Below are 72,089 nucleotides of genomic sequence, written 5' to 3' on the forward strand. Positions count from 1 at the left end.
TGTGTAATGAATACTTCACATTTTCATTTTTTCTTGTCCAGTGGTTCCTGAGATTAAGATTTTTAAAAGATGCCACCAAATTTTCACGAATTCTTGATTATCTCCGCTTGAAAGAGGGCGTGGCAATTCCTGTGAACAAACTTAAATCCCATTTACCCAAGGATGCTTTGTGGCAAGTTTGGTTGAAATTGGCCTAGTGGTTCTTGAGAAGTCGGCTCAGGTGAGCCAAAAAAAAAATAAAGACATTAATTATATGACTCTGTATTTTTAATTAAATGTTATATATATTTCTTTGTTATATAAACATAGTCTGCGATGTTACAACATTTTAGAATTATCTTAAGAATCCCCTAAGTATACCCAAGTAAGCCCATTCCTAAGGGAGCTTCTGGGTCAATCTTATAAGATCTGTCTTAGGACCATCTGAAGTTTTGTCCTCAGATATCTCTTAAGTTATTAAGTGGTTCATAAGAAGATCCTTTCCTATAAATTTCCATATTAATCTTTGATCGTACAGTAAGGCCTCATCCTACCCCCAACCCCCTCCCTTGGAGTCGTTTTTAAACAATTTTATTTGAATGTACACTACCCAAGGATGCGTCCATATAAGTTTCGTATATTCTAGCTGGCCTAGTGGTTCTTGAGAAGAATTTTAAGGACCCTCTTTACACTGATGAAAAATGTTTTTTGGACTTTGAAAAAATTATACAGCGTAAAGACGGATATTTGAAATCAACTAATTAATTTTTAATATAGGGAGTGTGCCTTTTTTTCATGTAGGAAAAACCTTCAAAATCAATGAAGTAATGAAAACGAAAATAGCTTTTATTTACTCAAATACAGAATACATGTACATACACATTGAAAAGTCTTCAGCTACTCTATCTAAGTCTAATATAATGTTTCGAATACTTATTTTAAATTATGACATATAGTGCAGATTACAAATTATTCTATTTTATGTCAAATGGTGGGTCAGTCTAACTAAACAAAAGTACCCTGAAATTAGGGTGCAGTGTAAAGAGGGTCCTTAAATGATGACATAAAATTTTCATTCATTAGCTCACCTGAGCTGAAAGCTCAAGTGAGCTTTTCTGATCACATTTTGTCTGAAGTCCGTCTGTCTGTCCGTCCGTCTGTAAACTTTTCACATTTCCAACTTCTTCTCCAGAACCACTGGACCAATTTTGACCAAACTTGCCACAAAGCATCCTTGGGTGAAGGGGATTCAATTTTGTTCAAATGAAGGGCCACGCCCTCATTCAAGGGGAGATAATTCAGAAATAGTGAAAATTTGGTGGCATATCTTAAAAATCTTCTTCTCCAGAACCAATGGCCCAAAAAAGTTTAAACTTATAAGAAACCTTTGTTATATAGTGTAGATTCAAGTTTGTTCAAATCATGACCCCTGGGGGTAGGGTGGGGCCACAATGGGGATCAATGTTTTCTATAGCAATATATAGGAAAAAACTTTAAAAATATTCTTCTTAAGAACAGCAAAGCCATATTGATATGGAAGCATCCTCAGGTATTGTAGATTCAAGTTTGTTCAAATCATGACCCCCGGGGGTTGGATGGGGTCACAATGGGGGATCAAATTTTTACATAGAAATATATAGGAAAATATTTTTAAAAATCTTCTTTTCAAGAACATCAAAACATTGTTCAGTCATATTGATATGTAAGCATCCTCAGATAGTGTAGATTTAAATTTGTTCAAATCATGACCCCTGGGGGTAGGGTGGGGCCACAATGGGGGATCAATGTTTTCTATAGCAATATATAGGAAAAAACTTTAAAAATCTTCTTCTCAAGAACAGCAAAGCCATGATTTGTCATATTGATATGGAAGCATCCTCAGGTATTGTAGATTCAAGTTTCTTCGAATCATGACCCCTGGGGTTAGGGTGGGGCCACAATGGGGGAACAGAGTTTTACATTGGAATATTTAGGGGAAAACTTTAAAAATCTTCTTCTCAAGAACAGCAAAACCTTGTTTAGTAATATTGATATGGAAGCATCCTCAGATAGTGTAGATTTAAGTTTGTTTAAATCATGACCCCCGGTGGTAGGGTAGGGTCACAATGGGGGATCAAAGTTTTGCATTGAAATATATAGGAAAAATCTTTAAAAATCTTCTTGTCAAAAACAGCAAAACATTGTTCAGTCATATTGATATGTAAGCATCCTCAGATAGTGTAGATTCTAGTTTGTTCAAATCAAGATCCCCGGGGGTAGGGTGGGGCTTCAATGTGGGATCAAAGTTTTACATAGAAATATATAGGAAAATATCTTTAAAAATCTTCTTCTTAAGAACAGCAAAGCCATGATTGGTCATATTTATATGGAAGCATCCTCAGGTAGTAAAGATTCAAGTTTGTTCAAATCATGACCCCTAATAATACAACAAATACATTCCAATATTTGGAACGTAACAGTGCACATAATTCCTCTGTTTTTAAAGGATTTATCAAAGGTGAAACAATACGCCATATGAGAAATACAAGCAATAAAATCACCTTGCTTAAAATTCTGCGTGAGTTTGAGATTAATCTCTTAAAAACAGGATATGATAAAATTGAAATCAAATCTAACATGCAAAATGTACTCGCTAATTACAGCAGAGAAAAAACCCTGCAAAGTAAAAGTGGCATCAGGAAAAAAGGAATTCCTCTCGTTTTTGTCACAAAGTACAACCCCTGTATACGACATTTAAAACGAAAACTGATAAAATATTGGCATATCCTTGCAAAGGATGAAGACTGTCAAAAAGTCTTCTCTGAATTACCTATTGTGTCCTACAAACGCAATAAAAACCTGGGTGATGTTCTCACCTCCTCAACAATTAAATAATCTTATTGTTTATGTGTAGATGCATAAATGCATAACGCAAATAGACTCCTGATGAGGCAGATTTGCAGCAGTAGAAAGAAAATTATTTCTTCATTATGAATTTAATTTATATAAATATACCTCGTTTCACACCGCCGAAACACTAAATTAGTGTAGAGTCAAGTGATCGGAGGTACGTGGCTGATGGGAGCCACCTTTTTGAAAAAAAAAAAAAAAAAGTAGGGTGGGGCCACAATGGGGGTACAAAGTTTTACATAGGAATATATAGGAAAAAACTTTAAATTTTTTTTTCTCAAGAACAACAAAGCCACGTTTATTCATATTGAAATGGAAGCATTCTATGGTATTGTAGATTCAAGTTTGTTCAAATCATGTCCCCCGGGGATAGGGTGGGGTCATAATGGGGGATCTAAGTTTTACATAGGAATATAAAGGAAAAAAATCTTTGTCTCAAGAACAGTTGGGCCACAATGGGGTATTAAATTTTTACAAAGGAATATATAGGAAAAAATCTTTAAAAATCCTCTACTGAAGAACAGCAAAACCATTTGTTATATTAATATGGAAGCATCCTCGGGTAGTTTAAAATTCAAGCCACCACCCCCCTGTAAACTTTTCAATACTGAATTGATTTGTGCTTTGTCCTAGCCATTGCGTTCAGGTGGGCGATGTGGCCCATGGGCCTCTTGTTTTTATTTATCTCGCCCTTAAAGAGGGTGTGGCCCTTCATTTTACCAAACTTGATTATCCTTTATCCAATGATACTTTTTGGGAAGTTTGGGTACAATGGTTCTTAAGAAGTTACAAATGTGAAAAGTTTACAGACAAACAGACAGGCAGGTACCAAACAAAATGTAATCAGAAAAGCATTCATACACCACTGAAGTTTCTAGAATGTAATGCTGTAGTATTTTTTTAAAATTAATAATTTTAAAATGATGAATTAATCTCAATTAAAATAAGTTTTTCTCCCCAAACATTAGAAAATTTCAAAATTTGGTTATATTACAGTTACTAAGCAACACTAACTTCAAAGTGTATCAATGGTAACCATAAAAACATACAGTTTTTTAAATTATGAATGTTAAAGTTTTCCGAGTGTTTTACTTATTTCAATGCAAGCAAAAGGTATGAATACTGAAAGCCAAAATTTCAAATAAAATATTTTGGTAACAGATAGTTTGTTTCCTGGCCATTGTGCAACATGTTGCCATGGCAACCAAAGTATTATTTGATTATGGAATCTTGTCATCCCTACAAACTTTTTGATACATAATAATATTGTATCTTAAGGTATTTATTTTTCATTTAGAATGTTTTTTGTTGAAAATCTCATTTCAGCCCTTAAAATTTAGCCTCAAAAATGACTGAATGTAAAAGGATATTGTGGTTACAAAAGTGGTTGATAAATGTTCAGATTTGTTGCCATGGGTTAATAAAGTACAAAAATACTTTATCAGACCCATATTAAATTGACAGTTTTGCCAAATTGTATTTTAAAGAAAAATTATCTATTTGTATCTATTATAACTCTATACAAAAATGCCAAAAAATAACCCTTTTTGCATTGTTGCTATGGAAAATTTTCTGTTGCCATGGAGATGAATAAATAAAAATTATTGATTCATTTTTTAAATAAATGAGAGTTATTTTCTATTACTTGAAAAAATATATACAACTAAAAGATAACAATTTATAAGATTTTTTACTCAACTCTTTACCATTTCTCGCTTTTTCTTTATCAAAACATCCAACTTTGTTGCTAGGCAACGGATAGGATTTTTCAAAAAACCCGCGTTTTCGAAGTTAAAGTCTAAAAGAGGGAGTCCTCCCCTTTTTTGTGAAATAAACATAACGGCTGTATTAGCTTGGTATTAATTTTAAATTGACTTTCAATATTGTCAAAATCGAGGAAAATGCTGAGTCAGCAAAAATGCAAAAACATTTATATATTCTAATGTCTACCATAGTACTATCTTTGAATAAAATATCAATGTCTTGTGTTGTTTAAACACCTAAAGTGTGTGTTTTTATTATACCAGTAAATAAGAATAATTGTTAAAGTTTTTATATATAATTTCAGGCTTTAAAAATAAGTGATTTTTTTGTCCCTTCATATGAAAAAATTGACTGGTTGCTAAGGAAATTACTTTGACCAGGTTTCCATAGTAACCATGATCCAAAACATTTTTCATTTTATATTCATGGATCATAGTGCAAGAGATATCTATGCGTGGAAAATCATTGAATTCTGAGAACCTCAGTGAATCACTTAAATATTACTTTTGTCTGATTTTTACGCAGACTGGTACTTAAATGAAATTAAATCTTTCTTTATATCAGTGTGCTTAATATTAAACACAATCTTAATTAAGGCGAAGGGTACTGAATTAATACAAATTATTTTTATTATGGTAAATAGTCATGAAATGATCGCAAACATGTGAGAACAGGATATTGTTGAAAAAAAATATTAAGAAATAAGAAGTGTTGCATGTGCATAAAAGGACTTGTCGCATGCATGCTCTCTCAAAAAAAAATGTAATTTTATGAAAAAATTACCTACAACCTGGTTTATCAAAATTCTGAATACATACATTAAGAAACATTTAAATGAAAAGAAGCATATCCCACAGGAATACCTTTAAGTATAAATTAATATAAGTGTGTAAGTCATTGAAAAATCCCATCACGTTTCACTCAAAGTCCTGGGTACTTTTAGGAAAAGAAAGAATCGAGGAAAATACAGAGAAATATATAGTTATTAATTCATTAATCCTGAATTTATCATAATATTGATTTCAGGGATCATTTGAAAGCGCTTTGTTTAAAAACATAATATCATACAGGTGTCGCAAGCAAATTAGAAAAGGACACGGGGCGGGGAGGGGGGGGTACTGATCAGTCTTCGGTATTGAAATCACATGCGTGCCTGGTGGAATATAGAATATAGAAATAATAATCTTATTATTTTCAGTGACAGATGCAGATGTTGTGAGTAAGAGATTTTGTCGACGTTTATAAATGTTAATTTTTAATAAGTTGAACTTGTCGGAAGCAAATTGGAGTGGTTGGGAGTGGTTAACTCCGTTAAATGTGAAAAAGTGGGAGAATGTGTAAGTTGTATGCTTCACTTATAATTGGGAGGATTAGTCCTACACTCACCCCACAGGCACTTGTTTCTGTAATAGAATTTTGACCCATAGAATAATAAATAACTCAAGGTATCCAACTCCGTATTACGCGAAGTACCCCTCTCCCTCAGATTCACACTCATTTACAATTTCAGAGGACATGCACTGGCAAACTTTTATACCTATGTCTTCTACGATAATTTATCTAGTACACAACTATATATGGCATGCGTGTCTTTATTTTCAAGTGCCTGTGACTCACACTTAGTCTTTAAGACATGCTAGTTGGTAAAGAATTTATATACACTATATGAACATATTGAAAAAAAATCCATCTTAAAAATTTGAAGGAAAGTCTGAGTCAAAGTTCCAGTCGTACGGCATTGGTTTGTCTAGATCTGCTTCTATGTATACGTGTATATATTTTTTTCAAAACGGCTTTTCAAATCACATGTTATATTGCAGATCTGCATAACATTTCTCTCTCTCTCTTCTGTAAAAGATATAACAAACTCACTAGTATCAATTTTTACCTTTTCATACGTTGCTAAAATTTAATTCAAAGAACTACCCAGCGTGATATTTATCAACAATAGACATTGCTTGTGCTGGTACTGATCCAAGAATAAATAACAAACAAGAAAAAAAAATAAAAATCAGACCAAAATAAACAAACTATGTATCGGTTAACTTTATATTTACGAGTCTTAAAGTTGTATTAGTATTACACGCCAATATTTTATAAACAAAAGTAATGAAAATATGGGAAGAGTTGCTGCATTGAGTATGACCGAATTATGACGTTGTCAGCACCTTCATGGCATCAAGTCACGTGATCAAAACATGGCGGCGCCCATAAATGAGGTCAGAGCATTGTGTATACGCTAACACTGACAACTGTACTTTGAGTATTACCTCTTTGAGCTGGTAGCCACATCAATAAGAAAAAAATTTAACTGACACAGGTCGCAGTGTGGAGTTCTAAGGACCACAGTAGAGGTGGGACCCAGTATTGTATCAAGTTGTCTGCTGTCAGTGGGGACCAGTCTAGTCCTCTTACTGTTAAATAGATATATACCAGAAAGTCTTCTGGGCTCTCTGTTATATTGAGCATGAGAAGTACTGGTAATGGAATTTAATTAGTACAGTTGAACTTTACTATCTCGAATACTGATATCTCGAATACCATAGATATGTTGAAGTGATTTGGAAGTCCCAAACACTTATTCTTTTAGTATTTTACCCTCGATATCTCAAATCCTTGTATATTTCGTAGTATTAGTTTACTATTGTCCAAAATGATTGTTTTAGGAGCACATTATGGACCAAGGCAAGAAGGACATTGGAGTGACCCTCCGCACATAACTTATGGCCGTGTGACAGCTCATCAGGGAGAAATTCACAGACCTCAATTACGCATTCAAAGTAAGTTCTGTGGTTTGAATTTTAGGGCTGAGCTAAAATAAAAAACCATTTTACTTCAACTGTCTGAAATTTATTTTTTAAATCATACATATACACTTACTTTGTTGTTTTTAATTTTGCATAGAATTATGAGTAAATAAACATCAAATTCACAGTTACACAGTTACACATGCACACTATCTGTACCTTATTTTAATCTATGATTTGTAATTGATCCTTGACATTGTTACCTAGCAGGAAAGAAATAAGTGCTTATTTGTTACAAAATTTTTAGATCCACAAATCAAAGACAGTCTGATCTTGAGTCAAACAAAACCAAAGCAGCTGATCTTGGGAGGTATAAAACTATGACCCTCTCCTGACCATTACAGCCAACTTTATAAATGCCTTCTCTGATAAATAAGAGCAGCCTACAGGCCTATACAGTAATTATAGCCACAGACCCTGATGAGGAGCACATCAAAACCAGCACCCTACCCGACTGGAAATCTGCCTAGATCAACTCCTAGTTGCCTAGATCAAGGTCAACCAGGCAGACTTCTTCCAGCTAACATCTTCCTTCAGTCAAACTCGGTCCAAGCCGAGCGTGAGGGAGAAGAATTTTAAAGTGTTTGAGATTGGTGTGGAGGCAGATTTTAATAATGTGCTGTACTGTAATGGTCCACTCATACAGAATACTAAGTACTACATTAGACTCTGGGCTTACACAGCGAGGGGATTCGCTGACACTGCTTACTCAGATCCTTTCACCACAGGTAAAAAAATCTGATTTCCTGTCTAGCTTGTAACACAAGATTTGATTGGTCTAGCTTGTAACACAAGATTTGATTGGTCTAGCTTGTAACACAAGATTTGAATGGTTAGCAAACTGGTTAAAATTTCGGTACACCCAACTTGAGCTGGGGGGGTGGGGGGTAAATAACATGATGTTAGAATGCAGAGTTTCTCTAAGAAAAAATGAAAATAACATGACGTCATGATGCATTGTACCACATAGTAAATCTCATCGATAGCTTGAAACACAGTTGATTGGACTTAAATGTATGTAAAAGGAATTTATTTGGGTACACAGGAAATAAAATTGTTATCCACGTTCAATCAAGGGTGTTTGGGGATTTACCCTGAGTTTTATTAAGGGTGTACAGGGATTTACCTGGGTTTTATCAAGGTTGTATGGGGATTTACCCTGGGTTTTATCAAGGGTGTGCAGGGATTTACCCTGGGTTTTATCAAGGGCTTTTGGGCATTTACCCTGAGTTTTATCAAGGGTGTACAGGGATTTACCCTGGGTTTTATCAAGGGTGTACGAGGATTTACCCTGGGTTTTATCAAGGGTGTTTGGGCATTTACCCTGGGTTTTATCAAGGGTGTATAGGCATTTACCCTGGGTTTTATCAAAGGTGTATGGGCATTTACCCTGGGTTTTATCAAAGGTGTATGGGCATTTACCCTGGGTTTTATCAAGGGTGTATAGGCATTTACCCTGGGTTTTATCAAAGGTGTATGGGCATTTACCCTGGGTTTTATCAAAGGTGTATGGGCATTTACCCTGGGTTTTATCAAAGGTGTATGGGGATTTACCCTGGGATTTATCAAAGGTGTATGGGGATTTGCCCTGGGTTTTACCAAAGGTGTATGGGCATTTACCCTGGGTTTTATCAAAGGTGTATGGGCATTTACCCTGGGATTTATCAAAGGTGTATGGGGATTTGCCCTGGGTTTTATCAAGGGTGTTTGGGGATTTACCCTGGGTTTTATTCCATATACCCATCGGTCACATCTTAAATCTCTGATAAAAGAGAGATAACCCCGTGGGTTTTAGCCTTGCTAGATAGGGATTTCCATTTCAAACCCTGTATGACTATGTATTAGGTCCCCAACAGACCGTGTAACTAATAATGCTGCAACAATTTAATTCATAATGTAGACAGTTTTTCACTTAGAATTGATAAAAAGCTAAAGAACTAATTTTATTTTTGAAAAGAAGTTAAATGTGATTGTCACAGTAAATTGTAGTGAAAAAGTCTTATTTACATATGTCACATTCTCCTTATTGTTATGACCTCTGACCCTAATCTACCCACATACTGGGCATATGTCACCTGATGCCCCGCATTATACACTGACGCTTCAGTCTCCGTCCAGAAGCCTTTATACATGCAAACACCCATTTTGTACATCTTATATGTTTGATGTTTATATGCCATATTCTTGAATTGTTACCTGGATCCTTCTACTTGTTGACCTTTGATAGACATACAAGGTAATTAAAGAGCCAGTTTATTATTGATATAATATTGGTTACAGGACAGAATGCTCAAGTGAGCTTTTCTGATCACCCGTGTCTGTCATCCGTCCGTCCATCTCTCCATCCATCTGTAAACTTTTCACATTTTCAACTTCTTCTCAAGAACCACTGGGCCAATTTTAACCAAACTTGGTACAAAGCATTTGGGTAAAGAGGAGTTTAAATTGCTAAAATGAAGGGCCAATTCCCTTCCTGAGGGGAGATAACCAAGAAAAGACAAAAATTGGGTGGGATCATTAAAAAATCTTCTTCTCAAGAACCACAGGGCCAGAAAGGCTGAAACTTATGTAGAAGCATCCTGGGGTAGTGTAGATTCTAAATTGTTTAAATCATGACCCCCAGGGGTAGGGCAGGGACACAATAGGAAATCCAAGTTTATATTGAAATATGGAGAAAAAATGTTTAAAAATCTTCTTCTCAAGAACCACTGGGCCAGAAAAGCTGAAACTTATGTAGAAGCATCCTGGGGTAGTGTAGATTCTAAATTGTTCAAATCATGACTCCCAGGGGTAGGACAGGGACACAATAGGGAATCCAAGTTTTACATTGAAATATGGAGAAAAAATGTTTAAAAATCTTCTTCTCAAGAACCACAGGGCCAGAAAAGCTGAAACTTATGTGGAAGCATCCTGGGGTAGTGTAGATTCTAAATTGTTCAAATCATGACCCCCGGGGGTAGGGTGGGGCCACAATAGGGAATCCAAGTTTTACATTGAAATATGGAGAAAAAATCTTTAAAAATCTTCTTCTCAAGAACCACAGGGCCAGAAAGGCTGAAACTTATGTTGAAGCATCCAGGGGATAGTGTAGATTCTAATTATTCAAATCATGCCCTCTGGGGGTAGGGCAGGGCCACAATAGGGAATCCAAGTTTTACATTGAAATATGCAGAAAAAAATCTTTAAAAATCTTCACAAGAACCACAGGGCCAGAAAAGCTGAAACTTGTGTAGAAGCATCCTGGGGTAGTGTAGATTCTAAATTGTTCAAATCATGACCCCTGGGGGTAGGGCGGGGCCACAATAAGTACTACAAGGGGGAATGAGGTGAAAAACAGCAAGGCCAAAGTTACTCAGGTGAGCGTTGTGGCCCATAGGCCTCTTGTTTTCCACTTCTAGGAGCTACATTTGACTGTCGTGTTGTACTGCCCTAGTGTAACTGGTCAGCACACCTCATGCATAAATTTTATTCTGCACTGAGGAGGTCCAGGTTCAAGTCCTGGGGGCAAAAAATTGAAGGAAATTTCTTTATAAAGAGGATATATTTGTGTCATCATATTTATATTAAATAATGCATGTACTTTTCTTTCATTCATATACTGTATGTGTACTTATAAAAGCAGGCTTCATATTTTAGCGGCTTTGGTATGGACAACAATGCACTATAATTCATGAATACCATTAATAATACATAAATGAATACATTGTACAATTCATGGCGTGGTCGTGTGTAATGCTAATTCATGATCAGCCAACCACTCAATACCCAGTGATTGCGCTAAATTTTGAACACATCAATTTATGTATATATGTACAGTATAGGTACAGACCTCATCATGTTATGGTGCAGAACTACATTACTATACTGTTGTTGACAACTACGTAGACACCGACTTCAGAAGATTATTTTTTATCACCTAAAATTGCTTTAAATCAGTTGTTGAATTTTTGTCAGCAAGACATGGAATCAATGATCAACATTATGGAGAGAGAGAGAAGGGTTAAAAAATAAAATACTTGTTGCTCTTAAATTTTTCTGTCACTGGTAAAGTGTGAGATTCAATCTCAGGTATTTGTGACATTGCAGATTCACAGAAACAGTTGTTTCTTGCTTGAACTGAGGACTGTAAATTCCTTTGCCATTGATGAAACAGCCTCAGCAAAGCAAGACAGAATAGCAAGAGACTTGAATTAGCTAGAATATCAAAATAATGTCTGCATGGCCTTACCAATTTTAATGTTATCTAATAATAAATATTAAGGATATCTGCTCATCAACCAGGAACAGTAACTCAAAATATTATAATTCAATTGAATAAAATTGTAAATGAAGTTTGAAATTAAAATCTTTTCATCTGACAATTTTCATTTCATGCATCTCATATGATTCAAATTTCTTGAAGTCTTAAAAAACATAAGTCTTGTAAGAAGTTGACATTTGCACCAATAAGTGAGGCGCCCACCATGGCACCTGATACACCCATCAAATATAATATATAACTATCTTAATATTAAACAGATTGAGTGTTGAAGAGAGAAAATCATGTCAACCTTGAAATAAAGATTTCAGTGACTTAATTTTTCATTGTCCCCCACTTTTGCCAAAGGAAGGGAACATTAAATTTCATTCATCTATCAGTCTGTCTGTCATGAAAACTTTGACCTTGCAGGTCATTACTTTTGAATGAGAAAAGATAGGGTCTTCATATTATATATGTATATTACCTGTGACAAGACCTTTCCAAATATACAGTGATTTTTTGACCCCATGACCTTAAACTTGAAGTTTGACCTACTTTTCAAGAAATTTAACATTACCTAAAATTGGCAATAAAATTTTAATGAGAAAAGATAGGGCTTTCATAATACATATTTACATTACCTGTGACAAGACCTTTCCAAGTATACAAGTGTTTTTGACTCATTGACCTTGAAGTTTAACCTACTTTACAAAAATTTTATCTTTGCTTATAACTTTTGATTGAGAAAAGATAGGGCTTTCATATTTGGCATGTGCATTACCTGTGACAAGACAATTCCAAGCATGCTATGTTATTTGATCCCTTGACCTTCATGCTTGACCTAATTTTCAAAAATGTTAACTTTGGTGATTTCTTTTGAATGACATGTGAAAGAGCGTTCATATTTGACAAGTGCATAAAGTGTGTCAAAATTTTTCAGAATGTGCTATGGTATTTGACTACTGTAACCTTGACCTTCATTTTTGACCTAATTTTCAAACATTTTATCAGTGTTGCTAACTTCTGAAGGAGCAAAGATAGGGCATTTATATTTGACATGTCATACATGTGATATGTACAGGCTGTACGCAAAATGTACAGTTTTTTGAGCCCATTCATCGTGTACCGGCGGGACACCAAAAGTCACGGAATATGAAAATTTGTACAGTATTTTGAATTTCTCGCTAAATGCCGCCATTTTCCTCTCATTCTCGCTCGCGAGACACTGGAAAACGTCACCTGTGTTTGACACTTGACCTTCTGATAATTGTGTAGTGTACACAAACCATCGCGTGCGAAGGTGTGAACTGCCAATTGGGATAATTATCTTGCTATAAATCCGTATCAAATACCCCTTTAGGTAGCTTTATTTTTTAAGGGGTACTTAATTACTGTTAATGTTTCGTATACGTAACTTGATTGAAAAAAATTAAGCCAACTTCTAAAGTTGATATACATGACTTTAGTCTTAATATACGTGAATCTGACCCAGATCTTCGTAGGTATAAAATATACGATGTTTATAACAATGATTACGATGGAATTTCAGAAGAATTTAAGCGATATTTTATACCATTTTTTGTACTGTTTTTTGATAGGCAGTGTACAGTTTTTTCACCCAAATTCCAGTTTTTTTATGGCTCATGTACAGTTTTGTGGTCTTTGACTTATCACATGTATGACATGTGCATTACCTGTGAAAAACAAATTTCCAAATGTACTATGATTTTTAGCCCCATGACCTTGAAGTTTGACCCAATATTAAAAAATTTTAACATTGCTGCTAATTTTAACTTTTGATCTAGAGAAGATACGGTATTTAATTTGATATGTGCATTACCTATTTCAAGATCTTTACAATTGTATACTCTGGTTTTTCATATTTTTTTCACATGTTCATTACTTGTGACAAGATCTTTTGGATTGTATTATGATATTTGACCTCAGATTCCTACTGACCTTCATCTTGAGGTTTGATGTAGTTTTGAGAAGCTATAATCTTTGTTATAACTCTTATTATTTCAATAATTTATGTTTTTTTTGTATGATGCACAGACAAGACAGGACAAACAAACAAGACAGTTACAATATGCCATAAATAATGGCATCCCATCCATTAAGACACCGAAAGTGGGGGACCACAATTCTTTGAATTTTCTTGTTTCAAATGTTTGATATGCATCTTCTTTGGTGTGGTTAGATTAAATAGTACATCATATATACAGTTTCTCACCTAGTTGTGTCAATGTTCAATCACAATTTTGTCACATGTACATACTCTCATCTCAGTTATCCCACCTTTACACGAGAAGAGATGGGAGGTAATTGAAAGCTCTTCTGAAGTCATTCCAGCTGAAGACAAACAGGTGTCACTATTACTCATTACTGAAAAGAAAAATCTAAGCAAAAATCATAAAATAATTAGATTGTGATTAGCTACAGAACTGTAGTATTATGGTTTTATATGTTAGTCTTTTACCATGATGCTGCAAATCCGGTATTGCAAATATGGTGCAATTTACGGCACAAGATTTTCTGCACACTTTGGGGATGTATTTCGCCACTTTCCAGCATTGGTCAATCAGCGACCTTTCATTCCTTAATTCTAGACATATTCGATAACCAATCTGTAAATTTTATCCATCTCCTTACCCTTTCTAGTCGTCTATACAGACCAATAAACTCGCTTGTTGTGAATTTTATGCCATCTGACAACAAATTCACATCAAGCAAGTTTATTTGTCTGGAAACTTACCTTAAAATTAGGGATGTCAACGAATAATCGACTATTCGACTGTCAGTCGAATGGACTGATGATCGAATAATGAAACGACATTCGAATATTATAATTTTAAAAATGCAATTAAAGAGTGATATTGATATAGAATTCTCATTACAAAATTGAGAAACCGTCTTTCCTTGGAGATAGTTGATAAGATAATTTTCCTCTACAAAAAACTTGATTTTCCGTGTGTGTATAGAAAGTACAGTTATTTATATAAATGCTTCACTACTGCGAGAATTATCTATCAGTCACTGCTTGTGTTGTTTTTGTGATAAATCAACCATCAATATATATACTGGGCTTTGTTTGTGAAATAATTAATTGGACTGGATTTTATACGATGTACCAATTATCTTTTATTTTAAGATTGCTCAAATGCAAGGAACAAACCATAGCTGTGACATGTTTTGATGCTTCGATAATTATTAAAACTTCGCTTGCATTTTTAAACTGTTTATAATTAAGGACGTTCTGAAAGCCAGAGCAATCAATTAATGAATAAGCAGTTACTAAATGTTTAACAATTTAACAACCACCTAGTGTTTGGATAGTGTGAAATTACCTCCCCCCACCCCACCCCCCCAAATTTATTTCATAATAAGCTTTAAAAAATATCGGCTAGCAATTTTTGAATGCTCACTCTGCATGTGCAGACCATTTTATGAATTTAATTGATGGGAAATCATAAATTTTGGAGAATTAGATTTTTAAATTTATTTCATATAATCATGCTATCAAACATTACGTTGCATATATTCTTATGTTACTTTTTAAACATATTTAAGTAAAAGGGTTTTTGAATACGTCATGTATACCAGTGAAGTCTGAAATAAAATTTTATTTTCAGAAAATGTTCCGAATAATCGACTATCGTTCGAATAATGGAATCGAATATTCGACTATGGAAAATAAATATTTTGACATCCCTACTTAAAATATGTTCAACTACCCTTCCCCCTTCTCATTCCCCCAGAAAGGAGAATTTTCTAACTCCAGATTTTTTAGCATCCACACACATATAAGTAAATGAAGCTTTTGATTGTAAAAGATGTTAGATGAATCTTTTTGATTTACCAAGCTATAACCAAAAAGCATTTTTTCCTGCAATTTTGTAAGTTTTTTTCCCTTTAAAGCCCTATATATCTGTTCAGCTGAAATTAAGAGTTATTGCCCTTTATTCAGAGTGTTGTACTGTATATATGTTTATCATATAAGTAAATAATATTATAATGTTGAATATTAAGTTTGTCGATCATGTGTTTTAAGTTTGGAGTTTGTAATTACTTGTATTACAGAGTTACATGTGTTTATAACTATATTTATTAACAGTTTCAGGGCTATTGGATTACCATATACTGGTCTTAAACAGATCAATGTGAACCCTCATGGTGTATTCTAATGCATTATAATTGAACCTGTTACACTTATTTATTTTAGGAAAATTTAATGTGGAAAAAAATTTATTTTACTTCCAGAATGCAATGTCTAATACCTTTATCAAAAAGAAATAGCCATTTCAAATGAGGGTACATGTATTGTGAATGTACATAGAAACACAAACAATTAAAACTGATTTCTGAAAATTGTGAAATTTTAAGAAAGTTCACGTAGTTTTATTGAAGTCATTAAATTACCAGTAATTTCTTTTGATTCACTTTAAATACAGTCAAACCTCATTATCTTGAACTTGATGGGACTGAGGAAAAGCTTCAAGATATCTGAGGATTCGAGATTTCAGAGGTAACTGTAAAATACTTAGAAGAATAAGGGGTTGGGACTTCCAAATCACTGCAACATATCCATTCCATGGTATTTGAGATATCAGTGTTTCAAGATATCGAAGCTCAACTGTACATTAAATCTATGTACTGATCAACTTATTTTAAAGATAACAGTTGTATTTGAAATGTAATGTACAGTAGAACATAGATATCACGAACACTGATATCTCAAATACCATGGATATGTTGAACTGATTTGGAAGTCCCAACCACTTATTCTTTAAGTATTTTTCCCTCCATATCTTGAATCCTCGGCCGCGGATATCTCAAATTTTTTTCTCGGTCCTGTTGAGTTTGAGATAACGGGGTTTCACTGTACTTACTCTCCTTCCTCATTGTAGCTGCTGTTTATACCACTCGCTGTAAGCTACAGACATAAGTCAACACTTGAAGAATGAGGCTTGGATGAAGTATAAGTATTCTAATAGAATTGTGTACATATTGTTTGTGTGCTTTTCTGAAGTGAAAAATTGAAATTGTTTAGACTTATCTTTCTTCAACATTTAAATCTTGACAAATTAATTTGGAAACAAAAAGGATTATATTCAGTAATGACCAATATTTGCCCCCAAAATCAAACTTTGATGGAGAAATATATAATAATGTTCTAAAACAGGGGAATATATGCAGACTTCAAAGCACTGAATATTTTCATAAGCCATGATGCCATATGTTAAATATGATGTCAGAAAGATGACGTAAATTCAAAATTTCCATGATTTATACAAAAAAAGTGTATATTACGTTGATATTTTGAGTAAAAGTCAGCAAGCGCAGGTCTACTACAACTCAATATTTTGATATAATGTGTAGAATGATAATATCAATGAAATATGTAAATATTGTTCTTGAGCAGGCCTGCTCTATAAATTTTATAGTAAAAATTGAACAAATTTTGTCCATTTTGTCCTTTTTCTGAAAAATAACACATCATAGACATCATAGAAAGAAAAGTTGCCAATAAACTACTTCGAAACTATAATATTTTTTGTTAATTTAGATTTCTCACACAATATATACAATTCAGCACATTTCAAGAAATTTTCAAAATATGACTTTTTTGGGGGCAAAAATGTGCATATACCGCATATAGTTCTTTCTTCAGGTAAATCCTTATGATTGGCATTTGTACAATTCTATTTCAAGGAAGCAGTGGAACAAGACAACATCCCTAAGAACATGATATATGCTTGCTATAAGAGACAATTAAAGGCCACAATGTCCACTGCACAAGTTCAGCAACTGAAAGACCTGTAGTCAGCATTTTTAGAGTACCACATATAATTTCATTCATGTGGACATATACCTTCATTTATTATAAAATACAGCAAGATGGAGGACAGTTTTTCCATCCTGGTTTCCCAAAGATCCAGGTAAGGGAACATTTCTGCTGATCGAAACAAAAGAAATTTGCCCTAGCTGGAGCATAGAAAATATTGAGAGGTATATTCTACAGGTTCAATGAAAAGAGTAACTGGTCTTTCTGCCAAAACCACAGTGACAGTTGGAAAGACACTGCATGGAGACAGTTTTTGTGTCTCTCTGTAGACAGCAAAGAATTCCAACCCTATTCTCATTTCCCAATTCCATCTTCCAAGATTGACAAGCCACCAAACTAAAGAGCACATAAAGGAAACCAGCCTCCACTTGCTGAACGGCAGAGTCTGGCTCCTTCATGATTCTTCCTCATAGTGCACAGCTAATTACAACCCTGGAATGCCTAGGACAGAAATGACTGCACAGCTAATTACAACCCTGGAATGCCTAGGACAGAAATGACAGTGCACAGCTAATTACAACCCTGGAATGCCTAGGACAGAAATGACAGTGCACAGCTAATTACAACCCTGGAATGCCTAGGACAGAAATGACAGTGCACAGCTAATTACTACCCTGGAATGCCTAGGACAGAAATGTTGTCATTTTACAGTTTAAAGACTTGGTCAGAAAATTAAAACTCCAGACATAATGTAAATGTAATTGTGACAGAATGAAATTTAATTGATATATAATTTCAATCAATTAAACTATTATGATATGAATTCGTTTATTAATTATTTGTAACACATGAACTGATTTATGAATATATTTACAGTACTCAGTTGATTAACCTAAGAATTGTCATGTGGATTTTTTTAACTTTTAAGCACTGTAGCAATTTTTGGAGGAGATACCTATGCTTAATTATGGTCAGGTATACAGGGTTTCCAATCATGTGATTATAATTTTGGAGGGAATTTTTCTATTGTGATGTCTAGTTCCGGGCTTACTGTAGTCATTCTTAAAAAGGTATTTTCAGTCAAAATGAATTGTTTTGTAGAGAATATTCTTCATCAGTCAATTGATTTGTAGATGCATACATAATTACAGTTGAACTTCGATATCTTGAACACTGATATTTCGAATACCATGGATATGTTGAACTGATTTGGAAGTCCCAACTAATTATTCTTTTAGTATTTTACCCTTGATATCTCAATTCCTCGGATATCTCGAAGATTTTTCTAGGTCACATCGACTTTTAGATAATGAGGTTTAAATAAATACAAATGTATATGCTTCTATGATAAAAGAAATATCTTGAAACCTTTTTAATTTTATTATAATGGTTGATCATATTGTATTTATTTTTTATCCATGGATAAAATAGTTTCATGATGTGAGTATAAGAATCTAGTATTAGTTTATTGCTGTACAATCTTCAATTTTACAACTCATGAGTGGTAAGCATTCATATTTTCTGAATTCATAATAATACTGATACTATGCAGTGAAAACTGTATCTGTATATTTATATTATTTATAATTAATTTTGATTCTTGTGTAGAAAGGGAGTTAACTATTGTCTTTATTATATTTGGAAATATGCATGCAAGAGTTATCTTTCCTACACTTTTGTTTGAAGATAATACCGGTATGCATGTACTTTTTGTTATTATTGAGAAAAGTGTTTAGAAAAAGGTGGTAGTAGATGTATTACACTCAGAGTAAACATTATTCAGTTTGGATGTTTTAAGACATGCAGAAAGTTGTAGAAAGGTGTTCTATAATTTCATCAGTTTACATAATTCTGGCAAATTCCTGGACAAAGACAGAGGCATATACAGAGGAATTGTAAAGCGCATATCCTTAGGAATTTATCAATTTTCTTATTATTATAGATTATTTTCGTATTTGAAGACCTACAGTTGTAAGGTAGACTTGGTTCCATACTTTCATTATTTTGCTAAATAAGAAAGATAACTCTTCACGATGGTGAAAAGTATTTCAATTAAGGTTATAAGAGTTACCTCCCTTTATACGTGTAAAGCATTAGTAAATTCCATATAGTGAAATATTTACTTATGACACAATGTTTATAATGATTCTTATGTATATCTATTATTATATTTTTATAGCACCATTCTAGTATTATTGTGTGTTTTATATTAATTTCAGAGCCAGTTGTTATATCATATATAAATATTGAAATGATGATCAATATATTGAAAACTGGATATTCTTCTCTGTGTTGTTTTATGCCAGGATTTCCCGTTACATACCAAAGATGACATTACATGGGTACTGACAATTTAAACATGTACTTTCCGAGAAAATAAACTCGCCTCACTCTTTTGTTTCATTTCAAAATAACTTTTTTTTTTCAACATATTTGAACATTTTTTTTATTTAAATCTAACCTGGAATATTAATTTGAGTTTTTCTGATCTAATCTTGAGATCTAAATTTCAGACAAAATGTATTGGCACTCAGGACATCCAGCTTACTACTTTTCTTTCAAATCTGGGATAAACAACTTTTTTTTTCTTTTTACATTTTCATAAAATATCCATGGTATTATTCCAGATACCGAAGTTCAGCTTAAAACTTTTCTTTGTTCAATGCCCCTTTTGAGAATTTTTCACTCATATTAAGACATCAGCACTTGCTGATGGAGGGCTGTAAATTTTAAACCTATACCTGGCACTCAGGGCTACTGAGCAGTGAGTGATCTTTTTCTTGCCAACACCTACTGTGACATGAGACCTCGGTTGATACAATCTTATCCGAAGTACCAGTCTCCATATCCCACAGTGGGATTCGAACCTGTGACTTAAGGTTCAACACTTTACTCCACAACTCTAGAGCAAAGGCTTGAGATCTAACCACTGCACCATGCAGGCAGCTCTACATGAACATTTATCTAAATCATTTCATATGACATTAGAAATGCATTTAAAAAATTACACTACTAACAAATAAATACACATTTATTTACATAAAAAACCCAATAAATACATAATAAAGCATATAAAGGTATCAAGTTACATGTAACAAAATAAGGTTAACATGCACAAAATCCTGATTTATCTGAAAAACAAAGCTTAAGGTGGATGTACCTGATGAGCTAAACTGGTTCTCATTGACTTGCAACAAAAGCAAGTAATTTATGAAACAGTGTAGATTGTATCATAAAATATAGGTCAGATGCAGCATACAAAGCTGCATTAGGGCAAAGCATTCATGTGTAGGCACACAATATGTGCAAACATGGGTTCGATACAACTTAAAGAATATCATACTAGAAAGGCAGCTCTATCACACTGTACTGCATGAGTGTCTAAAGCACATGTAGGGCTTATTCAGAATCCATTGCAAGCATCAGTATAAACATCCACAGATGTATTGTAAAACGTTTTGCATGTTTAGTTCTGGAAAGACATTATCATCATAAACAAGCTTAATTAACAATTAACTCATCAAACGCATTCCCATGATATATTTGTCTTATTATACTTTGATTCTCTGCAAGTTTGATTTACATACCAGTTCTAATCTCTGAAGAAAACTTAATTCTTTTCAATAATGCACACCTAAAACAAGTTGGTCAATCACTATTACTTTTACCTACTTAATGACACATATGTGTGACACTGAAAAAAATCAAACATTATATAGACATTAATGTACATGTATGCCTGCAAAGTTCATTATTGTTTCTATGTGTAGATGTATGTAAATGTTAATCAACCACATGAAAACAAAGCAACATCTTTTATTACAATATACAATGTTCAGCAAAATCCACATTATTTTCCTATTCCTATGCTTCCCTTGTTCCCCCCCCCCCCCCACCACCACCACCAAAAAAAAAAATAGACAAGACAAACAAAAGAATGGAAGACACATTATTCAACAAACTTGAATTGAAAATGAGATACCATAAAAAAAAATAAAGATTATGATCTAAAAAATGAATATGCCAACCCCCAAATAAATATAAGCAAATAACTACATTAAATTCCCATTATGCACCATAAATTCACATAACCCCAGATAAATCATAGAAAATAATATAAAGTATACATTACTACAGTAAATTATGATAATGCAAGGTAATTTCCCACAACCCTAGAAGCTAATAGAAAATTTCAAGTACCTATACACAGTACCTAATTGAATTCCCATAACCAATGATAATTCATAGAAAATACTACAATAGATTCCCATGACCCCAGATAAATCAGAGAAAATTTCAAGTATTCAATATACTGTATTAAATTCCTATAACCCCATATTCATTTATATGATAGAAAATGTGAAGACATTAGTGTGTCATACCACGATAAATTCTAATAACCCCATGCAACTATAAATCCAAGAAAATGTAATGACTGTACAATGCTACACTTGATTCCCATAGCCCTAGATAATTCATAGTAATTGTAAAGTGTGCAATAAAAATTTAATTCCCATAATCCCACAGAAATCATAGAGAATTGTGTACTACCCGGTATATTGAATTTCCAAAACCCTAGATTAATCACAGATAATATGAAGTGTGCAGTTATAACTAAAATAAATTCCTGTGTAACCCCAGACAAAATCATAAAAAAATTCAAGTTAACAATACAAAATTAAATTTACAAAAGCACAGATACTTTATAAAATTAACAAGTATACAATACAACAAAAAATTTACATATCCCAAGGTCAATCATAGAAAATGTCATGACAGGTACAACATAACATTGAATTCTTATAACCATATGTATAATATTACATTTAAATTCCATTACCCCATAATTAATTCATAGAAAATTCATGTTTAAAATAATTTATTAAATTCCCAAAACCCTAAATTAATAAATATCCTGTGTTCAAAACTATAACTAAACCCCATAACCCGAGATAAATCAGAGAAAATGTAATGTGTGTAATATGACCAATAATTCCCATAACCTTATAATTATAGCCCAAGATCAATTATGGAAATTGTCACATGTACAGTACAACAATAAATCTATAACCCCCGCCCCATAAATCAGAGAAAATGTTATATGTGTGTAATCCTACAATAAATCTTTATAACCTAGATATATTATAGAAATGCCATGTGTGTGATGATACAACAAAATCCCATAGTTTAATGTGATGTGTAAAATACTTAACTTTAAATTCCCATAACCCCAGATAAACCCTAGACGTGTAATGTACACAAAACAATACATTAAATTCCAAAAATCAAAAAAAATTAATGACATAATACTAATAATAATGGACAATACTACAATAATTAGTTCCAAGCATGCTAGATAACTCATTAAAAAAGACAAAATTTGTGAAAAAAAAAAGACAAGTATTCAATACTCTATTATTCTTAAACTATAAAGTATACAATACTGCATGAAAACCCAACACAAATCCCTATAACCCAAGATAATATACATCATAGAAACTATAAAGTACACAATACTACATGGAATTCCCTAACCCCATTAACCCTGAATAAATCATAAAAAATATAAAGTATACAATACTACATGAAATTCTCATAACCCTAATTACCCCCAATATATTACAGAAACTATAAAGTACACAATACTACATGAAATTCCCTAACCCCATTAACCCCGAATAAATCATAGAAACTATAAAGTATACAATACTACATGAAATTCTCATAACCCTAATTACCCCCGATATATTACAGAAACTATAAAGTACACAATACTACATGAAATTCCCTAACCCCATTAACCCCAAATAAATTATAGAAACTATAAAGTACACAATACTACATGAAATTCCCTAACCCCATTAACCCCGAATAAATCATAAAAAATATAAAGTATACAATACTACATGAAATTCTCATAACCCTAATTACCCCCGATATATTATAGAAACTATAAAGTACACAATACTACATGAAATTCCCTAACCCCATTAACCCCGAATAAATCCTAGAAACTATAAAGTACACAATACTAAATGAAATTCCCTAACCCCATTAACCCCGAATAAATCATAAAAAATATAAAGTATACAATACTACATGAAATTCTCATAACCCTAATTACCCCCGATATATTACAGAAACTATAAAGTACACAATACTACATGAAATTCCCTAACCCCATTAACCCTGAATAAATCATAAAAAATATAAAGCATACAATACTACATGAAATTCCCTAACCCCCTCAACCCCAAATAAATCATAGAAACTATAAATACAAAACAACATGAAATTCTAATACCCCAAATAATCCCAGATATATCTAAGAAACTATAAAGTAGACAATACTACATGAAATTCCCTAACCCCATTAACCCCGAATAAATCCTAGAAACTATAAAGTATACAACATGAAATTCCCTAACCCCATTAACCCCCAATATATCATAAAAACCATAAAGAATACAATGCTTCATGAAATCCCTATAATCCCACTTAATTCCACATACATCATAAAAACTATTAGGTATACAATACTGCAATAAATTCCCATCATCCCAAATAACCCAGAAATGTCATATAAAGTATATAATACTACAATAAATTCCCATAATCCCAATGACCCCAGGTATATCATAGAAATAATAAAGTATACAATACTGCATAAAATTCATATTAATTCAAGACAATTCAAAGAAAATAACTTACACATAACTTACCACAGAGAGAGTTATACAGTTGAATAATTAAAATAACCCAAATAAATCATATAAAGTATAATACAATAATGCATTAATTTCTATATCTCCAGATAAATCCTAGAAAATATCAAGTAAACAATACAAAATTAAATTTTCGTAACCGAAGATAATTCATAAAAATGTCAGTACAATGCTACACTGAATTTCCTTAACCCTAGAAAATGCCATCTGTACAATAATACAATAAAATTGTCAAAATTATCCATGAGAAAAAACTAAGGTTCCATTACAGACTATTCTGGTGGTTTGCTCTGCTCCAGACTCTAAGGGAATTCTTGGAAGAACACGACAGTGAAATTTTAATATCTCCGGAGTCTACCTCCAGGCCATATAGGAATTCTGGGAAGAACACAGATAGTGAAAATATCCCCGGACTCTACCTCCACCGCTCCAGTTTGAGTAATACAGGGCAAGGCTCCTTGTCCAACACTATAGAAATACAACATTAAATTATATTTTTTTACCATGATATATAAAGTACAAGTATTAAGGGTATTAATGCAGATAATAATAATAGAAACAACCCAATTTTGCCTAAAATAATGTTCTTAGTCTATAGAAACACCCCCCCCCCTTATTTTCATTTTTTACTGTGATATTTTAGACAAAGTTAATGATAGATAATGATAGAAACAACCACTTTTTGCCAAAACTAGGATCTTAGTTGAACAACTTACCAAGTCTGGTAGCTGCAAGATCAAATGTGATGAATGTTGGTTTTTCTATATATTCTTCAGCTTGCGAGAGGCACCAGATATTGGCTCGGTAAATGTTGACTTGGCAATTACAGACAACCTTCACCCAAAGCCTGAAATATTAAAAGAACCAAATACTTTAAAAAATTTTTAAAATGATTTAAAGGTTATTTTCAATATTATTCATTGACCTATGCCAATTCTGGAATAAACCTTCTCGAAGAGAATCATTTAAATGTGTAAATGTAATAATAATTCATGTTGATTATTAACTAACTTTATTTCAATAACTTTAATTGAATAGAAGAAGTAAATTTTTCAAGACTAGAACTGTTAATCCCTTTTTATTCACAAGAACTTTATTATCCTACAATAATACAAGTTAGACTGTTTGTTCGCGAAAGAAAAAAATTAATAAAACATAGCTCAAACCCTGTAATGACAGGCATCATGAGTAAAGCCTAGCTTTCCAGAACTATATAAAAATCTTAAATTAGAAAATCTTTCACACAAGTACATTTCAGGTGTGGATCCAGGATTTTGCTTTCCCAGAGAAGGTGCTTTAAAATGGCAAGGGGCATTGGTTCTGCTGAGGTCCCAGAGAGGCAGGGTCCAGTTGGAGGTTTGGGGAAAAGCCCCCCCCCTCCAAGCTCCTGATAGTTCACAATTTGTAGAATCTTATTTTAGCACATAAATGACTTTTAATCAATATCATAAATGACTGTCTTACATCAATGTAAGACAATGAAAATTATCTCTTATTTTTTGTTTTAGAGGGGGCAAGCGTATGAAGCACCTCTGCCGGAATCCATACCTGCGTTCTACGCATTTCTGAACAATACAGTACGACGTAATCTTTAAAATAAAAAATTACCATTGATGATGATCATCACTTCAAATGTATTTTGGACATTTTATGGCAAATGGCTTCTCTCCTAATGCTTGTAGTACCTCAAGAATGTTAGGTTTGAGTTTGGACCCTCCAGAACTAATTAAATATTAAAATAATTATATTCTCGTGAATATTAATCATTCATGAATACGCATTACTACATGCAAAAGCAGAAATTTTAGCTAGGATTAAAATTTGGCATTATTTGGCAAGTGTTCAGATGGCTAAAATCGAATTTTGATATTTACCATAATGATTATATGGACAGTTGATCAAGGCAGTCCAATACATCCTGGTCAAATTCACAGCAGATAAATTCTACCAGTCTACAATTGCCACATCTGTGAAGAGAATCATAACAGAAGTTAGCATTACTGATAAATGCTGCTCCTTCATCTTTAAATAATTTTTTAATATGATAAAAAGTTAAATTTTAAATTTACCAAAAAATCCATCTTAAATTTTAGCTAACTCTAAATCCCGAAAAACTTCTTGAATTCTTCCCTCCTCTTCTGTGAAATAGCCCTAAAATAAAAAAAATTTGTCTTATAATTATAAATGTACTGTATGTTAATTACTGTAAACCAACTATTATTCGCGTGCAAGAAATATTTGCAAATTTCACAACCTACTTTAACTCGTGAATATTAATCACCACGAACCATTTATTTTGCTTTGTATTTGTATAGAATAATTCCTCATTTGCAAAAATTAATCGTCATGGATTGATTTCAAACTAACGAGTCACGAATAAAAGATAACACGAATAATAGTTGGGTTACAGTATTTACATCTATACTGTAAATCACCTTTTTTTCAAGAACTTTATTTTTGTGTACTTATGAAAGAATTCTGTAAGTAAATATTTCACTCTCATATATATATTTAATTCAGAAAGGATCAATTTGTAAATCATTAACTAATTTTGTTAAAATTTCACTTTGCAAGAATACATGCATCAAAAAATCATCTTGCTAAAATAGGGTTCACAGAATATTTTTGATCTACAGACTACATTTAAATTAATTACCTTGTAAGAGGTATTTTCTATAAATCATAATTTTGCTTACAATATCATTTCTTTCACTAAGGCCGTCATGTTTTCTTTCTTCATGTTTCCCTCAGCATATTTCTTCATAGCCACTCTGCTCTCCATTGATTTCAAACTTCTGGTATGAATGGTGGTAAATCTAAGGTCAAGTTAGCAGGATGTTCATTAGATGGGGATTACCATCAGTGTCGATCTTGGCTGTAAGAGACATCTACTTGTCATTCTTTTGGTATAATTTAATTACATTGTACAACAGAATATTAATAGGTACATCATTTATTCCCACAAAATCATGGTTAAATAGATCTTTTAAGAAAGCTCTTATAAACATGCATGAAAATGTTTTCTATCTCTTTTAAGAAAATCAATAATTATATCATATAATTATGAAAATGTAGATTTTTATCTTCACCTTTGACAAAAGGTGCTTGCCGTATTTCTCCAGATAAAATGTCCAAAAAAGTATTATGGAACAAAAATCACTGATGTTTACTAATTCATTAAGGAAATATACATATGTTTTTTTTTTAATAAGATCTTTATCTTGGTCCAATATATTATGGATACAAGTAGTCATTTTTATATTGTGTCATTTACTGTAAATTGTTTCTGTTTATTCCATTTCACAAAACAGGGCAGATCATTCCAACTGCGTAACTTCCTTAGAATCAGAACTCTTCAGTAAGAAGTGTTCAGAGCTTCCTTAATTAACAAATTTGCAAATAACATACCTGCACTGGCTTCTGTATTTATACAAAAACTGGTATCGCTTCTCGTCTTCAGCACCTTCACGTCTTCAGTCCGTTTCCTTTGCCTCTTCTTGTACAGTATTCTGTTGGGTCTCAGATAAAAACTGAACTGAACATGTATATGCACACAATTCCAGACTCATTGTGACCTTAACAGTTTCCTTGCTTAGACAGAGGTCAGCATTTACAGTTCCATGGCCAAAAATTAACTTTCAAGAGCATCTAGAATTTCTCCACTCCATGGCATTTTCATTACACACCCCATATAATTCACAGAAAATGTTTGTACAATATCATGCCAAATTCCTATAACTTCAGATCAATCAGAGAAAATGTCATAAATACAATGCTACAATAAATTTCCATAATCCCATAGAAATTGTCATGTGGAAATTCTACAAGAAATTCCAATTACTTCAAATAAACCATAGATAGGACAGTCATGTGTACAATACTACAATAAATTCCAAAACCCCAAGATAAATTACAGATAATAACTTATGTACAATCTAAAAAATTCCCATAACACCAGATATATCATAGAAAACATCACACGTACAATACTACAATATTTTCCCCTAATCCCAGACATATCATAGAAAACATCACATGTGCAATACTTAAATTCCTATAACCCCCGATATATCATAGAATATTGTCATGTGTACAATACAACAAATTCCATGTGTACAATACTACAATAAATGCCATGTGTACAATACTACAATAAATTCCCATAACCCCAGATATATCATAGAATATTGTCATGTGTACAATACTACAATAAATTCCCATAACCCCAGATATATCATAGAATATTGTCATGTGTACAATACTACAATAAATTCCCATAACCCCAGATATATCATAGAATATTGTCATGTGTACAATACTACAACAAATTCCCATAACCCCAGATGATATTACAGAAAATGTCGTGTACAACACAACAGACCTGCCTACCCTTTTCATTGCAGAAATGTAGTCTAAAGCTTAATTTTGGTGGAATTTCAGAGGCAAAAGCATAATTCTTCAAATTTTACAATTTTGTCATCTCATCGCATTTCTATCTCATCTAAACAATTCTGCCTGCTATATATCATAAAATGAAGAGAGTAAAAATGTTTTAAATCATTCATTATTAACATTAACTTCATTTGTTGTAAAACAACGACATTCTAACATTCAGACAAATCTTATCATTTCTTTAACCTTTATGAAGTAATTGGTCAATTGCTTGTGATAGTCATTAAGTCATTGCAAATTACAGTTTACATTTAATTACAACCTACTAGCATTAAATTGAGCGAGAAGATATTCAATAAATTGTGTTAAATACTTCTTGAGCTTATGGTACTGTTAAAGTATAATACAAAGGAAGCAATAATCATAACTGACCAACATAAAAATATTACATAATGCATTTTTTCAGCATAAAAATTTTAAAAGCATAAAATTGATTGTCATGGCATAACAACTTATTTTAGTTTTAGAAAGCAGAAGAATTATGCCAAAAGTGGAAGGGTTGCCAGGTCTGATATTACAATAAATTCCAATAACCCCAGATATATCATAGAAAATGGCATCTGTACAATGCTACAATAAATTACCATAACCCCAGATATTTCATACAATTGTCATGTGTACAATACTATTGTTCAATAAATTCACATAATCCAAGATATATCAAAGAAATGTCATGTGTAAAATACATGTACTACAATAAATTCCCATAATCCCAGATGTATCATAGAATACTACAATAAATTCCCATAATCCCAGATATATCATAGAAATGCCATATGTACAATACTACAATAAATTCCCATAATCCCAGATATATCATAGAAATGCCATATGTACAACACTACAATAAATTCCCATAATCCCAGATATATCATAGAAATGTCATGTGTACAAGACTACAATAAATTCCCATAATCCCAGATATATCATAGAAATGTCATGTGTACAATACTACAATTAATTCCCATAATCCCAGATATATCATAGAAAGGTCATGTGTACAATACTACAATAAATTCCCATAATCCCAGATATATCATAGAAATGCCATGTGTACAATACTACAATAAATTCCCATAATCACAGATATATCATAGAAATGCCATGTGTACAATACTACAATAAATTCCCATAATCCCAGATATATCATAGAAATGTCATGTTTACAATACTACAATAAATTCCCATAATCCCAGATATATCATAGAAATGTCATGTATAAAACACTACAATAAATTCCCATAATCCCAGATATATCATAGAAATGCCATGTGTACAATACTACAATAAATTCCCATAATCCCAGATATATCATAGAAATGTCATGTATAAAACACTACAACAAATTCCCATAATCCCAGATATATCATAGAAATGCCATGTGTACAATACTACAATAAATTCCCATAATCCCAGATATATCATAGAAATGTCATGTGTACAATACTACAATAAATTCCCATAATCCCAGATATATCACAGAAATGTCATGTGTACAATACTACAATAAATTCCCATAATCCCAGATATATCATAGAAATGTCATGTGTACAATACTACAATAAATTCCCATAATCCCAGATATATCATAGAAATGCCAAGTGTACAATGCTACAATAAATTCCCATAATCCCAGATATATCACAGAAATGTCATGTGTACAATACTACAATAAATTCCCATAATCCCAGATATATCATAGAAATGTCATGTATAAAACACTACAACAAATTCCCATAATCCCAGATATATCACAGAAATGTCATGTGTACAATACTACAATAAATTCCCATAATCCCAGATATATCATAGAAATGCCAAGTGTACAATACTACAATAAATTCCTGTAATCCCAGATATATCATAGAAATGTCAAGTGTACAATACTACAATAAATTCCCATAATACCAGATATATCACAGAAATGTCATGTGTACAATACTACATTAATTGTTGATGTTGATTCAATGTGTGCATCCCAATGCTAATTCTTATATTCATAATAATTATTAAAATATACCTGGTCAAGTTTGGTTATCAGAATAATTTTTAATTCTCAATCTTTTTGTCAGATGAAACTAAAGACAGTTTAATCCTAAACAATAGTCAATGATAAGCCTGAAAGGTATACCTCTCAATATGCAGCTTCTGAAATGTGCATTATATAAAAAAAAAGCATTTATAGGTTTGCTGCAATATCTGCAGTATAAACAATGCATTTATAGGTTTGCTTTAATATCTGCAAATTGTATTAATGGGACCTGAAGCAAACAGTCAGACAGACAGACAATGATCTACAAATTACTTGTATCTTCAATAAAAAAAATACATTAGTTACTGTCTTTAAACTGAAAACAAAAAACAATATATGCAGATTAGTTCCAATTTCAATGAGAAAATACAGTTACTGTTTATAACCTGGAAAAAAACCCCAAACAAACAAACACATGATCTATTCCAATAAGTTTCAATTTTAATGCAAGAAAATGGATATATATATTGTCTTTCACCTGAAAAACAAAAGACACAATCTATTAGTTCCAATTTCAATGAGAAATACATACAATTAGTAACTTCTTGAACCTGAAAAAACAAAACAAACAAAACAAAAAAAATCCACTATCTATTCAAATTAGTTCCAAGTTCAATAAGACAATAGTTACGTCTTTAACCTGAAAAACAAAACACAAAATCTGTGCAAATTATTTCCACTTTCAATGAGAAAATACATACAGTTGAAATTATACTTCTTAAACCTGAAAAACATAACACACAATCAATTCAAATTAGTTCCAATTTCAATAATGACAAAAAAACTGATACAATTACTTCTTAAACCTGAAAAACAGAACTGAGAAAATCTATGCAAGTTAGTTCCAATTTCAAATGAAATCAAAAGCCTGAAAGGCTTCAATGACGTCGAAGAAGAAAAACAATTTCAAAAGATCATTTTGAATTTGAAGATAGCAATAAGTCAAGTGAGTGACTCAGGAGAAATAATAAAAAAAATAGTTTTAAACAAAATATCACAATTACAGTCTGGGGCCTTATGTCATGGTCCGAATGGAGCAGGGTTCGAATTGACCAGACACCGTCGAACATGTTTCATGCTAAATTCTTTTCAGTCAGTTGAAGAACTATGAAGGATTTCATAAATTTATATAATATTTTTTTCTAATTGCCAATGTCAAAGCGTTGTATTAGTGATTGCATCTAAACTACAACCAAGACTGTTCTGTTACAATTACGATCGAGTTACGATCGGGCGTGGTATACGGTATACTGGGAAATGGAGGAAATAGAGAAATACAGTAATCATGGTAATACTGGTCAACATCATCGGTTTTTAGGATAAAGTTGGTCAGAAGATTGTAAAAGTAAAGCTAAGATTTACAAATTCAATCTTTTCAGTCTTATAGTATTCGTGTTTATGTAATTTTGTAAATTATTTTACCGCCTGTTGGGTTGTTTGTGTTCCACGGTTATCGTTCAAAAATGTTATTCATGTCATTCGACGCACCTTTCTGTAGAAATTCATCCGCAACAACCATCACGTTTTTATTGTGTGAAAATAAAACATAATATCGTTGTTTTGTAAAAAAATTAATTGTAGATACAATTGATGCAATTTCATTTTCAAGCTATAATTATTCATTGTGAGCGTTTTAAAAGAAATTGGTTTATAGCTATTGCTATTTTCTATTGCGGATGCATCCACTGACACATTCGGTCGCGTACATCCCTTGGCGATTTCACTTGGCCGATCGCTAGATGACGTTCGAGCTCCAAGAGCTCGACGTCATAAAAATACAGTTACTATATGTCTTTAACCTGAAAAAAAAAAAACAAAAAACAAAACAATGTATTTAAATTAGTTCCAATTTCAATGAAAAATACACTTATTAATTACTGTTTTGAACCTGAAAAACAAAACACACAATTTATTCAAAGTAGTTCCATTTTTAATGAGAAAATACAGTTACTGTCTTTAACCTGAAAAAAGTTCCAATTTCAATGAGAAAAAAATTAATTATATGCTCTACAATCTGAAAAACAAAACACACAATCTAGGCAAATTTAAGTACCAATTTCAATGAGAAAATTAATAGTTACTGTCCTGAACCTGAAAAACAAAACACAATTTATGCAAATTAGTTCCAATTTCAGTGAGAAAATAGTAGTTATACCCTCTTTAATCTGAAAAACAAAACACACAATCTAGGCAAATTAGTACCAATTTCAATGAGAAACTTAATAGTTACTGTCCTGGACCTGAAAAACAAAACACAATTTATGCAAATTAGTTCCAATTTCAATAAGAAAATAGTAGTTATACCCTCTTTAATCTGAAAAACAAAACACACAATCAAGGCAAATTAATAGTTCCATTTTCAATGAGAAAATTAATAGTTCTTGTCCTGAACCTGAAAAACAAAACACACAATATTTGCAAATTTTTTCCAATTTCAATGAGAAAATACAGTTATGGTCTTTAACCTGAAAAACAACACAAAATCTATTCAAATATTAGTTCCAATTTTAAATAGAAAATATACAGTTAGTAATTTCTTTAACCTGAAAACAAAACACAATCTATGCAAATTACTTGCTATTTCAATGAGAAAATGCAGTTACTGTCTTTGACCTGAAAAACAAAACATACAGTCTATGAAATTAGTTCCAAATTCAATGCAGGACATTAGGAAAGAAGACTTTTGGATGGAAAAGGTAACACTATAAGCTGGGCCTTTTCTTGGCATTCTGAAAAAAAAAATACAGATCTTTAAATTTTAATATGTCAGCAAATGCATACATCAAATACATTGATATTTATGTAAATAACTGCACTGTTAGAATACATGATAGATGGGTCTGGTATATTTATAAATCTAGCTCTAAATCCCAAAACATGACCATGGTACCTAATTTTAGGCCATGACAGCCTTTCAGTAAGATATATATATGCATCAACTGCCGAGGTAAACTCTGAAGGCCCTTGGCCTCAGTGAACAAGATATATGCATGATCAAGCATGCGACTATGCATTGCCATAAAATTCCAAAATGAGGCCACAGTGACCTATTTTAGGTTGTAAAACACCTTGTCCAAAGGTGCATCAACTTACAAGGTAAAATAGTCCTAGGCATCAAAATGCACAAGTTATGATAAAGACATAACCATGATAATTGCCAAAAAATGTGGCTATGGTGACCTTCTTTACCCAAAACAATATCAACTGACAAGTGTGAAAGAAAACATCAAGTTATGACAAGTATTTTGAAAATTTCTCAAATGAACCATGGTGACCTATTTTGGGGTTACAACATCTTTGCTGAAGATGCATGAACTGACAAGGCTGGATGCTCCTAGGACCATAGTGCACAAGATATGACCATGACACAATTTGACCATGCATAGCCAAAACATTCCCAAATGAGGCCATGGTGACCTACTTTTGGGTTAAGCTACATCTTCCCTCAAGATGAAAGAGCTAACAGGAAGTAATGGTTCTAGGCAATACAGAGTGTAAGATATGTGCATGCAGGTCACATAAATGCGGAGATGTATGGGAAGCCAATTAATACAATAACGTAATTAAATGATGAGAATATATAATATATACTATATACATGTGCATCAAAACTACTCAAGCTGTCCTAATGGGACTAAATAAACATCAAAAGGCACATTCAAAAACATGGCCTGTATATACACCATACTTGCATTGAGCAAACATTCTATAGAATACTGTCTGGGATATAGTGGGTAGGTAATCCAATGAGCACCCAGACAAAAAGCAGACGGAACATTCCTGACCATCACTGCATGTTTGGTAAAGACACCAAAAGCAATAAGATGGAGATTAACATAGAACACAAGTCACTGAAGTAAAAAAATAAGAGACACATAGACCTCAAACACTGTCACTGATACAGGAATCGCACACCATATGCAGCATTCAGAGAATGCATTGTGCTGAACATCCAACTACAGCATGTAGAAGATGGTTCTTGTACTAAATAAACAAAAGATAATCTCCTTATCCTCAGTCTCTGGATCATAAATGTATAAAGTGTAGCATGTCAATGCTTCCATCAGACTTATAATCATCAAAAATAAGACACCATCATTGCAATCAGTTTGGTTTAGATGCAACATATAATAGTAAGTTCAAATAACTTGAACAGTTCAAAAACTACCATGCAAAACTGTAAAACTGGATATTTATTTGTGTGGTTAATTATGCTAATTAGAAGCCAGAACATCACACAAGGGATTATTTTCATGATAATGGAGCAATGAATTATGAAATAATACGTCTAAGGCATTAGAATGCGGGGGTTATTTATCGCGCTCTTAGCAAAATTAACTTTACGCATAAACTTCCATGTTTACAGCATGAATCTAAGAAGACTATGACTACCATGCAAAATTTTTTTTTTTTTTTTTTTTTTTTTTTTTTTTTTTTTTTTTTTTTTTTTTTTTTTTGGCATTCTTAATTTTTTAATTACCATGCAAAACTAACTAACTATATATACAACTACTTAGAAAATGCACAGACAGAGAGAGGGGATGTTGATGGGGTGTCCACAGGGGGAGGGGGGATATGTTTTAATTATTATCGAAGCACTCCTAAATGTAATACAGAGCCCACATCATCATGCTTTACAACACAATAGGATACACGCACAACACAATAGGATTCAGGCACAATATTAAAGGATACATGCAAAACACGGTAGGATACACGCACAACACGATAGGATACACGCACACTATATGATAGGATACACGCAGAACACGATAGGATACAGGCACAATCTGATAGGATACACGCAAAACACGAAAGATACATGCAGAACAGAGATACGACAGATACATGCAGAACACAATAAACACGAAATCGGATACACGCAAAACACGATAAACACGAAATCGGATACACGCACAATACAATAAGTACATGCGCGATAAGACATGAATTTTTAAAGGACTTAGCCAAGAATCAATATCTTAATTCAATTTCTAAATTATTTAAAAGTAATCTATTACTCTTTTTAGTTCTATGAGAAATAAGTTTTTAAAGAATTTCAGAACTTACTTGAAGAATTTATCTAGCTTCTTTATTTTATTTTCTTTATTTAGTTTCAAGAGCACTAAGCAAATAATCAATTTATATTTAAATTCAATTCTAAAATTATTTATAAAACCTTTAACTGTTCTCGGTTGCATGAAAAATAAGTTGTTAAAGAATTGAAGAACCTTATCTTAAGAACTCATTCGGTTTTTACTTATTCAATTTTTATTTTTTAGTGTTAAGAGCACTAAGCAAATAATCAATTTAAAGCTAACCTCTAACTGTTTTTAGTTGTATGGAAAACAAGATTCTAAAGAAGTTATTTCAAGATTTTATTCAGTTCTTATTTATTAAACTTTTATTATTTAGTTTTAAGAGTACTAAGTCAATAATCAATTGATATTTAAATTAAATTTTTAAAATTATTCAAAACTAACAAATGAAAATTAAACTTGTAAAGAATTTACTTTATATCTTTATTATGTAATTTAGGACTCGGATAATTTAATCCTAATTTCTAACTGATGATTTTTTTTGTTAAGAAAATGAAAGTTTAGTATTCTAATGAATGCTATGCCTAAATGGTGGTGTGTGCATGTGATGTGTATTTAGACATAGCATTCATTAGAATAAAACCTAATCTTAAGTTCTTTGATTTAGTTTTAGAAAAAACTTTACCAATACAGAATGTATTTTTTGGAAAATTCTGTCGCCTCTTACGACAAGCCCCTATTAGGCTGGGGATCTATTCTCTAAGCCCTCGATCTCCCAGGGGGTTTAACCAATCAAAAAGGACCAAGAGAACTAAACAGACTTCCCACTACCCATACCCTTCCTCAATGAAATGTTGTAAAGAAGTTTTATAAGAATTTAAGAACTTATTTTTTTATAAGAATTTAAGAACTTATTTTTAAAAATTATAACAGTACCTGCAACATTACTCTTAATTGACTTGATACAAGGTAAGTTAGGATACACGCATGATACAACAAGATTCATGCCCAATACGATAGAATAAACAGCCATCACGATAAACGCAAAACTTAAGCAAAACACGATAAATGCAAAACCTGATCAATGCAGGACACGGTTAATGCAAAACCTGATAAACGCAATATCTGATAAATGCAAAACACGATAAACGCAAAATCTGATGCGTGCACGATACAATGGGATAAACAGCCATCCCAATGATTGCAAAACCTAATAAAGCAAAACATGATAAACACAAATTCGGATACACGCAAAACACAATAAACACAAAATCGGACACATGCAAAACACGATAAACGCAAAATCGGATACAAGCAAAACACGATATCAGTTACACACAAAATACCATAAACACGAAATCGAATACACGCAAAACACGATAAACGCAAAATCAGATACACGCAGAACACGATAAACACGAAATCCGATACACGCAAAACACGAAATCGGATACATGCACAATACAGTAAGTACATGCGCGATGAGACATGATAGAATTTTCAAGAATATGTTGCAGGTACTCTATTAGTTTTTATTTATTTAATTTTTACATTATTTTGTTTTTAGAGTACTTTGCCAATAATCCATTTATTCTTAAGTTAAATTCAATTTTAATATTATTTCAAGCTTATCTCTTACTGTTTTTTGTTGTTTTGAAAAATGAGTTTTTAAGAAATTAAAGAACTGGTAAAATCTTTTTTTTTTATTATCTCATTTTTATTACTGAATTTTTAAAGGACTTAAGCAAGAATCAATATCTTAATTCAATTTCTAAATTATTTAAAAGTAATCTATTACTCTTTTTAGTTCTATGACAAATAAGTTTTTAAAGAATTTCAGAACTTACTTGAAGAATTTATTTAGCTTCTTTATTTTATTTTCTTTATTTAGTTTCAAGAGAAAACACAACACAAAATCGGACACATGCAAAACACGATGAACACAAAATGGGATACACGCAAAACACGATATCAGTTACACACAAAATACCATAAACACGAAATCGAATACACGCAAAACATGATAAATGCAAAATCAGATACACGCAGAACACGATAAACACGAAATCGGATACAAGCAAAACACGATATCAGTTACACACAAAATACGATAAACACGAAATCAAATACACGCAAAACACGATAAATGCAAAATCCAATACACGCAGAACACGATAAACACGAAATCCGATACACGCAAAACACGATAAACATGAAATCCGATACACGCACAATACAATAAGTACATGCGCGATAAGACATGAATTTTTAAAGGACTTAGCCAAGAATCAGTATCTTAATTCAATTTCTAAATTATTTAAAAGTAATCTATTACTCTTTTTAGTTCTATGAGAAATAAGTTTTTAAAGAATTTCAGAACTTACTTGAAGAATTTATCTAGCTTCTTTATTTTATTTTCTTTATTTAGTTTCAAGAGCACTAAGCAAATAATCAATTTATATTTAAATTCAATTCTAAAATTATTTATAAAACCTTTAACTGTTCTCGGTTGCATGAAAAATAAGTTGTTAAAGAATTGAAGAACCTTATCTTAAGAACTCATTCGGTTTTTACTTATTCAATTTTTATTTTTTAGTGTTAAGATCACTAAGCAAATAATCAATTTAAAGCTAACCTCTAACTGTTTTTAGTTGTATGGAAAACAAGATTCTAAAGAAGTTATTTCAAGATTTTATTCAGTTCTTATTTATTAAACTTTTATTATTTAGTTTTAAGAGTACTAAGTCTATAATCAATTGATATTTAAATTAAATTTTTAAAATTATTCAAAACTAACAAATGAAAATTAAACTTGTAAAGAATTTACTTTATATCTTTATTATGTAATTTAGGACTCGGATAATTTAATCCTAATTTCTAACTGATGATTTTTTTTGTTAAGAAAATGAAAGTTTAGTATTCTAATGAATGCTATGCCTAAATGGTGGTGTGTGCATGTGATATGTATTTAGACATAGCATTCATTAGAATAAAACCTAATCTTAAGTTCTTTTAGTTTTAGAAAAAACTTTACCGATACAGAATGTATTTTTTGAAAAATTCTGTCGCCTCTTACGACAAGCCCCTATTAGGCTGGGGATCTATTCTCTAAGCCCCCGATCTCCCAGGGGGTTTAACCAATCAAAAAGGACCAAGAGAACTAAACAGACCTCCCACTACCCATACCCTTCCTCAATGAAATGTTGTAAAGAAGTTTCATAAGAATTTAAGAACTTATTTTTTTATAAGAATTTAAGAACTTATTTTTAAAAATTATAACAGTACCTGCAACATTACTCTTAATTGACTTGATACAAGGTAGGTTAGGATACACGAATGATACAATAAGATTCATGCCCGATACGATAGAATAAACAGCCATCACGATAAACGCAAAACTTAAGCAAAACACGATAAATGCAAAACCTGATCAATGCAGGACACGGTTAATGCAAAACCTGATAAACGCAATATCTGATAAATGCAAAACACGATAAACGCAAAATCTGATGCATGCACGATACAATGGGATAAACAGCCATCCCAATGATTGCAAAACCTAATAAAGCGAAACACGATAAACACAAATTCGGATACACGCAAAACACAATAAACACAAAATCGGACACATGCAAAACACGATAAACGCAAAATCGGATACAAGCAAAACACGATATCAGTTACACACAAAATACCATAAACACGAAATCGAATACACGCAAAACACGATAAACGCAAAATCAGATACACGCAGAACACGATAAACACGAAATCCGATACACGCAAAACACGAAATCGGATACATGCACAATACAATAAGTACATGCGCGATGAGACATGATAGAATTTTCAAGAATATGTTGCAGGTACTCTATTAGTTTTTATTTATTTAATTTTTACATTATTTTGTTTTTAGAGTACTTTGCCAATAATCCATTTATACTTAAGTTAAATTCAATTTTAATATTATTTCAAGCTTATCTCTTACTGTTTTTTGTTGTTTTGAAAAATGAGTTTTTAAGAAATTAAAGAACTGGTAAAATCTTTTTTTTTTATTATCTCATTTTTATTACTGAATTTTTAAAGGACTTAAGCAAGAATCAATATCTTAATTCAATTTCTAAATTATTTAAAAGTAATCTATTACTCTTTTTAGTTCTATGAGAAATAAGTTTTTAAAGAATTTCAGAACTTACTTGAAGAATTTATCTAGCTTCTTTATTTTATTTTCTTTATTTAGTTTCAAGAGAAAACACAACACAAAATCGGACACATGCAAAACACGATGAACACAAAATGGGATACACGCAAAACACGATATCAGTTACACACAAAATACCATAAACACGAAATCGAATACACGCAAAACATGATAAACGCAAAATCAGATACACGCAGAACACGATAAACACGAAATCGGATACAAGCAAAACACGATATCAGTTACACACAAAATACGATAAACACGAAATCAAATACACGCAAAACACGATAAATGCAAAATCCAATACACGCAGAACACGATAAACACGAAATCCGATACACGCAAAACACGATAAACATGAAATCCGATACACGCACAATACAATAAGTACATGCGCGATAAGACATGAATTTTTAAAGGACTTAGCCAAGAATCAATATCTTAATTCAATTTCTAAATTATTTAAAAGTAATCTATTACTCTTTTTAGTTCTATGAGAAATAAGTTTTTAAAGAATTTCAGAACTTACTTGAAGAATTTATCTAGCTTCTTTATTTTATTTTCTTTATTTAGTTTCAAGAGCACTAAGCAAATAATCAATTTATATTTAAATTCAATTCTAAAATTATTTATAAAACCTTTAACTGTTCTCGGTTGCATGAAAAATAAGTTGTTAAAGAATTGAAGAACCTTATCTTAAGAACTCATTCGGTTTTTACTTATTCAATTTTTATTTTTTAGTGTTAAGATCACTAAGCAAATAATCAATTTAAAGCTAACCTCTAACTGTTTTTAGTTGTATGGAAAACAAGATTCTAAAGAAGTTATTTCAAGATTTTATTCAGTTCTTATTTATTAAACTTTTATTATTTAGTTTTAAGAGTACTAAGTCTATAATCAATTGATATTTAAATTAAATTTTTAAAATTATTCAAAACTAACAAATGAAAATTAAACTTGTAAAGAATTTACTTTATATCTTTATTATGTAATTTAGGACTCGGATAATTTAATCCTAATTTCTAACTGATGATTTTTTTTGTTAAGAAAATGAAAGTTTAGTATTCTAATGAATGCTATGCCTAAATGGTGGTGTGTGCATGTGATATGTATTTAGACATAGCATTCATTAGAATAAAACCTAATCTTAAGTTCTTTTAGTTTTAGAAAAAACTTTACCGATACAGAATGTATTTTTTGGAAAATTCTGTCGCCTCTTACGACAAGCCCCTATTAGGCTGGGGATCTATTCTCTAAGCCCCCGATCTCCCAGGGGGTTTAACCAATCAAAAAGGACCAAGAGAACTAAACAGACCTCCCACTACCCATACCCTTCCTCAATGAAATGTTGTAAAGAAGTTTTATAAGAATTTAAGAACTTATTTTTTTATAAGAATTTAAGAACTTATTTTTAAAAATTATAACAGTACCTGCAACATTACTCTTAATTGACTTGATACAAGGTAGGTTAGGATACACGAATGATACAATAAGATTCATGCCCGATACGATAGAATAAACAGCCATCACGATAAACGCAAAACTTAAGCAAAACACGATAAATGCAAAACCTGATCAATGCAGGACACGGTTCATGCAAAACCTGATAAACGCAATATCTGATAAATGCAAAACACGATAAACGCAAAATCTGATGCATGCACGATACAATGGGATAAACAGCCATCCCAATGATTGCAAAACCTAATAAAGCAAAACACGATAAACACAAATTCGGATACACGCAAAACACAATAAACACAAAATCGGACACATGCAAAACACGATAAACACAAAATCGGATACACGCAAAACACGATATCAGTTACACACAAAATACCATAAACACGAAATCGAATACACGCAAAACATGATAAACGCAAAATCAGATACACGCAGAACACGATAAACACGAAATCCGATACACGCAAAACACGAAATCCGATACATGCACAATACAGTAAGTACATGCGCGATGAGACATGATAGAATTTTCAAGAATATGTTGCAGGTACTCTATTAGTTTTTATTTATTTAATTTTTACATTATTTTGTTTTTAGAGTACTTTGCCAATAATCCATTTATACTTAAGTTAAATTCAATTTTAATATTATTTCAAGCTTATCTCTTACTGTTTTTTGTTGTTTTGAAAAATGAGTTTTTAAGAAATTAAAGAACTGGTAAAATCTTTTTTTTTTATTATCTCATTTTTATTACTGAATTTTTAAAGGACTTAAGCAAGAATCAATATCTTAATTCAATTTCTAAATTATTTAAAAGTAATCTATTACTCTTTTTAGTTCTATGAGAAATAAGTTTTTAAAGAATTTCAGAACTTACTTGAAGAATTTATCTAGCTTCTTTATTTTATTTTCTTTATTTAGTTTCAAGAGAAAACACAACACAAAATCGGACACATGCAAAACACGATGAACACAAAATGGGATACACGCAAAACACGATATCAGTTACACACAAAATACCATAAACACGAAATCGAATACACGCAAAACATGATAAACGCAAAATCAGATACACGCAGAACACGATAAACACGAAATCGGATACAAGCAAAACACGATATCAGTTACACACAAAATACGATAAACACGAAATCAAATACACGCAAAACACGATAAATGCAAAATCCAATACACGCAGAACACGATAAACACGAAATCCGATACACGCAAAACACGATAAACATGAAATCCGATACACGCACAATACAATAAGTACATGCGCGATAAGACATGAATTTTTAAAGGACTTAGCCAAGAATCAGTATCTTAATTCAATTTCTAAATTATTTAAAAGTAATCTATTACTCTTTTTAGTTCTATGAGAAATAAGTTTTTAAAGAATTTCAGAACTTACTTGAAGAATTTATCTAGCTTCTTTATTTTATTTTCTTTATTTAGTTTCAAGAGCACTAAGCAAATAATCAATTTATATTTAAATTCAATTCTAAAATTATTTATAAAACCTTTAACTGTTCTCGGTTGCATGAAAAATAAGTTGTTAAAGAATTGAAGAACCTTATCTTAAGAACTCATTCGGTTTTTACTTATTCAATTTTTATTTTTTAGTGTTAAGATCACTAAGCAAATAATCAATTTAAAGCTAACCTCTAACTGTTTTTAGTTGTATGGAAAACAAGATTCTAAAGAAGTTATTTCAAGATTTTATTCAGTTCTTATTTATTAAACTTTTATTATTTAGTTTTAAGAGTACTAAGTCTATAATCAATTGATATTTAAATTAAATTTTTAAAATTATTCAAAACTAACAAATGAAAATTAAACTTGTAAAGAATTTACTTTATATCTTTATTATGTAATTTAGGACTCGGATAATTTAATCCTAATTTCTAACTGATGATTTTTTTTGTTAAGAAAATGAAAGTTTAGTATTCTAATGAATGCTATGCCTAAATGGTGGTGTGTGCATGTGATATGTATTTAGACATAGCATTCATTAGAATAAAACCTAATCTTAAGTTCTTTTAGTTTTAGAAAAAACTTTACCGATACAGAATGTATTTTTTGGAAAATTCTGTCGCCTCTTACGACAAGCCCCTATTAGGCTGGGGATCTATTCTCTAAGCCCCCGATCTCCCAGGGGGTTTAACCAATCAAAAAGGACCAAGAGAACTAAACAGACCTCCCACTACCCATACCCTTCCTCAATGAAATGTTGTAAAGAAGTTTTATAAGAATTTAAGAACTTATTTTTTTATAAGAATTTAAGAACTTATTTTTAAAAATTATAACAGTACCTGCAACATTACTCTTAATTGACTTGATACAAGGTAGGTTAGGATACACGAATGATACAATAAGATTCATGCCCGATACGATAGAATAAACAGCCATCACGATAAACGCAAAACTTAAGCAAAACACGATAAATGCAAAACCTGATCAATGCAGGACACGGTTCATGCAAAACCTGATAAACGCAATATCTGATAAATGCAAAACACGATAAACGCAAAATCTGATGCATGCACGATACAATGGGATAAACAGCCATCCCAATGATTGCAAAACCTAATAAAGCGAAACACGATAAACACAAATTCGGATACACGCAAAACACAATAAACACAAAATCGGACACATGCAAAACACGATAAACGCAAAATCGGATACAAGCAAAACACGATATCAGTTACACACAAAATACCATAAACACGAAATCGAATACACGCAAAACACGATAAACGCAAAATCAGATACACGCAGAACACGATAAACACGAAATCCGATACACGCAAAACACGAAATCGGATACATGCACAATACAGTAAGTACATGCGCGATGAGACATGATAGAATTTTCAAGAATATGTTGCAGGTACTCTATTAGTTTTTATTTATTTAATTTTTACATTATTTTGTTTTTAGAGTACTTTGCCAATAATCCATTTATACTTAAGTTAAATTCAATTTTAATATTATTTCAAGCTTATCTCTTACTGTTTTTTGTTGTTTTGAAAAATGAGTTTTTAAGAAATTAAAGAACTGGTAAAATCTTTTTTTTTTATTATCTCATTTTTATTACTGAATTTTTAAAGGACTTAAGCAAGAATCAATATCTTAATTCAATTTCTAAATTATTTAAAAGTAATCTATTACTCTTTTTAGTTCTATGAGAAATAAGTTTTTAAAGAATTTCAGAACTTACTTGAAGAATTTATCTAGCTTCTTTATTTTATTTTCTTTATTTAGTTTCAAGAGAAAACACAACACAAAATCGGACACATGCAAAACACGATGAACACAAAATGGGATACACGCAAAACACGATATCAGTTACACACAAAATACCATAAACACGAAATCGAATACACGCAAAACATGATAAACGCAAAATCAGATACACGCAGAACACGATAAACACGAAATCGGATACAAGCAAAACACGATATCAGTTACACACAAAATACGATAAACACGAAATCAAATACACGCAAAACACGATAAATGCAAAATCCAATACACGCAGAACACGATAAACACGAAATCCGATACACGCAAAACACGATAAACATGAAATCCGATACACGCACAATACAATAAGTACATGCGCGATAAGACATGAATTTTTAAAGGACTTAGCCAAGAATCAGTATCTTAATTCAATTTCTAAATTATTTAAAAGTAATCTATTACTCTTTTTAGTTCTATGAGAAATAAGTTTTTAAAGAATTTCAGAACTTACTTGAAGAATTTATCTAGCTTCTTTATTTTATTTTCTTTATTTAGTTTCAAGAGCACTAAGCAAATAATCAATTTATATTTAAATTCAATTCTAAAATTATTTATAAAACCTTTAACTGTTCTCGGTTGCATGAAAAATAAGTTGTTAAAGAATTGAAGAACCTTATCTTAAGAACTCATTCGGTTTTTACTTATTCAATTTTTATTTTTTAGTGTTAAGATCACTAAGCAAATAATCAATTTAAAGCTAACCTCTAACTGTTTTTAGTTGTATGGAAAACAAGATTCTAAAGAAGTTATTTCAAGATTTTATTCAGTTCTTATTTATTAAACTTTTATTATTTAGTTTTAAGAGTACTAAGTCTATAATCAATTGATATTTAAATTAAATTTTTAAAATTATTCAAAACTAACAAATGAAAATTAAACTTGTAAAGAATTTACTTTATATCTTTATTATGTAATTTAGGACTCGGATAATTTAATCCTAATTTCTAACTGATGATTTTTTTTGTTAAGAAAATGAAAGTTTAGTATTCTAATGAATGCTATGCCTAAATGGTGGTGTGTGCATGTGATATGTATTTAGACATAGCATTCATTAGAATAAAACCTAATCTTAAGTTCTTTTAGTTTTAGAAAAAACTTTACCGATACAGAATGTATTTTTTGGAAAATTCTGTCGCCTCTTACGACAAGCCCCTATTAGGCTGGGGATCTATTCTCTAAGCCCCCGATCTCCCAGGGGGTTTAACCAATCAAAAAGGACCAAGAGAACTAAACAGACCTCCCACTACCCATACCCTTCCTCAATGAAATGTTGTAAAGAAGTTTTATAAGAATTTAAGAACTTATTTTTTTATAAGAATTTAAGAACTTATTTTTAAAAATTATAACAGTACCTGCAACATTACTCTTAATTGACTTGATACAAGGTAGGTTAGGATACACGAATGATACAATAAGATTCATGCCCGATACGATAGAATAAACAGCCATCACGATAAACGCAAAACTTAAGCAAAACACGATAAATGCAAAACCTGATCAATGCAGGACACGGTTCATGCAAAACCTGATAAACGCAATATCTGATAAATGCAAAACACGATAAACGCAAAATCTGATGCATGCACGATACAATGGGATAAACAGCCATCCCAATGATTGCAAAACCTAATAAAGCGAAACACGATAAACACAAATTCGGATACACGCAAAACACAATAAACACAAAATCGGACACATGCAAAACACGATAAACGCAAAATCGGATACAAGCAAAACACGATATCAGTTACACACAAAATACCATAAACACGAAATCGAATACACGCAAAACACGATAAACGCAAAATCAGATACACGCAGAACACGATAAACACGAAATCCGATACACGCAAAACACGAAATCGGATACATGCACAATACAGTAAGTACATGCGCGATGAGACATGATAGAATTTTCAAGAATATGTTGCAGGTACTCTATTAGTTTTTATTTATTTAATTTTTACATTATTTTGTTTTTAGAGTACTTTGCCAATAATCCATTTATACTTAAGTTAAATTCAATTTTAATATTATTTCAAGCTTATCTCTTACTGTTTTTTGTTGTTTTGAAAAATGAGTTTTTAAGAAATTAAAGAACTGGTAAAATCTTTTTTTTTTATTATCTCATTTTTATTACTGAATTTTTAAAGGACTTAAGCAAGAATCAATATCTTAATTCAATTTCTAAATTATTTAAAAGTAATCTATTACTCTTTTTAGTTCTATGAGAAATAAGTTTTTAAAGAATTTCAGAACTTACTTGAAGAATTTATCTAGCTTCTTTATTTTATTTTCTTTATTTAGTTTCAAGAGAAAACACAACACAAAATCGGACACATGCAAAACACGATGAACACAAAATGGGATACACGCAAAACACGATATCAGTTACACACAAAATACCATAAACACGAAATCGAATACACGCAAAACATGATAAACGCAAAATCAGATACACGCAGAACACGATAAACACGAAATCGGATACAAGCAAAACACGATATCAGTTACACACAAAATACGATAAACACGAAATCAAATACACGCAAAACACGATAAATGCAAAATCCAATACACGCAGAACACGATAAACACGAAATCCGATACACGCAAAACACGATAAACATGAAATCCGATACACGCACAATACAATAAGTACATGCGCGATAAGACATGAATTTTTAAAGGACTTAGCCAAGAATCAGTATCTTAATTCAATTTCTAAATTATTTAAAAGTAATCTATTACTCTTTTTAGTTCTATGAGAAATAAGTTTTTAAAGAATTTCAGAACTTACTTGAAGAATTTATCTAGCTTCTTTATTTTATTTTCTTTATTTAGTTTCAAGAGCACTAAGCAAATAATCAATTTATATTTAAATTCAATTCTAAAATTATTTATAAAACCTTTAACTGTTCTCGGTTGCATGAAAAATAAGTTGTTAAAGAATTGAAGAACCTTATCTTAAGAACTCATTCGGTTTTTACTTATTCAATTTTTATTTTTTAGTGTTAAGATCACTAAGCAAATAATCAATTTAAAGCTAACCTCTAACTGTTTTTAGTTGTATGGAAAACAAGATTCTAAAGAAGTTATTTCAAGATTTTATTCAGTTCTTATTTATTAAACTTTTATTATTTAGTTTTAAGAGTACTAAGTCTATAATCAATTGATATTTAAATTAAATTTTTAAAATTATTCAAAACTAACAAATGAAAATTAAACTTGTAAAGAATTTACTTTATATCTTTATTATGTAATTTAGGACTCGGATAATTTAATCCTAATTTCTAACTGATGATTTTTTTTGTTAAGAAAATGAAAGTTTAGTATTCTAATGAATGCTATGCCTAAATGGTGGTGTGTGCATGTGATATGTATTTAGACATAGCATTCATTAGAATAAAACCTAATCTTAAGTTCTTTTAGTTTTAGAAAAAACTTTACCGATACAGAATGTATTTTTTGGAAAATTCTGTCGCCTCTTACGACAAGCCCCTATTAGGCTGGGGATCTATTCTCTAAGCCCCCGATCTCCCAGGGGGTTTAACCAATCAAAAAGGACCAAGAGAACTAAACAGACCTCCCACTACCCATACCCTTCCTCAATGAAATGTTGTAAAGAAGTTTTATAAGAATTTAAGAACTTATTTTTTTATAAGAATTTAAGAACTTATTTTTAAAAATTATAACAGTACCTGCAACATTACTCTTAATTGACTTGATACAAGGTAGGTTAGGATACACGAATGATACAATAAGATTCATGCCCGATACGATAGAATAAACAGCCATCACGATAAACGCAAAACTTAAGCAAAACACGATAAATGCAAAACCTGATCAATGCAGGACACGGTTCATGCAAAACCTGATAAACGCAATATCTGATAAATGCAAAACACGATAAACGCAAAATCTGATGCATGCACGATACAATGGGATAAACAGCCATCCCAATGATTGCAAAACCTAATAAAGCGAAACACGATAAACACAAATTCGGATACACGCAAAACACAATAAACACAAAATCGGACACATGCAAAACACGATAAACGCAAAATCGGATACAAGCAAAACACGATATCAGTTACACACAAAATACCATAAACACGAAATCGAATACACGCAAAACACGATAAACGCAAAATCAGATACACGCAGAACACGATAAACACGAAATCCGATACACGCAAAACACGAAATCCGATACATGCACAATACAGTAAGTACATGCGCGATGAGACATGATAGAATTTTCAAGAATATGTTGCAGGTACTCTATTAGTTTTTATTTATTTAATTTTTACATTATTTTGTTTTTAGAGTACTTTGCCAATAATCCATTTATACTTAAGTTAAATTCAATTTTAATATTATTTCAAGCTTATCTCTTACTGTTTTTTGTTGTTTTGAAAAATGAGTTTTTAAGAAATTAAAGAACTGGTAAAATCTTTTTTTTTTATTATCTCATTTTTATTACTGAATTTTTAAAGGACTTAAGCAAGAATCAATATCTTAATTCAATTTCTAAATTATTTAAAAGTAATCTATTACTCTTTTTAGTTCTATGAGAAATAAGTTTTTAAAGAATTTCAGAACTTACTTGAAGAATTTATCTAGCTTCTTTATTTTATTTTCTTTATTTAGTTTCAAGAGAAAACACAACACAAAATCGGACACATGCAAAACACGATGAACACAAAATGGGATACACGCAAAACACGATATCAGTTACACACAAAATACCATAAACACGAAATCGAATACACGCAAAACATGATAAACGCAAAATCAGATACATGCAGAACACGATAAACACGAAATCGGATACAAGCAAAACACGATATCAGTTACACACAAAATACGATAAACACGAAATCAAATACACGCAAAACACGATAAATGCAAAATCCAATACACGCAGAACACGATAAACACGAAATCCGATACACGCAAAACACGATAAACATGAAATCCGATACACGCACAATACAATAAGTACATGCGCGATAAGACATGAATTTTTAAAGGACTTAGCCAAGAATCAGTATCTTAATTCAATTTCTAAATTATTTAAAAGTAATCTATTACTCTTTTTAGTTCTATGAGAAATAAGTTTTTAAAGAATTTCAGAACTTACTTGAAGAATTTATCTAGCTTCTTTATTTTATTTTCTTTATTTAGTTTCAAGAGCACTAAGCAAATAATCAATTTATATTTAAATTCAATTCTAAAATTATTTATAAAACCTTTAACTGTTCTCGGTTGCATGAAAAATAAGTTGTTAAAGAATTGAAGAACCTTATCTTAAGAACTCATTCGGTTTTTACTTATTCAATTTTTATTTTTTAGTGTTAAGATCACTAAGCAAATAATCAATTTAAAGCTAACCTCTAACTGTTTTTAGTTGTATGGAAAACAAGATTCTAAAGAAGTTATTTCAAGATTTTATTCAGTTCTTATTTATTAAACTTTTATTATTTAGTTTTAAGAGTACTAAGTCTATAATCAATTGATATTTAAATTAAATTTTTAAAATTATTCAAAACTAACAAATGAAAATTAAACTTGTAAAGAATTTACTTTATATCTTTATTATGTAATTTAGGACTCGGATAATTTAATCCTAATTTCTAACTGATGATTTTTTTTGTTAAGAAAATGAAAGTTTAGTATTCTAATGAATGCTATGCCTAAATGGTGGTGTGTGCATGTGATATGTATTTAGACATAGCATTCATTAGAATAAAACCTAATCTTAAGTTCTTTTAGTTTTAGAAAAAACTTTACCGATACAGAATGTATTTTTTGGAAAATTCTGTCGCCTCTTACGACAAGCCCCTATTAGGCTGGGGATCTATTCTCTAAGCCCCCGATCTCCCAGGGGGTTTAACCAATCAAAAAGGACCAAGAGAACTAAACAGACCTCCCACTACCCATACCCTTCCTCAATGAAATGTTGTAAAGAAGTTTTATAAGAATTTAAGAACTTATTTTTTTATAAGAATTTAAGAACTTATTTTTAAAAATTATAACAGTACCTGCAACATTACTCTTAATTGACTTGATACAAGGTAGGTTAGGATACACGAATGATACAATAAGATTCATGCCCGATACGATAGAATAAACAGCCATCACGATAAACGCAAAACTTAAGCAAAACACGATAAATGCAAAACCTGATCAATGCAGGACACGGTTCATGCAAAACCTGATAAACGCAATATCTGATAAATGCAAAACACGATAAACGCAAAATCTGATGCATGCACGATACAATGGGATAAACAGCCATCCCAATGATTGCAAAACCTAATAAAGCGAAACACGATAAACACAAATTCGGATACACGCAAAACACAATAAACACAAAATCGGACACATGCAAAACACGATAAACGCAAAATCGGATACAAGCAAAACACGATATCAGTTACACACAAAATACCATAAACACGAAATCGAATACACGCAAAACACGATAAACGCAAAATCAGATACACGCAGAACACGATAAACACGAAATCCGATACACGCAAAACACGAAATCCGATACATGCACAATACAGTAAGTACATGCGCGATGAGACATGATAGAATTTTCAAGAATATGTTGCAGGTACTCTATTAGTTTTTATTTATTTAATTTTTACATTATTTTGTTTTTAGAGTACTTTGCCAATAATCCATTTATACTTAAGTTAAATTCAATTTTAATATTATTTCAAGCTTATCTCTTACTGTTTTTTGTTGTTTTGAAAAATGAGTTTTTAAGAAATTAAAGAACTGGTAAAATCTTTTTTTTTTATTATCTCATTTTTATTACTGAATTTTTAAAGGACTTAAGCAAGAATCAATATCTTAATTCAATTTCTAAATTATTTAAAAGTAATCTATTACTCTTTTTAGTTCTATGAGAAATAAGTTTTTAAAGAATTTCAGAACTTACTTGAAGAATTTATCTAGCTTCTTTATTTTATTTTCTTTATTTAGTTTCAAGAGAAAACACAACACAAAATCGGACACATGCAAAACACGATGAACACAAAATGGGATACACGCAAAACACGATATCAGTTACACACAAAATACCATAAACACGAAATCGAATACACGCAAAACATGATAAACGCAAAATCAGATACACGCAGAACACGATAAACACGAAATCGGATACAAGCAAAACACGATATCAGTTACACACAAAATACGATAAACACGAAATCAAATACACGCAAAACACGATAAATGCAAAATCCAATACACGCAGAACACGATAAACACGAAATCCGATACACGCAAAACACGATAAACATGAAATCCGATACACGCACAATACAATAAGTACATGCGCGATAAGACATGAATTTTTAAAGGACTTAGCCAAGAATCAGTATCTTAATTCAATTTCTAAATTATTTAAAAGTAATCTATTACTCTTTTTAGTTCTATGAGAAATAAGTTTTTAAAGAATTTCAGAACTTACTTGAAGAATTTATCTAGCTTCTTTATTTTATTTTCTTTATTTAGTTTCAAGAGCACTAAGCAAATAATCAATTTATATTTAAATTCAATTCTAAAATTATTTATAAAACCTTTAACTGTTCTCGGTTGCATGAAAAATAAGTTGTTAAAGAATTGAAGAACCTTATCTTAAGAACTCATTCGGTTTTTACTTATTCAATTTTTATTTTTTAGTGTTAAGATCACTAAGCAAATAATCAATTTAAAGCTAACCTCTAACTGTTTTTAGTTGTATGGAAAACAAGATTCTAAAGAAGTTATTTCAAGATTTTATTCAGTTCTTATTTATTAAACTTTTATTATTTAGTTTTAAGAGTACTAAGTCTATAATCAATTGATATTTAAATTAAATTTTTAAAATTATTCAAAACTAACAAATGAAAATTAAACTTGTAAAGAATTTACTTTATATCTTTATTATGTAATTTAGGACTCGGATAATTTAATCCTAATTTCTAACTGATGATTTTTTTTGTTAAGAAAATGAAAGTTTAGTATTCTAATGAATGCTATGCCTAAATGGTGGTGTGTGCATGTGATATGTATTTAGACATAGCATTCATTAGAATAAAACCTAATCTTAAGTTCTTTTAGTTTTAGAAAAAACTTTACCGATACAGAATGTATTTTTTGGAAAATTCTGTCGCCTCTTACGACAAGCCCCTATTAGGCTGGGGATCTATTCTCTAAGCCCCCGATCTCCCAGGGGGTTTAACCAATCAAAAAGGACCAAGAGAACTAAACAGACCTCCCACTACCCATACCCTTCCTCAATGAAATGTTGTAAAGAAGTTTTATAAGAATTTAAGAACTTATTTTTTTATAAGAATTTAAGAACTTATTTTTAAAAATTATAACAGTACCTGCAACATTACTCTTAATTGACTTGATACATGGTAGGTTAGGATACACGAATGATACAATAAGATTCATGCCCGATACGATAGAATAAACAGCCATCACGATAAACGCAAAACTTAAGCAAAACACGATAAATGCAAAACCTGATCAATGCAGGACACGGTTAATGCAAAACCTGATAAACGCAATATCTGATAAATGCAAAACACGATAAACGCAAAATCTGATGCATGCACGATACAATGGGATAAACAGCCATCCCAATGATTGCAAAACCTAATAAAGCAAAACACGATAAACACAAATTCGGATACACGCAAAACACAATAAACACAAAATCGGACACATGCAAAACACGATAAACGCAAAATCGGATACAAGCAAAACACGATATCAGTTACACACAAAATACCATAAACACGAAATCGAATACACGCAAAACACGATAAACGCAAAATCAGATACACGCAGAACACGATAAACACGAAATCCGATACACGCAAAACACGAAATCGGATACATGCACAATACAGTAAGTACATGCGCGATGAGACATGATAGAATTTTCAAGAATATGTTGCAGGTACTCTATTAGTTTTTATTTATTTAATTTTTACATTATTTTGTTTTTAGAGTACTTTGCCAATAATCCATTTATACTTAAGTTAAATTCAATTTTAATATTATTTCAAGCTTATCTCTTACTTTTTTTTGTCGTTTTGAAAAATGAGTTTTTAAGAAATTAAAGAACTGGTAAAATCTTTTTTTTTTATTATCTCATTTTTATTCCTGAATTTTTAAAGGACTTAGCCAAGAATCAATATCTTAATTCAATTTCTAAATTATTTAAAAGTAATCTATTACTCTTTTTAGTTCTATGAGAAGTTTTTTAAAGAATTTCAGAACTTACTTGAAGAATTTATCTAGCTTCTTTATTTTATTTTCTTTATTTAGTTTCAAGAGCACTAAGCAAATAATCAATTTATATTTAAATTCAATTCTAAAATTATTTATAAAACCTAATAAAGCAAAACACGATAAACACAAAATCCGATACACGCAAAACACAACACAAAATCGGACACATGCAAAACACGATAAACACAAAATCGGATACACGCAAAACACGATATCAGTTACACACAAAATATGATAAACACGAAATCGAATACACGCAAAACATGATAAACGCAAAATCAGATACACGCAGTACATGATAAACACGAAATCGGATACACACAAAACTCGATATCAGTTACACACAAAATATGATAAACACGAAATCGGATACACACAAAACTCGATATCAGTTACACACAAAATATGATAAACACGAAATCGAATACACACAAAACACGATAAACGCAAAATCAGATACACGCAAAACACAATAAACGCAAAATCGGATACACACAAAACACGATAAACACAAAATTGGATATATGCACAATACATGTGCGATAAGACACGATAGAATTTTCAAGAATATGTTACAGGTACTCTATTAGTTTTTATTTATTTAATTTTTACATTATTTTGTTTTTAGAGTACTTTGCCAATAATCCATTTATACTTAAGTTAAATTCAATTTTAATATTATTTCAAGCTTATCTTTTACTGTTTTTTGTTGTTTTGAAAAATAAGTTTTTAAGAAATTAAAGATCTGGTAAAATCTTCTTTCTTTTTTTTTATTATCTCATTTTTATTACTGAATTTTTAAAGAACTTAGCAAAGAATCAATATTTAAATTCAATTTCTAAATTATTTAAAAGTAATCTATTACTCTTTTTAGTTCTATGAGAAATAAGTTATTAAAGAATTTCAGAACTTACTTGAAGAATTTATCTAGCTTCTTTATTTTATTTTCTTTATTTAGTTTCAAGAGCACTAAGCAAATAATCAATTTATATTTAAATTCAATTCTAAAATTATTTATAAAACCTTTAACTGTTCTCGGTTACATGAAAAATAAGTTGTTAAAGAATTTAAGAACCTTATATTAAGAACTCATCTTAAGTTGTTTAATTTAGTTTTAGGAAAAATCTTTAAAGATACACAATGTATTTCTGGAAAATTCTGTCGCCTCTTACGACAAGCCCCTATTAGGCTGGGGATCTATTCTCTAAGCCCCCGATCTCCCAGGGGGGTTAACCAATCAAAAAGGACCAAGGTAACTAAACAGACCTCCCACTACCCATACCCTTCTTCAGTGGAATGTTGTAAAGAAGTTTCTAAGAATTTAAGAACTTTTTTTAAAAAAATCATAATAGTACCTGCAAAGTTATTCTCAAGATGATACATATATGATAGGATAGGATACACGCATGGTACGATAGGATACGGGCACGATACAGTCATGCACAATACGATAAACACCTTCACAATAAATGCAAAACCTGATAAATGCAAAACACGATAAATACAATATCTGATAAACGCAAAACATGATCAACGCAAAACATGATCAACGCAAAACTTGATAGGATACATGCATGATACAGTAGGATACACAATACGACAGGAGACACGAACGATACAATATGATGTGCACAGTACAATAGAAGACTCACCAAAAATGGTAGGATACATGCACAGAACAATAGGATACTCGGGTTGAGATGTAAGAACTAATGATGAGGGCTCTGTAGGTGGAAGGGGTAATATATGTGGTTATGTTTCCTAAAATAGCTCTTGATAACCTATGAGCATGTATAAACACTGTCCTCAATCGTCACAAGTGACTCAAATGCAGATTAGCCGCAGCAGCTGAAGCTTGCATCACTCAAAGAAACTAACTAGTAGTATGGTACACAAGAATGTACAGGTATGAACTCCACTCAAAATAAGCTTTGAATAGACATAAACCAATTAACTGAATCCAGATCAGTGTAGCAGATGACTGCATCAAACAAATACAATACTGCATAGTGCATAGTATAAAGATAAGTGGTGTATAATAATGCATAGTGCATAATGCAATGCATATTGCATATAGCAATAACACATACCAGTAGTACTATAATGCATAGTGCATATTAAAATGATGAGTAGAGTAATTAATAATGCAAAGTGCGAAGTACAATAACACATACCAGTAGTACTAAAATGCATCTAGTGCATAGTACAATGTATATTGATAATACAAAGCTGTTTGTGCATAATACAATTATGCCTAGACGAGTCATATTTATACAAGCTATAGAAAACCTGTATTGATAAGCAAGACTCGGGTCAAAACTGCAGTGACACATGAAATACGTCAGAAGTACCATATAAATGTTATATAAACAACATCAATGCATGCACCATGTGTGCATACACCTAGAACAGAATCCAAATTCAGTGAAGCATAAATGAAGGTCAAATGCATCACGACATCAAGCATTCTAAGCATCCATAGATAAATCGCGAGTTTGCTATCACTTAAACTCAGTCTGGAAAAGGCTAGGACTGACCTCAATAACATACAGAATTAATAGACAGACGGAACACCATTTTGAATGAAAGCTTAAACTATCAGAGGGAGTAAATCATCAGTTAATTTCATTCTATATAAATAAATAAACAAATAAATAAATAAACAAATTAATAGTAAATCATCAGTTAATTTCATTCTATATAAATAAATAAAATAATAAATAAATAAATAAACAAATTAATAGTAAATCATCAGTTAATTTCATTCTAAATAAATAAATAAATAAATATTAAAGCATCAATTAATTTCATTCTATATAAATAAATAAACAAATAAATAGATAAACAAACAAATAGTAAATCATCAGTTAATTTCATTCTATATAAATAAATAAATAAATAATAATAATAGATTAATAATTAAAATTAATTAATAAAAAGAAGGACATAAATAAAAATTGGTCCACACTGAAATGAAAAATCACTAATATTTATACCGAGCACTGAAATAACCTAACAGGGAGGAAAGGATGAAATTTACACTGACGATTAAATCTCCAGGAGGAATCCAAAAAGTGGGGGGACTGCAACATGAGAGAGTATCCTAACAAGAGAGGCCCTGAAGAGGTCTTTTTTTGGCAATGTAAGCATGAGAAACCCTGAAGGGGCACAATCCAAAAGTGGTGGTACATGTACACATCTGAAATCATCACAAACAAATGATCTCTCTAGACCAGGAGCAGACTAAACTGCAGTTGTTACCCAAAATCAACAAAGTGTGAAATGAATGTCAGATACAGTATCTGATACAGACACCTAGTAGCAAACAGATGCATTGTAAGTATGAAATGACCTCAACTCTGTCCTGAAATGACCTCAACTCTATCCTCAACCAAAGTCAACAAGGCAAATGGCTGACCTCAACTCTGTCCTCAACCAAAGTCAACGAGGCAACTGAGGCAAGGAATAAAGGTCTGTTTAAGTTACCAAACCTTGCACATGGTGTGCAACAACTATGCTGCATTCCCCCCTCTTCCCAAATTCCTCCACTCTGAACTGTGGACACCCGTAACAGAATGTGCTGCCAACCTTCATGTTCAGCTACAAGCTGAAGTCCCTCATCTCCCTGAAGTCCTCCTTCCTGAGGGCTGGAACATTCCTCCTGGGAGGTCTGTATCCAGTTCAGGACAGGCTGGACTTCCTGGAGAAACACCACTGGGGGGCGGTAGTGTAGGAGGTGGAAGGGCAGATGTAGAGAGCTCCTCATCTCCCTGAAGTCCTCCTTCCTGAGGGCTGGAGCATTCCTCCTGGGAGGTCTGTATCCAGTTCAGGACAGGCTGGACTTCCTGGAGAAACACCACTGGGGGTGGTAGTGTAGGAGGTGGATGGGCAGATGTAGAGAGCTCCTCATCTCCCTGAAGTCCTCCTTCCTGAGGGCTGGAACATTCCTCCTGGGAGGTCAGTATCCAGTTCAGGACAGGCTGGACTTCCTGGAGAAACACTACCGGGGGTAGTGCTGGAGGTACACGGAGTACCTCTTCTCCATGATGTTTTCCCTCCTCAATAGTGGACCTTTCCTCCTTTGAGGTCTGAATCCAAGTCAAGGTGGGCTCTACATCCTGGAGAAACACTACCGGAGGTAGTGCTAGAGGTGGAGAAGTGGATACACAGAGTATTTCATCTCCATGACATCTTCCCTCCTCAATAGTGGATCGTTCCTCCTTGGAGGTCTGAATCCAAATCAAGGTGGGGGAAACATCCTGGAGGAACACCACTGGGGACAGTGGTGGAGGCAACTCTGTTGGCCTGTGCTCCAAACCTTTCGCTACCAGCTGGTGTTCCTCGGGCTCCTCATGTCCTCCTTCCTGAGTGGTAGACTGTTCCTCAACATAGGACTGTACCCAGGTCAGGGATGGCTGGACGTCCTGGAGGAATACCCGTGGGGGCCGTGCTGGGGGCAGAGGGGCAGGTTCACAACCATCTTCTTCACATCTCTCATCCACTAAAAATAAAATCCAACCATGACTAAAATTTGTCATCATCACAAGTGTAAAAATTTTTTATTACTTGATTTAAATGTCCTACCATAAAATCTTTTCATTACTTGAATTAATTGTGTCCTCTCATTTGTTGACTATAATATTTAAACTCATTACCTCTGTCTGTCTGGTGCATAACTGTTGTCTCCTCCATGGATACAGCAGGAGCTACGCAGGAGGTCTGCCAAACCAGAGGCTTCTCTAATCTCTCAACAAATACGAGTGGCTGTCGCAACAACTCAAGCTGAAATAATGCAAAACATTTTAATTTGGTTTTATTCATTAAAAAACACATCCTTTTAATCATACATGTATAATATGGTCCATGTTTGTGATGGTACATATTATTGTCCTGTACATATTGTCATTGACCACAATATGCACCTAACCTCACTGCACATATTGTCATCCATGACTTTATGAAGAACGAGAGTGCTTTTGATTGACATTCGGCAAGAATCGGGGCACACTTGAAAAGTGAAAACTTTATTGAACTGAAAAATTAAATTTTAACTTTCTTTTGATGTGTCATGTTCCTATGAAATAGGAAAGGAAAACATTTTCCCAATAGTGTGTTTTGATTTCCTTAAAAATAACATGAAACATGGCTAGATGCGTCATTTGGTACAAAATGTTACATTTTTAAACACGTTTTCCTAAAAAATTGTTATCCCTGGGTCATCTCTCCACGATCTTAAATAGACATTTGTGTGCATTTCTATTCAAAGAAATGAACAAACATTTGTAAAAAATGGAGAGAAGACCCTGAGACTATAAAAAATGAACTTTTTCAAAAAAATTACCAATGTGTAAATGTGTTCCTTCTCTGTCATTTTAAATTTCTGAGAGTTTGTGAAGCGATGATAACTCAGTAATATGCTTTACCAGTGCAGTGCAATTAGGAGTCGAGAGATATTTGGTCGATCCCCGCATGGAGCAATTTATTTTTTTTTCTTTTTTATACAAACAATTAAGTGAATTTTATTTACTGATTTATAAGCTTTAAAAGAGATAAATTTTGGTTCAGTTGCACAGGGAGCGAAAGCAATCTTTTAAACCTACTGAAACTTCACTTAATTTATCCTATGTTTACCCCTTTATCCCGTGGATATGACTCATTGGATATTTTTTTCATAACCCACAGTTAAGTGGTTTTTGGGTAAGAGTGATGAAGTAAAATAAAGTGGAGTCCTATTAAACATGGGATAAAAAGAATCTCCTATGATTTGTAGTTGTATATGACTTTTATCCAACTCGTGTGTTTTTATCCCCTTGCCAATTAAGGCTCGGGGATAAAAAAAACACACAACTCGTTGGATAAAAATCATATCCAACTACAAATCATGGGAGATCCTATATATATCACACCCTAGTATCTTGTTAGGTGTTTATTATTTATGTGAAGTATTACTGTGCTATTGTAATTGTCAAGATAAGTGTACTAAAATATTTCAAATTTTAAAGTTATTGCAATCTAAATCTACATTTTCCAACCTACGTAACTTGGTAAAGTATGTCCACTTCTGGTCAGCCGACCAAGTCGTGGACATTTAAAAGTTTCATACACGATTCCTGCAGACACCATGCTAAGTACGCCCATCTTCTTTATGACCTTGACCTTTGACCTTTTGACCCCAAAATCGATAGGGTTCTTCTTTAGGCCATAAGGAGTTGCTGTGCAAAATTTTATTGCAAAAGCTCAAAGGGTTCTCGAGATATCGCGCGGAAACGAAAGTGTTACAGACAGAAATACAGATGGATGAACGGACGGATGGACAGACAGACCCAAATTAATATCCCCCACTGTCAGTGAAAGCGGGGGACAAAAAAAGGATTTTTTAAAGACTACAATTTCATTTAAATCATTATAATTTATTCAGACATATTATAAAAGAGATATTTGAATAACATAAGAAAAAAATATTCATTAAATTTTAAATAAAACATGGGTTTTTTTTTTGGGGGGGGGGGGGGTTTAATTTTCTGATTATACCAATTCACATCAATTTGTACCTTCATGATCTTCACCCTCAACACCCACTCCTGTGCCTCCTTCGCCATCTCCCGTGCCTCCTTGATGTGCTCATTCCATCTCTTTAACATCTTCTCTTGGCTGTAACAACAACAAAACAAAGTTTATATCAAAGTCTGAACTTACACTGTAGAAAATATTGAATTGAGGTGGAAGTTCCAGCTACTATTTCTTCAAGTATTTTAACCTCAATGTGATATCCATGGATATGTCGATAGTTTTTTCTCAGTGCCATGGAGTTCAAAATAACGAGGTTTGAATAGATAATGGTTACATATATAGAGGTTTTACAAGAAATCAATTCACAAGAAAACGGAGCAAAAACAAAACATTCAATACCTCCTTAAAGATCATTTCATACAAATGCACATTTTGAATGTCAATTGTTCTTTTTTCAAAGCATCTCTTTCAAAGCATGATTAAAATTTTCAAAAGATTTGAAAGTGATGTACACTACAACAAAAACAAAACAAAGTTTTAATACCAAAGTCTGAACTTATACTGTAGGAAATATTCTACAGTTGAACTTTGGTACCTGAAACATTCAAACCTCAAAAACCTTACGTAAGCCTACTTTTTTGCAGCAGGGTCATAATTCCTTGGAATCACAATTTCTGTTCAATCCATGAGTAGAAAATTACTTGGAAATCTCAGATTGTCATTATATATCCTTAATGAATTTTAAGAACACTGTGACAAACTATGTAGTGCCTATATAGCAGAAATAAATCCCACATGGAATAAAGAACGTCTACAGAATGTCAAATTGAGGTGGAATTCCCAACTTCTATTTCGTAAAGTATTTTAACCTCGATGTGTCAAATCCTGGGATATCTTGAGTTTTTTTCTCAGTCCCATGGAGTTGTATATAATGAGGTTTGACTGTATTGTAGCTAGGTTAAGGACTCCCATATTTACATATCAGAGGTGCAGGAAAACAATTATGATGTCACGTTAAAAAAATACATATGAATCTCGAAGAATAAACATAGGTAATCAGAGATTACAGAGCTCACCTCAACGAATGTTGTCTTTAAGTAAGGCAAAGTCCCACACTTAACTAATAATCTAGGAGTGTGCATCCCTAGATGCAACATTTATGCAATTTTGGTCTGATAGGGCTTGGGAATAGACTTATCTGAAAACTTAAAACTAGTCACTCATCCAGAAAATGTAAGTCAAATCCAGCATCCGAAGCAAGTTTTGAGATTGTTCGTCCCTTGATGCATCATCCATGCAAGTTTGGTTCAGATAGGCCTTATAGTTACTTGGAAATGAGATCTGCTCCAAAAACTTTAACCTGGTTACTCATCCTGAAAATGTAGGTCAGATCCAGCATCCGAAGCAAGTCCAGTAGTGTGAATCCTTAGATGTATCATCCATGCAAGTTTGGTCAATATAGGGCTTATAGTTACTTGGAAATGAGATCTACTCCAAAAACTTTAACCTAGTCACTCATCCGGAAAATGTAGGTCAGATCCAGCATCCGAAGCAAGTTCAGTAGTGTGCATCCTTAGATGTATCATCCATGCAAGTTCGGTCAATATAGGGCTTATAGTTACTTGGAAATGAGACCTGCTCCAAAAACTTTAACCTGCTCCAAAAACTCTAACCTGCACCAAAAACATTAACCTGGTCATTCTTTAGCTAAAATTGCAGCATCTGAAACCTTGACTGGTACAATGAAACACACTAGAAGCATCCTCCATGCATCTCTGACTAATATAGGCCATAGAAGTACTTGAAAAGAAAACTGCTCCAAAAACCTTAACCTGGGACGCCGACGCTGAGGGTATTACATAAGCTCCCCCAACTTCATTGAAGCGAGCTAAAAAGGGGCATTACTTGCAAAAAATCATCACATCAAAACTTCTTGCATTTAAGGACATTCAAATCTTTTTATGTTACAAATTTAATTGGGCTAAAGTTTCTGGATAAATAATGGAATTAAAATTTCTTGGCAATATACAAATCTACACATTATGTCTGAAATACCTACAAAGTTTCAGGAAATTCAGTGCAGGAGTTATTCTGTTATTTAAATTACCCAATGACTTCTATTTGTTAATGAGCACAAGTCCTTGTCCAACGTATGACAATTTAAACATTTAAATAATTGATGGATACAAAATTATGATGTAGTCATATAAATTTGTAGTGTACTTATGAAATTATTGAAGGCATTTTTAAGCACTAATTTGAGGGGGGAGGGGGAGGACTTTATGTGAAGTTCTATCCATGATTTTGTATTAGTGTTGAATCATAAATATTTTGATCTAAAAATCAATAGGGATCTTTTAAGGTCATAAAATATTTCACATAAAATTTCATTACAAAAGCTAATTCCAGTGGACTTCCTTATTTTATGTAGCTGGAAAGATTCTTTAATAATAGACAAAATTCTATGGCCAAAAATAATGGAATCAGAATTTCCTGGCAATATTCACATCTACACACTGTGTTCTAAATACCTGCAAAGTTTGAGGAAATTCTGTGCAGCGGTTAAAGAGCAGTTTCGCTGACAACCTGTTCATCTCTATATTCAAGATATGGCCAAAATTCTAAGTTGAAAAGTGCAAAAATTCCCAGAAAAATAATGGATTCAGAATTTCCTGGTAATATGCACTTCTACACTAGACAAAATTGCTAACGCACCACCTACATAAATTAACATTTTTCTTTTCAAAACTTGTTTATGACGTTTTTGATATATAATTATGTTACTTTAATAAAAAATGAGACATTTAAATGTTTTAACTGATAAATAACAACAATGTTTACTGAAGTGTAACCACTTCATAGAAAAAATTAAAATCATGTCCATACTTTTTTGGTGGAATAAATTTCAATATTTTTCTTTGTGGTTGTGTTCTTTATGTTTGTACTAATTAAAAACTCAGGAAAAAATTTACACCGTATGCGGCGTTCGACTCTAGAAGAGCGTGCTAAGGCAGCCAGTATGGTATCTGCAGGGGGTTCCTTTGAAGAAATTTGTGAAAAATTTAAAAAATTAAAAGATTATGCGTTTCTTTTATGAAATATTGTTGAAAATGAATAAACAATCATAAAAATGTTTACAATAGATAGAGACGGCATTAAGTAAGCACCACTCAATAACTTCCAAGATTGTTCCACAAAATTGGGGCAACCGGAAGTTGGGTGGATTTGGTAGGGAAACCAAGGCACTGGATGACTACTAAGCGATATGGTAGTCAATCAGGGTATATCATTTGATTTTTAAGTGGGAGACTGCTCCCGTCACAACCTCACGGACCACCAACAGTAATCACCAACTTCATATCTTGGCAAAAACTGTGCGCAGTGCACGTTGGGAAATTGGTTTTCGGACAAGAAGGTCCTTTAAGGGTCTTGACATGACACCAAAACATTTGTCAATGCAACTGTTTTGAAAAAGATGGCATATTTTATATATTAGTACCAATCAGGAAAATGATCAATTCACAAATAAGAATAATAAGTGGTGCGTTAGCAATTTTGTCTAGTGTACACACTGTGTCCCAAGTATCTGAAAAGTTTGACAAAATTCTGTGCAGTGGCATAAGAAGAGTTTCGCTGACAAACTGTTCATCTTTATTCAAGATATGGCCAAAAATCTAATTTGAAAAGTGCCGAAATTCCCAGAATAAAGGAATCCGAATATCCTGGCAATATCAGGGGCTGACAAATAGATTTTTCAAGCACTTGCCCACAGGCAAGTGCATGGTCAAAATTCACTTGCCCTTCTTCAATTTTTACTTGCCCCACCATAAACTATATATTAAAGATAATTCTTATGACAAAATAGTTTCAACTTCATATAAAACAACAAAACATTTCTTTTCATCCTTCCATTGTTGTCTACTATCCAGAATTTCATGTTCATCATCATAATGAATAAATTTGTCACCAAATCAGAAAATTTTGGGTACTATGAATCACTGTAATTTTGCAACCTTGAATGTGTTGTTCTGAATATTGGTAACAGTTGAAAACTACCTCCAAAAAGTATGAAGTACTAAACCAATCGAGTCGCAATTGTAATTCAGCCCTACACATGCTTTTGCCATTTGGTAGGAAAAATTGTTTCTGTCGTTTTTCTTTGAAATTCTCATACTTAGTATGCTTAGACGATTTTGTGATTCTTTCACTAACATCGTTGTATTGTATGACCAGTGTTGACGATGCACTTATCATCAGCTTCTGATCGTTTACTACCTCATTTTTGTTAAAACTTTCTCCATTTCTCCAATGCAAATTTGTCTCTTTCAATTCACTTAATCTTTTGGTAAGACCTGTAATGAATTCACTCGGCACTTACGAAGTTTGACAAGCAAAGGAAGATAACTCTTATGACAAAATAGTTCCGATTTCGTGTAAAACTATGACATTTTCTTAAAAAAATTATGGATTGATTTTTTTAAGTTACTTGCCCACAGACAAGTGCCTCTGGAAAATTCACTTGCCCGCCTCTAAAATAAACTAGCCTCGGGCGTCGGGCAATGGGATTTGTCAGCCCCTGAATATGCACAACTACACACTGTGTCCTAAATACCTGCAAAGTTTGATGAAATTCTGTGCAGTGGTTTAACTTGTTTTAGAGGAGTTGGGCTGACAAACTGTTCATCTCAATATTCAAGACATGGCCAAAAATCTATGCTGAAAAGTGCTGAAATTCCCAGAAAAATATTGGAATTCAAACAATGATTTTTTACTGAACATATAAAAACCAACATATGTTAATTAAGCTTTTGAGTTTCAATTTATAGCATTAAACTCGTAAACAACATTGAATTGGGGCATGCAAAGGTAGTGAATATGTTTTCTGATTACAGTGAGTGAGTACTGTAAAGTTAATATATGGGGTCAAAATTCTGCAGAATTGCAATTTCTGTTCAATCTGCAGGTAGAAAATTATGTGAATATCTTAAATTCATATTATATGTCTTATGTGCATTAAGTATTAAGTATAACATTAAGTATGCTGTGAAAAATTTCCAGGAGGAATATGCTACCATGTACATAACACAAATTTATCCCACGAGGAATAAAGTATGTCTGAAACATTTTTTTTTGAAGAGTTTTAAAATCCTCCATCTACCTCAATCCACGCCCTAGGACTTGAGAACATGGTAGTGTTCAACCGTTCTGGCCTTATAAGACCATAAAATGAGAACAGACCTAAGTCAAAATTTTGATTTTGAGTATCTCTGACTCGTTTTATCTCACACATGCTTAAAAATTTGCAGATTTGTATTATCAATGATTATATTAATTTATGCTCAAACATATGATGAAAATTTTGTTTCATTATCAAAATCATTTCAAAAGTTATACTGATTTCAAAGGATGACTGCACTTAAGGACATGCGAAAATTGCGACAAAATAAACTTTCAAAATAAGCATTTTTCTTTTAATTGCAGGAATGGTCAACATGTAATCTACAACTTTAGGTAATTACATTAAATAAAAGTATGTATTACATGTAATGAAGTACGAAGCTGTTTTCAAAGGTGGGGGTCATAACAATATCTTGAATCTCCGTATGATAATGAGGACGCCCACTTTTTCACAGACTTTGTACATAGTCAGCACATATTTGTCTTTTGTTCTCTGTTCAACAGTAGTTGTATATTTGCACTAATAATACTGTGTCAAAAGGAGATTAATAGAGAAACATGCGCTCATGGTTTAAAAGAGAAAAAACTGCTTCTTCTTGCATTCGCTCTCTGTGTTGTAATCAAGGGCTAGGGCATGTTGAATATTATAATTCACCACGTGATGTCCTAACTCAATTAAATTTGTGAATACTAAATTCTGTCACGTGACTTGTAAGATAGCATGTTTTGTGCTTACTACGACACTCTTCTCGAGCACGTTGAATTGTCCGGCATCGATTAAAAATATTGTTTACTTACATGTGCATGCTCAAATTGTTAATTTCATTTTGAAACCCTTGTAAATATTATAGTAGTGTACTTGTGCCATACAGGATAAAGAGAGAGAGAGATGGGAAAGAGTAATCATGTATGTTAAAACGTCACTGTTGTTTATCTAGTCTAATTTTAGAGCCATTCTTACAATGTTAGCTCCACCTCTCATGTACAGTGGCGACGCGTTTATCCGGACGCCATTTATCTGGACGCTTCACCATCCGGACGATATTTTTTTGGGAACCCATTTTTTCCACGTTATTATGTCTCATTAATCCGGAAATTCGTGTTCTGCATCCAGATGGTCGATTTCTACTACAAAACATAATAGTTCATTGAACAAGAGGCCCATGGACCACAACGCTCATCTGAGTTACTTTGGCCCTGCTGTTCTTCACAAGACCTCCCTTTTGTAATATTTATTGTGGCTCCGCCCTACTCCCGGGGGCCATGATTTGAACAATTTAGAATCTACACTATACAAGGATGCTTCCACATAAGTTTCAGCTTTTCTGGCCCAGTGGTTCTTGAGAAGAAGATTTTTAAAGATTTTGCCTACTGTAAATCTGGAAATTTTTACTGTAGATAAATTTTTAGCACATTTGCGCTTCCATTGCATTTGCAAAAATATTTTTCTTAAAAATAAATCAACAACAAAAAATATAAATAAAAATTTTGCTGACAGCTTTTTTTAACCCGGTGAACAGGTGTTCGTAAGCAATGGTCAATTTAAGAAATTTGTTTATACTACAAGCAAATTACCCGTGAAAATAACTACATTCAATATCGTCCGATGGTTTGACAGGCAGTATGTCTCTTTTAAATTAATTCTCCAAGAAAGAAAGGCCAGTTGTTTTATCTAACAACAAATCCCTAGCACGACAGAATCTTACCAGAGAACATAGTCTCGTATATAATGAAATCCAATGAAAGAAAGGAGATGGCATGTACATGCAAAATTCATTGCACATTCGTAACTTATAAACTGTTATGAAAATTTTAAGTGCTTTTTATTTTGAGCGCCAATGACAATTCGCAAAATTTTAAAACATAAAAATTAATCAACACCTTTTTGATCCAGATTCACAAAAATAAATCGACATAAAAATTTCCAGATTTACGGTATATATTTCAATGTAAACTTTGATTCCTTATTGTGGCTCAGTCCTACCCCCCGGGGGCCATGATTTGAACAATTTAGAATCTACCCTACTCAAGGATGCTTCTAAATAAGTTTCAGCTTTTCTGGCCCTGTGGTTCTTGAGAAGAAGATTTTTTAATGACCCCACCCTATTTTTGTCTTTTCTTGAATATCTGTCCTTGTAAGGAGGGTTGGCCCTTCATTTTAACAATTTAAACTCCCCTTCACCCAAGGATTCTCTGTACCAACTTTAGTTATAATTGGCTTGGTGGTTCTTGAGAAGTTGAAAATGTGAAAAGTTTACAGACGGACGGACGGACAGACAGACGGACGACAGACAACAGGTGATCAGAAAAGCTCACTTGAGCTTTCAGCTCTGGTGAGCTAAAATTGACTCGTTTATCCGGACGGTAATTTTTCAAGAAACGACGTTTTCACAGTAGTGTTAATAGTTGTAAAAACAATGGCCATGCAGTCATTTTGAAGGTGGTTACCTGTTGCCTTACATACAACAGCGTCTATAATTAGCGTGTTTTTACCCTAATTAAATCACATTTATTATGAAGCTCAAAGAATTTAGCTTACACTTTGCATTAATTAATAATAATCCCTTCAAAATCATATAGCTAACCGTATATATATCGGCGAATTCATGAGAATTTAGGAGAGTTGTAAATGAAATGTACAATAAATAAAGAGCGATTTTGTAATGCTGTTTATCATGTCGATTGCGTTAGTTTAAAATACGATTTTCCAATTCTAAGACGTAAATGAATTTGAAACGCTTTTTTTCTCACAATACAGTATAGAAAGGTACATAATTGAATAAATATATTTCTATTTAATGTACTACCGTCTATAAACGTGCATTACTTTAGAAAAGAAATATAAAACTGGAGTTACGTATTGAAGTTGATTATTTTTCAAGGTATTTTTTAATGATCAAAATTCAAACTTAGAGTCTGTAGATAAAAATATTGATAATCATGATGATGACTAGTGTTTACGTCAAATGTTTTCAATACTTTCACTGACTGAGCATGTTTGAGTCAGGTTGCAATGTTCATTTAATTTTATAGTAATCCTGTGTAATGAATATACGGGGAATATAGATATATGGGGTTAGTTTATATGTGAACATTTTCAATAATGATCCTGAACTGTTCTGTCATATCATATGAGAATCAATAATTATAATATATGGCGAAATAAAACAACAGTTGATCAAAATTTGCTCAGCTCATGAAGTCACATGCCAAAGAGAGGGCGAATTTGTTATTGTGTAAATTGTATTTTAATATATTTTCTTATATATTTTCTTTATTTAATTAATTTCTTCTTTGAAAACTATAAAATAAAAGCCAAAATATAATTTAAAAGCTTCTTCTTTGCCATCACATTTTATACAAGAATGTGCATATATACATGCTTGGAAAGTGTTCATATGAGAATCAATAATTATAATATATGGCGAAATAAAACAACAGTTGATCAAAATTTGCTCAGCTCATGAAGTCACATGCCAAAGAGAGGGCGAATTTGTTATTGTGTAAATTGTATTTTAATATATTTTCTTATATATTTTCTTTATTTAATTAATTTCTTCTTTGAAAACTATAAAATAAAAGCCAAAATATAATTTAAAAGCTTCTTCTTTGCCATCACATTTTATACAAGAATGTGCATATATACATGCTTGGAAAGTGTTTTTTGAGAAGTGATTCAATTATCCGTACGATTCATTTATCCGGATGATTTCTTTGGGGACAGAGGCGTCCGGATAAATGAGGCGCCACTGTATACCTAATGTTTAATCAAGGGCAGGGATATAATTAAGTGTAAAATCTCTATATTTGGAAAGGAGTAGGGACAAAAAACATAGAATTATTCTAGTGTATCACAGTCTAAAATCATTTTAACATTTTAAATTTGGTGCCAAGTTGTTAGAATTCCATAGTAAATAATACAAAAGTGAAATAAGGTCAAGATATAAAAGCAGCAGAAGTGACGAAAAAGACCCAAAACCCAGTGTCAAGTGCAGTTATCATTTCAGGGATTTATCAGCCTATTTTGGGAAACACCATTTTTTGGGAATTGGGAAAAAAATATAGGCTACTTGATGAAATTGGGAAAAAAATAAAATCTTGCTAACGCCAAGTATTCAGGTGTAATTCATTTAACATTTCAGCATGAACTCTAATTTGGGCAACTAAACAGACAATCAAATATCGATGATCAAACTTCATCATACAAGATCAATGATGAATAATAGACTAATAAAAGTAAATTTGACTTCAATGAGTAGAAAGTATTTACAGACTGTATACAATTTGGGGTAGTACATGTGTGTATGATATACCAATTCAGGTGATTAGAATCTGTTTCTGGAGATAATAAACCTCCTGCAAAAAATCATTCTAAGTACACATTTCTTAAACATGTTAAAGTCCCCCTTTAATATCAGGGACCCATATACTAATGGGATAGGCAACTCCTTCAGCCCCATGTTTATTTACCAAAACGACACACACAACACTGCAAGTTTTTCAAACTATGTTTTTCGACAGTAAAAAGCTTGTTTTCTGATTTATGTAATCTATTGTTTTTGTGTATTGGAATGGATTTTTAATAAATCTTAAAGCACATATTATAAAATAATTTAGTTATTAAGAAAACAACCACCAAAATCGACTATTTCTCGGAAATACGGTTACTCAGGGGCACACACTGATTTTTAAATAAACATAATTACTAGTAAGATAAGGGGTAAAAACAGTGCTAATAACAAATTTTGAATAGTTTTTTTGATAGATAAATTAAGATTTTATTCTGAAATATTTGATAGCAAAAGAGATATATTTAATTAAATTGCTCAATCGTACCCAAAACAGAACTTGACCTAGATATCTTTATGATAAATCTGTGTAACAAATTTCATTTCAGTATGTGCCTCCTCTACAAAGAAAATGAACAAAAACTGCAAATAATTGGAATTTTCTTAAGTCCAAGGGGCATAACTCTGTCAAAAATTGCTCAATCGTACCCAAAACAGAACTTGACCTAGATATCTCTTTGATAAATCTGTGTACCAAATTTCATTTCAGTATGTGCAACCTCTGCAAAGAAAATGAACAAAAACTGCAATTATAATTGGAATTTTCTTAAGTCCAAGGAACATAGCTCCGTCAAAATTGCTCAATCGTACCCAAAACAAAACTTGACCTAGATATCTCTTTGATAAATCTGTTTAACAAATTTCATTTCAGTATGTGCAACCTCTGCAAAGAAAATGAACAAAAACTGCCAATAATTGGAATTTTCTTAAGTCCAAGGAACATAACTCCATCAAAAATTGCTCAATCGTACCCAAAACAAAACTTGATCTTGAAATTCTTATGATGTGCAACCTCTGCAAAGAAAATGAACAAAAACTGCAATTATAATTGGAATTTTCTTAAGTCCAAGGAACATAGCTCCGTCAAAATTGCTCAATCGTACCCAAAACAAAACTTGACCTAGATATCTCTTTGATAAATCTGTTTAACAAATTTTATTTCAGTATGTGAAACCTCTGCGAAGAAAATGACCAAAACTGCAAATAATTGGAGTTTTTCCAAGTCCAAGGGCCATAACTCTGTCAAAAACTAAATTTAATGTTCTAATATCTCTTTTGAAAAAAAAATTATTATAAACACATAGTGAAATTGGAAAGAAACCACAGAAGGGGGTCGTGTGAATTTTTCAGCATGGTGAAATGTATGTTTCACTCTCATCTGATGAAATTGATAATTAAAAGCTTATTAGAAAAAAATGCAGAAGTGAATTAATTCAGCCATTGGTTAGATTTATTGAGTATCAGTAGCAAAGCTGTTCACTAAAATCAAATAATTTAACATTCAAGTTTTAAGACCGCGGAACATTAACTGGCAAAATTGGAAATATGCATTTTACGTCATTTCCATCTGTTACAATCAAAACATTTAATAATAGACAACGGAATGGGCGGGTTCAATTCGGCACAGACGTCCGAGAGAACATTGGATTGAAATTCTAGTTTGAAAATCATTTTCAATCCACCTCAGCTACGTTAGAAGGCAATGAGTTACTGACTGACCCAGAAGATAAAAAATTTCAATTTCGGAATATTTTGAAGTTTAAATATATAAATAAGATTTTCTGACCAGTGGTTTTAAAGAAATTTTAAGGGACAAATATTTGATTTCTGTTAGGTATGTGCATACATGTTTTTTTTTTGGGGGGGGGGGGGCTGAACAATCTTGGAAATAAAAAAGAAAGTTTTTTTTAGTTTGGACAACCCTTCCATGTTTCTGATTGTCAAACATTTTTCAGTGAAGACTAAAGGAAAAACAGTATGTAATTGGGAATTGAAATTATTTGTCTTTTGCCTCATACATTCACTCTAAATTTGAAAACAGCTCA

The 72,089-nt window shown here is 32.0% G+C and overlaps 1 protein-coding gene and 1 long non-coding RNA gene across 2 annotated transcripts; both read right to left on the minus strand.

Moving 5' to 3' along the window:
• Positions 1 to 8,496: 8,496 nt before the first annotated feature.
• LOC133191569 (uncharacterized) lies at positions 8,497 to 9,183 on the minus strand. Its single transcript, XM_061327316.1, has one exon. It carries the CDS (start codon positions 9,181 to 9,183, stop codon positions 8,497 to 8,499), a length of 687 nt encoding a protein of 228 aa, XP_061183300.1.
• A 15,009-nt stretch (positions 9,184 to 24,192) lies between these two features.
• Positions 24,193 to 27,795, minus strand: LOC133191325 (uncharacterized). Its single transcript, XR_009721673.1, has 7 exons — positions 27,598 to 27,795; positions 26,886 to 27,064; positions 26,259 to 26,340; positions 26,064 to 26,156; positions 25,798 to 25,911; positions 24,906 to 25,036; positions 24,193 to 24,657 (listed from the first exon to the last, which is right to left on the minus strand). It is a non-coding gene; the product is annotated as an uncharacterized LOC133191325 (long non-coding RNA).
• Positions 27,796 to 72,089: the final 44,294 nt, after the last annotated feature.

Source organism: Saccostrea echinata, unplaced genomic scaffold (assembly GCF_033153115.1).
Source record: "Saccostrea echinata isolate AGI-Se365-2 ecotype Australia unplaced genomic scaffold, CSIRO_AGI_Sech_v1 ptg000023l, whole genome shotgun sequence".
NCBI classification, from domain to species: domain Eukaryota; kingdom Metazoa; phylum Mollusca; class Bivalvia; order Ostreida; family Ostreidae; genus Saccostrea; species Saccostrea echinata.

Excerpts from the sequence above, each read along its gene's own strand:
- LOC133191569 (XM_061327316.1), bottom strand. The coding sequence starts at position 9,183 with ATGGGTATATGGAATAAAACCCAGGGTAAATCCCCAAACACCCTTGAT.